Below are 71,503 nucleotides of genomic sequence, written 5' to 3' on the forward strand. Positions count from 1 at the left end.
CAAATACGTGTTCAAAGACAGTGAATCTGTGTCAAAAGCTTGCACCCCGAATGCATGTGTCATAACTCGTGTCTGGTTCAAAACCCTTCTGCAGCGTTAATCCTCACCCAGGCTTTTCATTGTTGTTCTCTCTCTCCGTACTTCATCCCCTTGTAGAGAGCTGTGCATGGAGCGTCATAGGCACTGTGGATTTCATTGGCGGGAGCAGGCATGATAAGCCCACGCACACCTCTCAGCGCTTTCTGACTGGTCAGTTGGCTCGTTAAGGCCTTGCTGAGACATCACCCCTATCTGAGGAGTTTTCTGCTCCAACCCCTCCTCCCCAACCACCGAGTCCCCAGATAGCCTGACTCCTGGGCTGTGATGGGACAGGGCCCCGGGCGAAAAGAGTCGGGGACAGTACATTACCGGGAGGCTGTTAGGAAGCCTTAGAAAGAGGAGGCCGGAAATGAACCAAGGGGAATTTAGCCCCAGACGTCTCAGTCCTGGCCCCTGTGACCCATCGGCTTCCATTGAAATGAGATGGAGTCCGTGCCCCGGGCATGGCACTAAAGCTTCCTCTCTGACCTTACTGGCCTCTATTTCTAATTGTTCCTTTCACTTCCTTGTCCTAGTTCTGTTGCATTTTAAAAGCAAACTAAACTCCAGGCCATAGGAAGAAATCCACCCAGCAGCTGCCATTCCTCTGGGCAGGACTGCATTTCCAAACGCTCCTGGAACAGGGTCCGAGCCTGCAGTCCCTCTCACGCTGCCGTAAAGGGGAGTTTTGCCTCCTCAGAGCGCACAGGGCAAGACCTGACAGGATAACAGAGATGTGCACCGCCTACTCTGAACCTTGCCTATTAATTTAGGGCAAGACCATCTCTTTTGCTCTATTCTGGTACATGGAGCCAGGGGCTATAAAGTACTTGCATGGGCCCTCTACATTGTAGGTCACTGCACAGCTCTGCATGGCCACTGTTCCCTGACCCACACCAGATGGGGGTGGGGAAGTGGGCAAACAGGAACAAGAAAAGGGTAATAGACCGGAAGCAGATTGCTTCCTTCCTGGAGTACAGGAGGGACCAGGGCATGCATGGTGACTCTGAGTCACGCTGCATTCCCTTGGCTGCTCCTGGAGCAGCAGAACTACATGCATCCCTTACTCAGAGCAGATTGTAAAGATACATTTGAGCCCCTACTGCATACCAGCATAGAAATTACATTCACAACTAGAGAGGGCAGGGCAGTGCCCTGCTGACTGGCACACAGATATGGAAGGTAGGTAGGTGGACCTGAGCCACCAAGTTTGGATCCAGATCTGAATTTCCCCCACATTTGGATTTACCGATTGGATTCAGGCCAATCTGCCGTGTTTATTTAAATTGAGTATTTGTAACATGCCCATCATGGTAGTATTGAGGAAATGCAATTTAAAGCGACGTGTGGCTACTTCTGATTATGACTTAAATCTTTCAGACGGCGTGGACAGAACCTCTACGATATAGAAGATGAACGTGTAACGGTGACAGCGCTGGCCGTGAGAATGACTGCTGCGGGTCCAGTGGCAACAGTCTCCAGACGTGCACAGGATTCTCAAAGAGATTTTGCATTCTCTCTCTCTCTCTCTCTCTCTCTCTCGTTTTAATTTTGTGAATGTGTAGATTGTCCTTGTGAACTTATCATTAGAATTGGACTTTGTTTTGTCATTTATTACATCCTCTCTAGAGGAAAAGTGTGGGGGAAAGGCAAAGTGCTGGTCAATAAGGTGTTAATCTCCAGCTAGGGAGGATGGAGAGCACCAGGCAAACAGGCACCAGGCAAACCCTGTTTCTGAAGGAGGAAATTAACAAATATCACATGTGTGACCAAAAAACAAGGGGGTAACTTATTGTTCAGAGTTTACAACTCTTGTATTTCACTGGAGCTCAAACATCTACTGGAGCTGCAGTGCAGTCAAAAAGGAAAATAAAAACCAACCACCACCAAACATCCTTTCAACCAAATTTAAAACAACTAAATTTCAATTTGTGTATTGTTTACATAAGAGCAGATATAAAGGGTACATAAGTGTGTAAAAATGTCTGGTAGGCCTTTGTCTCATATTCCTGTTGTAAAGGATTTTTTTGTTTTACTTCTGTTAATAGCAGCAGGTTTGCATTTTACATAGCAACCAAGCTGTGCTTCTAGGGGCAGGCCTTGGGTTTTCATCTTATCAGCTGGGATGGAGAGGACATCGGAGAAGAGAGGAGGGATGTTGTGGAGTGGGCGGGACTATATGTGATTGGGCGTGGAGAGCAAGTGGGATCAGTTTCTTGTTTCTTGTCTTGTGTATGTGAATACCTAAAAGATGCTGCATTGTGGCTTTTACAGACCTGCCACTACATCCCAGACTGACTTGATCATTTTCAGAACTAGCTACCGTTTGCCAGCTAAACTACAGGGGGAGGAGGGCTGGGCCTTTTCTTGCCCTGGGAGGTAACGAGGATGTGAGCAGGTAGAGAAGGATTAAAGGGGAAAGCATGAGCTTCCTGTGGTAAGGGACCATGCGGGAGAGCAGCAACATGTAAGCAGTGCTGGACTGCAGCTCTCAGTATGAATAGTGAGTACGCTCTGTTCGGTGTTTATACTGGCTCACAAACACTGATGCCTTTTTCTTGGTCCTGACAGATAATGAGCGTGCATGTGGCCATGGAGTAATAAGCAGGCTAAACTGGACATTACGTGTAAGGGAAGAAAGGTCAACAAGTGGGTGGATTAAAGATTTAAGAGCCAGTCGTTTGGATGCACATCTATCTGTGTGCTGCTGTCCTCCCAGAACTGTAGCAATTACACGTTGCTCTTTATAATGGAGTTCAGGGTGGCCCTGGTTCATTTCATACGTGAATTTGCTATACCTTTGAACCAGCAAGTGTTTAAACTGAGCTCTGAGTCCAGAATCAAGTCTCATGTACACCAGCCTACATCCATAGTTGTTCCATTGAATTCAGTGGGTTAGCTCCAGATTTACGCCCAAATGAAAACAGAATTGTCACCGAACATTTCAGTAGTACGTGGTGATTGAATCCCCATTGCTTGCTTGACACCCAGAGGGCCTGGGGTTTTTTTCTTTTTTTTTACTTACACCAGTTTTACCCCAATGCATTTCCATTGGCTTTAGTGAAGTTACTCCGGATTCACCCTGGTGTAAGTAAGAAATGATTTGGTGCGTGCAATTTTTCTTTATTATATAAAGAAAAGTAATATTGGTGCATACCATGGCTATGTGAATCTGTACAATACTTCAGAAATCAGTTCTGTTGGTTAACGTTGTTTGGGTGGTTGATATTCTCTGAAAGTAGTTATGGAATTGCTCGAAGAAGCAAATATTTTCAGTGCCAAACATTCAACGTGACTATTTTAAAAGGGGGGGACTAAGGGCTAAACCGCAGCTTCAAAGAGGTGTTCTTACATGTACAATAAGGTTTGTAAATCCAATTTAGATGCAGCATTTTTACTTAACTTTATAAAAACAAAAAGTGCCAAAATGCAATTTTTCATGCTGATTGACATAAAGTTGATATTTCTTGGTTTCCTGTTTACCAGAATGCATGATACAATGTAACTGAGCATGATTTGGTGGAGTAATGAGGGAAGACGATGGGAGGGGACTTTGGAATGTGTTAGAAGGAGCTTAAAACAAAGTTAATGAAGAGTTTAATGAACTGCAGTATTACACAGCTTGGCTAGGAAATGAGAAGGTATTCAAATCTGAGTTGCATCTTGAGCATTCATAGCTATATACAATGTGCAGCTTCAGAAAATGAATTGTGAACACAATCACCTTAGCATGAATCTTTTGAAAGGAAGACAAAGTATTTACAAATCTGAAATTCTATTTATTCCTTTTGCTGAATATAGAAACAGAGGTTATCTGATTATTAGATATATTATTTTGGATATATTTTACTTATTAACTTGCTATGGCTGGTAACCATGATAATGTCTGTTATTAACAACCACATAATTCAATTTTTCTTTTCTTTTTTTTTTAAAAAAAGCTTATTTTCCATTGGGAGTGTATAGGTTAATGATAGACTTTGTTGTGTTTTGCTGTTTTTTGTTTTAATTAAAAAGTAGCTTCGGTTAAATTTTGGAAGTCCTTCCCAGCTCCGTTTTGAGGCCTGTGTTGAGTGCAGGTGCAGAGCTCAATTTAAAAATCAAATTCTAAAGTAAAATAAATTTATTTATAAAAACCAGTTGCATGCATAAGGCTGTGAAGTCAAATATTTACTAATAAAGCGGCAGTGCCTTTCTTTTTTGTATTTACCCATTTACCCCAAATGCAACTGTTTTATAATAAGCAAGTATCAAATTATTTCAAATCTCAGAGTAACAAATATTTCACTACATATAAATGTGGGGTTTTTTTTTCCGTTTTCTAACTAAAGCAGTGTGTAGTTGGTATCTCTGCAAGCATCTCTTCCAGTGACAGTAGTTTGCTACACTATTATCATGTATGAGGTTTTATTGGTGCTTTTATCCTTGGCGGTTTCTTACAGTTATTAACAGTAGGGGGCAGACACACACAAGAGGCTGAGACATACAAGGAATGAAACATTGCTGATGGTTTTTCGCTGCTTCGGGTTTCACTTCTGAATGACGGCCGACAAGGAAAACAAAATCGCTTTTGTCTGCTTGGTGATGCTGTCTGCACTGAGAAGCTAACAAATTCCGTATATCCAAGTGTCCTTGGCTGTGTTCACACTGCAGAAATGAACCTCTTTTGCCCCCAGGTCAAGCTTGGCTGCCCCACCCATCGGATTGCCCTGCTGAGCTGGACAGGATCAGCAGGGGCCAACACCGGTAGAGAAGTGTGCCAGGCCCCTGGCAGGTTCACCACAGGGCACCCCTCCTCGGAAAGCACATCTGTTAAACAAGTGCTTAAGTTCCGCTCACTTCAAGGGGACTTACGCATGGGTTTAAAGTTAAGCACATGCTTTGCTGAATAGGAGCTGGAATAAGATGCGTTGCGCAATGAGTGCTCAACGGGGCTTACCTTGACCACTGCAGCCAGACAAGTGTTTGCCTGTCGAGAGTGGGATGTTGACGATGTCACCCTGTTGTTAACATGGCTCATTTTTGCAGTGGACACAGCCTTCTAATCGTCCCAGATTAGGGCTAAATTGCCCCTTTCCTCCCACCTTCCTGGTAAGGGACAAGTAAGTATTCATGACACTGAGGAAACCCTGCTTTTCCTTTGAGGTGCCATGAGCTAACCCTTTCAAGGACAAGCCCTTTGTCTAAGTAGTAATGCAGGTACCTGAGCTGGGGATCAGCCTGTTTCTCTCAGATGGTGGAAGTCGGGGGATTTTTCCCCAGTCACCAACAGGCCTTCACAGAACTGTTGCTTTGTTCAAGTAGATCAGTGACATGCACACGGTGCAGAACGAGTATCATGCAGGCCCTGTTCCACACATATAAGAACATAGGACTGAGAACCAGAGCTCAGATTTTAGTCAGCACTTAAAAATATTTCTGTTGTCAACTTTCTCTCTCTTGGGGTGCAGAAACAGGACCCATTTTAGGCTTTCTGAATGTGCCTGATGAAAAGTAGATCCTGCAGAAGTATAATTTGCACACAGTTATGATAACACTAAAGTTGATTTTATACAAGTCATCAGAGTTGCAAAGTGAGTTTTATTTTTTGTATTCCTTTATCTTTACTTAAAGGTGAATGTGTATTCCTCTGGGAGGAATAGGAAGAAAACAGGAATGTTAATAATGTTAAACAGAATACTTCCTCCCTTATTAATATATAACCCTTATGTATTTATGCATAACGTAAGCTTACTTTAAAAAGCTTTGGACTTTCTTTCGTTGCATGCCATCTTCTGGCAGTTCCTTATCGTACATGCATGCATTTAGTCCTGTTTTCTCTGTATAAAGTTAGTGCACAAAGAAATATTTTTGCCTAGTTAATGTTGCCAAGCAATGCATATTTTTTAAATTTGTCATATATGGAAATAGCATGTTTGTTACATGTAAAAGCTTCCTGATATAAAGAAATACTAATGTTTGAAGATGCTGTTCTTTGCAAGTGTACAGTTTTCAAATGTTGTTACCAGTGAAACACCCTTGTGATTTAAACTTGCTACAATGTATTTATTACTCATTTCCTCCCATGTAACTAGGAATCATGGCTATATTTCATATCAACATTATATTGAAAGTGAAGGGAGATGATTAATACAAGGTTTTGTAACACTGGGGTGTGTAGTCTTATTATTTATTTATTTTTAAGGCCAGCATCGTGGCTCAAAGGAATGAAGAAAAACAGCTGTTTAGTTTTGTAGAAAAGTTTTATTATATTTATGTAAAAATCCTGTGGTTGCAGTTTAGGCCCAGATTAAGGTATTGAGGTGCCTAGCTCCCATTGATTTCATTATTTAGGTGCCTAAATACCTTTGAGAATCTGGTCTTTAGGGCTTATGAATTCCAAAGTGTTGCACAAATGTTTAACTGATTATCCCTTCTGAGGTAGGTGCAGAACGTTAGTAGTAATCCCATATTCAAATGGGGAAACTGAGGCACAAATCAGTATCCACTTTTCCAAGGAGACACAAGAAGTGAAAAGCAGAGCCAGGATTAGAACTCAGGAACCTCTGGTTCTGTTAATCTGAGTCCACTAGCCATCCTGCCCTTCTATAAACCCTGTTTTCTGGAGCAGAGGCCCAGATACAAGGCGTAAGGCGATGCCTTTGTCATGGTGTTAGAGGGCAGTGTGTTTGCAGAGCTCTATGGGCTGTGATCCATCAAACGGGTAAACTGCACAAATTGCAAGAAGAGGCAGATTAACTTCACATAGACAAACCTCTTTTTTGTGTGAATGTAGCACTCCCCAAAAGCACTGGATTTACTCCCCTGGAGGCCCAATCTCAGTATGGCCAGCCCCAAGTGTTCAAAAATCAGCAGTCAAGCTTCCAAAAACCATCAGCTTGCCTTAAAAATCATGAGGGTTTTTTTAAACAAAGAAAGGGGATGCTTCTTGGTTGTGTGACTAGCGCCATCAGGCTGCATTCTAGTCACATTTCCAAGCTTTTCTCTGCAACCCTGAGGGTGTGAAACGTGTTTTAGCACATGCATAGACACACTATAGAGATTATTTCATAAACCTTTTACTCCAGGAGCTAGGGCTTTCAATAGAACATCATAGCGTGAGCCTGATGATATTTCAACTGAGAAAGTTGGCAACACCTCTAGCCACCGAACAACTATAGAAAAATGGCAGTAGAATTTGGGAGCTCATGGGTTAATCTCATTGCCTCTGTTTGACCATCAGGAGGAGGATGACGCTGATAGTCCCCTACCCACTAAGGTCTGTGGGCTTGGGAGAGAATCCAGAGAAGTGACTCAGGCAAAGTGTGAAAGTAATTTATTGGAGTGATACCTTGTATTTCTTCCGTGCCTTCCACGCAGCGAGCTCCAGGTGGTTTATTATTCCAAGCAGGAGATTCCCCATTCGGCTGTCAAACCCATGAGAAGGGGCTCAGGAGGAGAAACCACCATGAAGAGCTGTTCACCTAATTCCTCTCTGTCCGTTCCATGGGGCCGGGGGCTCTGCCTCCTGCAGAAAAGGCTGCAGGACGCAGCCCCAACCCTTGCAGCTCCCAAGGGGAAGCCAGAGATGAGGCCGTGTGCCCCTACCACCACCCACCGCTCCATGCCTCAGCAGTACCACCCTATGGGGGACAGCTGCTGTCGACTTCCGCTAGCCACAGCTTCCCCCACCCGTTAAAGAGGGATCCCCTCCACAGAAAAGATCCTGCAGCCTGGAGGCTGTAAACTCCACTGGCTGGGGGGGCAGAGGGGGGATAAACAACATGCAGCCCCCTCAGTCCTGCCCCTCACAGCTCCTGGGACCAGTGGAGGGATTGCTACAGGGTAACTCCACAGAAGTAACGGCGTTCCCCATCCATGTATAGGTGGGGAGATTGTGCACCAAGGATTTGCTCCACACATAGCTGTGGGGGGGAAGGGGATGTGATTCTCCCCCCCCCAATTAATTAATCCTCACCACACCTGTGTGCAGCAGTATCCTCTGTTTACAGGTGAAGGAGCAGAGACTCAGCGAGGAGGTGGGACGTGCCCCATATCACCCAGGGCGTGGGTGGCAGAACTAGGCCCCCAGCTCTCCTCAGGCCCAGCTTGGCAATGACCTGGGCTGTTCTCCAGTTGGCACTGGGGCAAGGCCAAGCCGCAGCAGCAAAGACTGATCCTCGGGGTGGTGGGGGGAGAGAACACACCCACACGGGGCGGGGGGGGAGGGGAGACAGCTGCCTGACAGGAGGGTGCCCCAGTGGATAACGCACTAAGAGCAGCTCTGTTCTTTCTGTGGCAGGGCTGCCAACCGCCCATTTCTGGCCACAGGCTTTGCCGCATGGAAACACAAGCGAGTTAGTCCTAGCAAGGGCTAGTAATGCCCCTTGGGCCACACCCCCAGCCCAGAGCTGGTGTGACATGGCTCTGGACTGGGACGTGCTGCCAGCCTCCCCTAGGTGTCCAACATCCTAGTCCCAGGGCAGCGGCCGCAGAGCCGCCTTGGCTGGGTGGAGGGAGGCACCCAGGCCAGGGCAGGACAACTTTTTGGCCCAGCCAAACCTGAGTGGTGCTGCAACCCCGTGTGCCAGGTCACAAGGGAGGAGGAGGATGTAGGGGGCTGGGGGGAGGCTGTAGGTTCGGTGGGGGGTTGCCTGAGAGGAGACGAGGAGGGTTGGGCAACATTTTAGTGGGCTCGTGGCCACACCTGCAGGGCGGTGGAAATGGCCAGTGTACCCATAATAAGCCCTGGCCACCCTCCCCGCCCTCATACCCTGATGGTCCAGGGATGGAGGATGTGTCCTCCCCCCGCCCAGCGCCCAGCTCTGCAAGGTGCTGGGGCTGCAGAACACCAGTTTCCTACCATTCTGCATGGCACCAGTGCAGTTCTGCAGTGCCTAGACCCCGCCACAGAGGAAGCAGTGGGGAGGTAAACTTTGCTTTGGTAAGAGTATCTGGGGGGGGATCACACCCTCATTAAACGCCATAGGCCGTCTGCCTGAGTAAGCAGCAGTGTCAGGCCCCACCTTAGCCAGCAGTGAAGGCCATGTTATTTTTCACCCTCTCCAAAACTATCACCGCAACCCAGGAGCAAGGGCTTTTCCTTCCATAAACAATTCGCCTGCCCATGGACGCGCCGCTGCCGTTTGGCTTGCAAAGTGTTTGTTGCACTAATTTAACATGAAAGGGGTGGGGGGGAAAGCCGTCCCCATGGAAAGCTGGCGCGGAGCAGGTTGAAAAGCTCCAAGGCGAGCGTTGCTCCTGGCGGGAAGACAGGGCTGTCAGTCGCTCTGCGGGGCTCCCAGCAATGAGGTATTTTTCCATTTATTCTTTTAACTGAAGGGCCAGGCTGTAAATGTAACTGGGCGCCTTCGAAAGGTGGCTGGATGAATCACGCACGCGGCATAGATCACGTATTCATCTTCTCGCCCCAATTACTCCCTACGGAACCCTGAGCCAGTCATTTAAACTATTCAGTGGCTCAGTCCCCTTTGATGAGGAGTCCATAGTTACACTAAACCCTGGGGTCAAAGTCATCCCGGGGTAATGCCCCCAAGGGCGAAGGAGTTTACAATAGGGGTGAACTTGGCCCATTGTTTTTGTAGCAGCTTAATTCCAAAGGGCTCATCTGCAACCCCTCGTTAGGCCAGGGTTGGGGCAGCCTTGAGCAGGTGGGCATGGGGCTGCATCCAGATGGGAGTACGCAGGGCTCTGTCTCACACACAAACGCACACTCTGCCGATCTGATGCCCTGGCTCTGTTGCACACTTAGTTCAGGTGTGCTGCAGTCAGTTGCCGGCTCGCTGCATTTATTCTAAGCAAAGAGCCCTCTCCCTTACAAAGTGCTCTGGAAAGGACAGAGCGAATAGCCCCTCACCAGTCGGCGAGGATTAACCGATGGGTGGGAGGGAGTGCTCGCCTCTGGCCAGCAGTCAGGGCCGGCTTTAGACCAATTCAACCAATTCCCCTGAATCGGGCCCCGCCCCTAAGAGGGCCCATGCCCCGGTACCAGGGTGGCCTGGCTTCCCCAGGGGGCAATTTAAATTGCCACCAGAGCCCCACTGCTGGAGCCCTGGGGTAGGGCTGCGGGGCTCTGGGGGCTATTTAAAAAGTCCAGGGCTCCCGTTGCTTCTACCGCCCCGGCCCTTTAAATAGCCACTGAAGCCCCATCGCTTCCCCAGGGCTCCCTCGGCTATTTAAAGGGCCGGGGCAGTAGAAGCAGGGGAGCCCCGGGCCCTTTAAATAGCCCCCAGAGCCCTGGGGTAGCGATGGGGCTTCAGTGGCTATTTAAAGGGCCGGGGCTCCAGCTGCCTCTGCAGCCCTGGTCCTTTAAATAGCCGCCGGAGCCCCGCCACTTCCCCAGGGCTCCCTCGGCTATTTACAGAACTGGGGCGGTGGAAGCAGGGGAGCCCCAGGCCCTTTAAATAGCCCCTGAGCCCCGGGCTGCTGCTGCTACCTCGATGGGAGAGGGAGGAGGGGGCACTTACCGTACATGGTGGACTGTACCCGCACCCCCTGCCCGCACCAACCCCGCACCCCCTGCCCTGCCTCCAGCCAGCCCGTCTCCAGCCAGCCCCGCACCTCCTGCCCTGCCCACAGCCAGCCCCTGCCGCACTCCCTGCCCTGCCCTGCCCACACCAGCCCCGCCCCCCTGTCCCTGCCTGCAGCCAGCCCTGCACCCCCTGCCCATAGCCAGCCCCACACCCCTGCCCACAGCCAGCCCCTGCCGCACCCCCTGCCCTGTCTCCAGCCAATTCCTGCCGCACCCCCTCTGCGGCCCTGCCTGAAGCCAGCCAGCCCACCCCACACACTCCTGTCTCCAGCCAGACTCGCACCCCTTGCTCTGCCTGCAGCCAGACCCTACCTCCAATCAGCCCCTGCCCTGCCTCCAGCCAGCCCCATGTCCACTGGTGCCCTGCAGTTCCCAGGGCAGTAACCCTGCACACCTGCTTCAATGAGGGGGGCAGGGAGCAGCTGGGACCCACACATGTGCACACCCTAGGGTGACCAGAAAGCAAGTGTGAAAAATTGCGACGGGGGTGGGAGGTAATAGGATCCTATATAAGACAAAGACCCCAAAGTCGGGACTGTCCCTATAAAATCAGGACATCTGGTCACCCTACCACACCCCCAGGGAGTGGCAGGGACCCACACATGTGAAACGGAGCTCATTTCTAGTTCAAGCCCATCTTTTTAAAAAAGAACTTTAGGTAGGGTTACCATACATCCGTATTTTCCTGGACATGTCAGGCTTTTTGATTCTTAAATTGCCATCCGGGAAAATATGGACGTATGGTAACCCTATTGGTACAAAAATACATACTGTGGCACATCCCTTAAATCAGAACTTTTTATAGGGAACCAGTTGCTAAGAAATGAAAGGCTTTTTTAAACAGGGTTGGGGTTTTTTAAGTCATCCCTGCCGGGGCCCTGCCGAAAATGTTCGAATTGGGCCTCGCACTTCCTAAAACCGGCCCTGACAGCAGTGCACTAGTGCCTGGGTATGTCGTACAGGTTTTACGCTGATTCTGGCCGCTCCGGGAGGCACGGCCCATGTGCTTAGCAATCGCTGGTCTCTGTTCTGCAGGTTCATGGGCTGAGTCCCTCGGGGTTCTGGTTCACTGAGCGATCCCCGGGACCTTGTCTAGAGCGCTACAAACGGCCTTTTGTTAGGCGCCGCCCGTGTTTGCAAATCCTGTTGCTGTTTTGCAACCTAGGGCCTCTAGTGGACGGTTCTTGTGACCAGCTGCTGTCTGGTCCCAGGGATGCCCGCAGGCAGGTGAGCAGTTGTGGAGACAGAGGTGAAAAGACCTTTTTGTGGGATGAATGAGCCTGTACTGCAGTGCAAAGAGTGTCTCTGGCTGGGCTCAGCTGGGCGCTCCTGGGCCATGGTAAATAGTGAATGGTTTGTAAAGTGTTTACTAGCCACAGCTTGGTGCAACCAGTGATGCAAACATGCCCCAGCCTTCTGCCAGTGCAGGGCTAAAGAACCCTGCTTAGCCTCTGAGCAAGGGCGCTCCCTCACTCCAGCCGCACCCAACCAGGACCTTGGCCTAGGGAGTTGGGCCCACCTGTGCCTCTGTAAAACTGGGATTGAGACACAGGGTCACGCCCAGCTAGGGGGAGGGGATACTCACCTTCCCCTTCGAAACAAGCCACTGCTATGTGTCCATCCCTCCTGAATCACTGCTGTGCTTGATGGGAATGTGGCAGGCATACACCCCGGAGCAGGAAAACTGCACCGTCTCTGCAGAGCCTGTCGCCCCACAATGTGAGGTTGTTCCTTGGCCTTCCTGCTGCCGAGTGCATCTTGCTACCCACTGAGTCTTGGGCTCCCGTGTTCAGTGAATCTGCCTCAGACCTGCCTGCCGGCGGGGACTACAACAGCCATCTCCCTTCTGAGAGAGACTGAACCAATCATACCAGAGAGAGAGACACCCAGATTTTGCTTCTCTCTAATTTTCCGCTAAGATCTCGCTCTCTGCCTGGCACACTCGCAAGCAGCACCCCCTGAGTCTGTCTGTGCGTTCCCTCTGGGCCTGCCCCTTACTGAATCACTCGCAAAGCACCAGGCACAGACAGCACCAGCCACCGTCCTGGAGCAGGTCGCATCTTTATTAAAATCTCTCTCACACACAGTGTTCCCAGCTTGCTCGAGCTTTGTCCCTGGTATCTCTAGCTTCACTATCTACAATACAGACGATACAGATCAGACAGGTACGGCTGGCACATTGAAAGCATTAGAAAAGAGGTAGCCATATCCCTGGGAACCATCTTCGCCGGGCTCCTGATAACAAATATTGCTCCAATAGCCAGGGCCGGTGCAAGGAAGTTTCGCACCCTAGGCGAAACTTCCACCTTGCGCCCCCCCCCCAGCCTTGCAGCAGCTCCCCAACCCCCCCTCCACCCTCAGGCACCCCTCCCGAAGCAGCTCCCCCTGGCCCTGAGGCCCCCCCCGTGGCAGCTCCCCCCTCCCCCAGGGAGCCGTGCGGCAGCTCCCCACCCCAGCTCACCTCTGCTCTGCCTCCTCCCCCAGCACGCCACCCCTGCTCTAATTCTCCTCCCAGGCTTGCGGCGCCAAACAGCTGATTGGCGCTGCAAGCCTGGGAGGCGGGAGAAGTGGAGCGGCGACCGCGCACTCGGGGAGGAACGCTGTAAAAAAAAATTGGTGGCACCGCTTTTTGGCGCCCCCAAATCTTGGCGCCCTAGGCAACCGCCTAGTTCGTCTTAATGGTAGCACCGGTCCTGCCGATAGCCTCCTGGAGCTTGAATGTCTTCATTACCTGCTGCATCTTGGGTCCTGGTTCCACGTTTTCCACTCTCCTCTTTCCCACTACGTCAGTCAGTCAATAATACATGGCGGGCCAAATGCTTTTGATGCTGTTCGACTAGCGCTGCTGGAAACTCCAGCTCTTTCAATCAACACATTCACTATAAACTGGTAATAATTACACTGTGTTCCTTTCAACACCTTGCCAAGAAAGCCAATTTCTTACTTAGACAGATTGCAGAGCTCAGCTGTAGCAAACAGGCTGTTTGTGTCTCCCTTGTTAATTCATTAGAAGGCTCTTGTGAAGGGACCGGCAAATGGAAATTGCTCTCAATGATCCTTTAGGAATGAAGTCGGATAGAAACCAGGGAGAAAATTTCGCAAGCACGTTAGCTGGCTGGGAAGTAAAAAAGGCAGCTGGTGCTACCTGGGTTGTTTTAAGGAAGTGATTAAGAATAACTGCCCCATTTCGCAGCACCTTGCTACACCATCCATTCCATAGCTACTCATTTCAGGGTGAATTTAGCACGATGGAAAAGTGCCAGTTTCCCATCCCTGGATGGTGAGGTCTCCTGGTCCTACACAGAACAGTTTCTACATCGGCTGGGCAGTGCAGACTTCCTCTAGGCTATTCCACCAACGTGCTTCAATCCTTAGCTACAGAGCCCAACTCTAGGGTCCGGGACTGTCATTCAACCAGCGCAGCCAGTCGGCCCTCGGCCTTGCCGCTGAGCCTGCCAGCCGGTGAGCCAGGAGGCCTCCCAGTGAGGCCAATGGGCATTTCGACCAGATGGTAACAGCTTTACGTCACGAGCAGCACGCGCGCGATTTGACCCTGCAAGTGTCAGGCTCATTCCGCGTCCATCAAACCGTTGCCGCCTCAGCCCCACTTCTGCAGATGCACATTTATAGCCGTGCGGCAAGGCGTGGCTGCTTTGTCGGCCATTGCCTCTCTTCGGTGCAAGCCATGCACCCACCCGCCCGCACAACCTACCTGGAAAAAAGCCCCCCTTTGAACCGCAGAAACTTTAGTGCAGGGGTGGCGAAACCAGGGCTTGCGAGCTGCATCCGGCTCGTTGCACATTAACGTGCGGCTCTCCGCCTACCAGCCTGGGGATGGGGTGCCTGGAGCTTCTGCCCTTCGGCAGGGTGGTGGGGCTAGGGGCTTCTGCCAGAGACAACTGATGCCTGCTGAGGGGGGGGGGGGGGAAGGGGTTGCACAATTTAAAGGTTAGCCCCCCGCCAACAGCTTGAGTCATGTCCTCCCAGGCACATCCCCCCCCTCCCCTTACCCTCAGGGGCCCCTCCCTGCAGCTCCCAGATCTTAGCTCCACGTGGAGAGGCAGCAGCAAACAGCTGGGCGCTGCAGGGAGGGGCCGCTGCTTTAACTCCATGGGGAGCGGCAACAGCAAATGCAGCAGCTCTCCCAGCCAGGGCCGGCTCCAGGGTTTTGGCCACCCCAAGCAGCCAAAAAAAACAACAACAAAAAGCCGCGATCGGGATCTGCGGCGGCAATTCGGCAGGAGGTCCTTCGCTCCGAGCGGGAGTGAGGGCCCCTCCGCCGAATTGCCGCCAAATAGCTGGACCTGCCGCCCCTCTCCGGAGTGGCCGCCCCAAGCACCTGCTTGCCAAGCTGGTGCCTGGAGCTGGCCCTGCTCCCAGCTCTTTGCTGCAGCCTTGTCCCATGGCCCAGCTTGTTGGCTGCAGCAACTGCCATGCAGGGAGGGGACCGGTTGGTGGTATGTGACCAGCAAATCCTGGCAAAAATCTGGGGGGGCACATGACCCCATACACCCCCGTCATGTGTCGCCTCTGCAGGGAGGGAGGGGTCGTGGGGCTTCAGCCCCCCCATAGCAGAGTGTTGGGGTGAGGGGCTTCTGTCCAGCGGGGAGTGGGGCTGAAGCCCTGAGCCCCAGCAGCCATGCCCGGGCTGTCGAACTGCTGAAGAGGGTCATCTATGGTGCTGAGGGTCAGTACGTTTGGCCACCCCCTGCACTAGACATGGTTGTGAAGCAAACCTCAGCCAGGAGTAACCCGCTGCCGAGCTGTAGGTCTGAGTCCTGGCGAGAGCCTGGGGCAAGAGCGCTGACCCCGTACGGCTCAGCGACGACACCCAAGATGCCCAGTGATGAACATTTCAATCTCAACGTAACGATTTGCTCCGTGATGCGAGAAAGGCGAGTGAGTAGCACAGAGCGGCACAATCTACTGTCCGCCAGGCTCGTTTGCGGGCCGTAAGCGGGGAGCATTTCGGAGACGCTCCCACTTTGTTTTCCCCCCTTTCAGGAAGGAGCCAAAGGCAAGGGCGCCCGGAGGAACCCGTGAGCACATTCAAACCCGCTGAGCTCCGGGAGCCCGGCGGAGCTGAGGGCTGCACAATCATATTTGGACCAGCTGCACTATGTACTGTGAGCAGCATCTCACGCTGGCGAGTCACTGGGGCAGAGCTCATGTTGTGGGGGAGGAGAGGGAGAAGATGGAAGAATACAACTCCTTTCCCCTCTCCCCCCAATTTGACCCCTGACTCGGTCCGTCCCAGGAAGCTGCCAAGTGATGACCTGCTGGATGGGGTGACCCAAAATTTTCCATCGGGTTTTTTGTTTTGTTTTTTGACTTAAACAAACTTCTTTGCAGGGTCTGCTTTTCTCCCAGCCATGTGGTGGTTCGCTGGCAAATTGAAAACCCTCAAAAACCGAAAAATGGTCTCTGTTTTGGCAGTTCTGGCTGAATATATTTCATTTTGGGGCAGTTTGGGTGGTTTTTCAGTTTCTTTCAACAAAAAAAAATCACAATGTTGCGGGTGGGGGACCCATCTTCCGCCTGGCTCTGCGGCTGAGCAGTGAATACCGCCGCCGTGCTAAATCTGCTCACTTTCGTTAACCCAAAAAGCTGCCAGCCTGTCCGAAGGCTCCTTTGCAGGCCCCGGAGTGCTGCCCCTGGCCTGGCACGGTGTGCCGCATAGATACAGCTCCTAACACTGTTCAGACGAGCGGTTACACTTCCAGTGAAACAAAATGAAATGCAAGTGAAAGAAACTCTTCTCTTGATCCCTGTCTAGCCACAGATTCCTGCTGGGGACAGCAGAGGGCCCCACAGACTGGTGTATCTCCGGGCCTGCTCAGCCCAGTCAGTCAGCCTGAAAGTCACAGTGCAAAGGAGCTGGCTGGGCGGCCCTGTCAGCCTTTCCTGGAAGCCCCACCTCTGCGCTGCTCCCTTTCCCCGCAGGGGAGGAGTTGCAGCCTGGCTGCCTTGGAAGGAAAAGGCACCAGTCACACACCACAGCTCATTGAAGTGGGGGGGGAGGGGGCCCAACCTCCAGGGAGCCGGGGTTTGGCCCTCAGTCTGCTCCTGGCTGTGCTAAAGGACCCACTCGGACAGGGCCCTTATCTTCCCCTCCCTAGAAGGCCAGGGGAGGGGACCCGTTCAACTGGGGTGCTTCCCTCCCCTCTCCTGAGAAGGGTGGGGAGCAGCAGGATGTATTGCCCCCTCCCCCCCCCCAGGGGAGGGGACATGGCAGAGCTCAGAGATTTGTCTCTGTATAATACATAAATAAATATAACAAAAGTCCTGAATCACTAAGCTTTGGTCTGTACCCCAGCAGAGAGGTAACATAAGGTACAGGGTAGGGGAAACAAATATACCTAACATTAGCATAGTGCTTGCCTCTAACTTGTTAAACAGTAATTCCCAGTTCTGAAGCTCTGGAATTTCACTCCTACCGCTAGTCCTATTGCCTGGCTAGAATGATAAGCAATGAAAGTGTGTTGTCATTAGGTTTTAGAGTTAATACCCAATGAGAGTGTGTGTGTGGGGGGGTGTTTATGTAACACCGACAGACCCCAATCGTTGTCAGGCAGGATTGAACCTGGGACCTCTGGAGCTAAATGCATGAGCCTCTCTACTGCATGAGCTAAAAGCCACATGGCCCTTAGCTAAGGCTGCAGCAGACTCATTAATCTCTAAGAGGTCCCAGTGGCACTAAAGGGGACAGAGCACCACACCCAGGAGGTGTGGGGGTTACATTTACACCACTCAGAGCTATTGTTTCAGGCTCTCTGCAGACTCAGGCAGTTCCAGCAATTTAACCTGGGTTCACATTTGGAAGATTTTTTTCACACCCATGGAACTGGAAACTTACCTGTGTATTTTAAACACAAGTGGAGATTCTGTAGCCGCTGAACAAGTCATGCAAGCCACATGAGTATATCATGCAAGCCAGATTAGGTCAATTGGCCCCAGGGCTGACCCTTTATCAGTGGTGACTACTCACATGAGTGAGGCAAGCAGGATTTGTCTCAAAAATAACTACTGTAGCTATGGAACATACCAGTTGGGGTATTTACAGCTAGACTAGAATATGTCCATGAGGAAAGGCCCCCTCCCTCCTTTCCCTGCCCTGGGAGGAAGTTGCGCTAGATAAAAACAGGTCTTTTCCATGGCTCACTTTGAGGATTCTATGACACAATCAAGTCTTCCACCTTAAAGCTAAAAATCCTTCCGGCATTTACCCAACTAATCAGCCCTGTAACAACACTGCTAACACTGGAGGGTGCTAAGATTGTTCAGAGCGTGCGAACAAACCTACAGCTCTTTTTCATATATTGATGCACCACAATGTTTTTGGCTTGGCCCCCTGCACGTACATCTGCCACGCACTCGCTAAGTGAAAACACACACACACACGGATTGAAGCTTGATTGCGTACCTGAATCCACAATGGGGCGAAATGTGGCATTCATATTGGCGTCTCCTGTTGTGGGTGTTGGCTGTAGCAGCACTGGGGCAGTTTGTTAGCCTTCCGATGGACAGGAGTTTGGGGATAAGATGGAAAGCAGGTAACTTGCAAATTCAAGTGGCCCTGAGATTTCACATTTATTTTGGCATGGAGCGAAATGTGTGGGGCTGGAGGGGGCTGCAGTGGGACTAAGCCCTTGCCTACACTGCGGTTTACTTCGGTATAACTTACGTCACTCAGGGATGTGACTAATCCACACCGCCGAGTGATGTATGTTATACCGACCTAAGCACCAGTGTAGACAGCGCTGTGGTGGCTCCCCCTGCTGACACAGCTACTGCCTCTCGCGGAGGGAGGAGTTATTAAGCCGAAGGGAGACGCTCTTAGAGCGTCTCCACCACAAGCGCTACAGCTGCATCGCTGCCGCTGCACTGCTGTAAGTGCTGCAGTGTAGCCGGCGCCTAAGGCTGGAGCTTAAAGGTCTCACCTGTGTCCCGGAGCACGGCTGTGTGGCTCTGATGGGATGTGGCCAAACTAGAGCAAGTGCCTTATAGATTCCATGGGCAGCAGGGACCGGTGTGATCATCCACGCTGACCTCCTGCATAGCTCAAGCAAGGGACTAATCCCTAGATATCAAATCTTTTAGACAAAACCTCCCGTCCTGATTGAAAGACTTGTCAGAGACGGAGACTCCACCAGGACCCTTGGTCAATTGTTCCAAGGGTTAATTACTCGCTCTGATAAAAATGTAGGCCAGGTTTCAAGTCTGAAATTGCGACAGAGCCATCCACCACCTAGCAAGAGAGCATCCCAATGTAGCAGGCAGTGTGCTTTAGTGGCTAGGTCCCTGGGACTAGGGCCCAGGAGACCTGCGTTCTATTCCTGAAAGATCTCAGGTGAATCACTTCCCCTCTCTGTACATCCATTTCCTCACCTATAAACTGGGGCTAATGATACCTCTCGTAAAGCGCTTTGAGGTCTGTGGGATAAATGCACTATATAAAAGGGCAATAGCTCAGGACAGCATCCGAATGTTATTAAAATCCCGAATCCTAATATGGAGTGCAAGGGAGAGAAACGAGGAAGAATCAACTCCTGGGTGTGTCTCCTGCCCAATTCATTACAGAGAGAGCACTCTTAGGAGGAATAAGTATTCCCTAGTGTTCTGGACACTTTACAACTGAACAAGTATGATACACAATCATAAATGATCCACCCTGGAAAACTGGTGGGTCCTTTGGAAAAAACAATATGTTCTAATATAATTAAAGATTGCATCATAATGCATAGCCACATGGGGGGAGAATTAAGGTTACACTGGCAACCTTAATTTTAGCATTTCCTAACTTCTGAGCGCTTGACTTTGCAACCATAATGTTCTTTGCATGTAATAGTTTGGATGTGATGTACACATATAGTTTGGGGCACATAATAGGTACATTTGAACCATCACCTTTGCACAAACTGGTAGGCATGCAGCAACCAGAGGTGGATTAAGGTCTCCTAGGGCCCTGAGCTGGAGTAAGTGTGGGGCCCCAGTGCCAAAACTGTGGCCCACAGCCCACCCCTTCTGCCTGTGGTGCCGCCCCCCTTTTTCCCCTGCCACCTGTGGCCCTCAGCCTCATCCCATTCCATCCCTTTCCTGTAGCCCCGCCCTGTTCTGCCCATGGCCCCGCCCCATTCCACCCCTTCCCCCCACAGCCCTGCCCCCATTCCGCCTATGGCCCCATCCCATTCCATCCCATCCCCACAGCCCCGCCCCATTCTGCTCCTTCCCCTATAGCCTGCCCCTGCTTGCTCCTCCCCCTCTCCCCACTTCAGCCCCGAGACCAGAGAAGCTCTGTGCCTCCCCGAGATCACGGTGGGGAGCGATTTTTTTCCAGGGTCCCCAAATTGGCCGGGGCCACTGGGCATACACCCTGTTGGCCCGTGTGGTAATCTACCACTGGCAGCAAGAGCTAGTTTGCGTCATTTGTACATACTGTGAAAATGAAGCATGCAGGGGGCTGTCTAAGCACTTTTCAAGTCTGGCCCAGCGTGTTTGTTAGGTTATACGTAACTGCGTTAGCTCTGTATCAGTCCTAGGCTCTTAACCTCGGCTTAACTTTTGTGATCAAGATAAAGAAGAGCAAAACAAATACAATGTTACATGACACTTGGCCTAAAAATCAATACACATTTAAAAAAAAAAAATCTTTATTTTAATATGCTAAGGTTTTTAGTAGTCCGGCTACAACTTTTTGTAATACTGACCAGGAGCGTAATCTTGATGCCCCTTTAAATAGTCCAACCTAAAACATATTATAGAGCGATTTACAGTTGTGAATGATTTGACTACAACACCATGACTGTACCTTTAGAAAGGACTGGAAGCCAACCCCTTTGTAAAGGTGACCTCCAGGAGGTTAGCGGAATGGTTTGGTCAAGGCTCAAAGGGTGCAGCTGATTAGAGTCTTTCCCAATGCTGATCACTTGATAAAAGCCATTGGATTCAGGAGAATCTGAGCTGGCTAATGAACAGTGCCAGCTAATTACAAAACCAGGCCCAGCTAAAACTGTGATGACTTCACAACCCCTACAGGACTTTGAGAGTCCTCAGAACATGGGCCTTTGTCCTGAACTGTGAGTATAATTACTCAGAACACAGATGGTAAAACTTTGACAGAGAGAATCCCTACCCATCATTCGCAGTGTAAAAAAGCACATGGAAGGAAAGAATTGTTCTCAACCCATAGAATGCCAGAGCTCCCTTCCATTTAAAGCACTGTTCAGTACACCCCTGGGATGACCTCTGGAGAGGAAGGACGGGCTCAGATCCCAATGGGCCATTGTGAAAGAGCCACCTGCCCCATTTAAGAAATGCCAGACGCCTAGGCAAGATTCTGCAGGAAGTGACCAAGTTTAGAGAACCCAGCAAACTGAGTTTATGCAAGCATTTCCTAGCATAAATATCCTTCGAAAGATACGGTCAAGATATTTTTCACTCAAGTTTTAATAAGATATTAAGTTGACACCTGCTTATTTATCAAGGTTTCCATCTAATTTAGGTATTTCTAAAGCCCCTATCATCTTGGTATGCAAGGCCCCAAACTGGAAGTTGATGACAACAGTCCCATTGATTTCTATTGGCGCAGGATGGGGTTAAGGGTGCAACTGTCATGTACATTGGAATGCATTATTTAATCTGCTGCTTGTTCTCCCAGGGCGGTATACGCTGTGGAAAGCTGAGAAAGACCAAGTGAAGCGTTTGCTTGGGAGCAGGGAACACAAAGAACTACGGTTGCTTTGCAAGCATAGAGAAAATGGTACATTTAATTCTGGGCCAGCCATGGTTAATTTCAGCTGCATGGGGTTTGTCTGTGGGTACACAGCTCAGTGCATTCCTCACCTCCAACAATCTCCCACACCATGCGATGAGCTACACTGAAAGAAGGGGCCTGCACACTCATGTTCCCACTTTTTTACACTGTCAGGTCTGTGCACTCACGTCTTTTCACAGGTACGTTCCTGTGCACAAACTGCACTAGCACATGGAAGTTTCGAGACCACTTCAGTCGTGTCTTCTTAGCCTGTAAGCACTTCAGGGCAAAGGACTGTCTCGTACTATGTGTTTGTGTAAGACCTAGCACAGGGGGGCTCTGCTCTTGGTTAAGACCTCTACCTTGCCTGAAAGTACAATGTGAGTATAAGAACTAAAATCCTGTGCTAGAGAGCAGATTGTTTGTGGTACGATCAATCCTGGTGCTTTCAAACACTCACTAAAGCAGTAAACAACTGCAGAAATTGCAACTGAAAACTCCAAAAAAAAAAAAAGTGGGGAGAACATGAACGGGCAGCAGTTGGCATGGGCGTCATTAATGAAAACAGCAGCTAGAAAGACTACATCAGCAAAAGTGATACGAGAACCAATAAGCAGGATACTAAAGTCAGTGTTGGGCTTTTGGGACAGGTGGCGCTGAACAGCTTAGAAATAAGCGTATTGCGGATGAGAGTCGGCAGGGACAGTCAGCCAAAAAAACCAGGTGGAAAAAGCTTAAGAAATTGAAAAGAGAGTAACGGGGAGACATCAACTGATGCAGCAAGTGCAGCACCAGATTATGAGTTTATTAAACTGGGCTGGTTCTTCCCTCAGTGTCCTCATGATATGGAGGGAGGAAATATCACAATATTGCCAACCTAACCATTCAAAACATGAGTCACCCCCACCCCCCCCAATCACAAAATTGGCTTAAAAATCCTGAGATTTAAAAAAAGTTCTAGGCACTTTTTATTTGCCTCCTGGCTTTTGAGCCTGCAGGATGCAGCGTTTCAAGTTGTACTCCACCCATGGGAGCGGACACCTTGTTTTTCAATGAAGGCACAACAGGGTCTTACATGACTCCTAGTCATGTTGCTGAAAATGGACATTTCCCATGGAATTTTCTGTTTTGACATTAAAAACCATTTGCCTTTTAAAAAATGGTTTGACAACAAAGCTCTTCTGAATCCACAAGTGTATTTAATATAGTTGTGTATTAAATAGAGCTTCATTGTGAACAAGAGCGATGTTCGGAAAACGCTTTTGAAGGTTGGCATTACAATCATTTCCAGATGGACCAGACCATTTAAAAAGAACAGCGGGCTGGATTGGTCGATACATTTCCTCCCCCTCCCCAGCCCGCTTCCCTCCAGGCTCTACAGCAGGGATCAAATCAGAAAATGAGACTCACTGGGATGTTCCCCATAGGTGCACTCAGACTGAAGTTTTATCTCCCCGCCCCCTGCCCCCCAGTGCAAGACTAGCTCTCTTCCCCTGCACCTAGTTGCTATATGACCAGGTAGTGCAATAACAATGTAGGCACAGAGGTGAAGTAAAGGTTTATTAACTACTGGGTGGGTATTTTTCCTTCCTATGTTTCATTTCTTTCTTCCCTTCATGCTTTTAGTATTTGCCTTTCATTTTCTCACCCTTTATCCCTCCCCACGGGTCCCACCCCCAATCTCTTGCCCTCCCCCAGCACATCTCCTCTTCTGGAGCTCATTCGGACACTACAGAGAGACAGATTCTTAATGAATATAAGGCCCCTTTGCACCACTCTGGCAGTAGCCGGCAGCCTTAAAGCAATTGTAAATGCGAACCACTGCAAAGGGAGCTCAGTGTAAGTAAAGGAGAACCAGGCCCAGAGAGCTGGACTGCTCTCTTGTAACCGCCCCCCTGTCTGGTTTCCTTCCCGTCATACCCAGTCTCGTCGGGCAACAAAAAAAGGAAGCATGTTCCTCTGGGTGTATGCTCCCAGTCAGCCCTGAGCCATTAGCTCCTCCTCTCCTCTTACTGCCATCCGACTCTATGGGCTGGGCTCGGCTCTGATGCTCACTGATCATGGGAGGGAGGCCCTTTGTCCGGCTTAAGCGGGACTGGACTGGTTTTGTGGAGCGCTGGCCCTGTCCAGTAGGGACTTAGCACCAACATGGCTTTGGTGCAGAAGGATGCAACGGGAGAGGCGACGCGGTGTGGAGTGACGCTGGCTGGGGCTGGCCGACGAGGGCAGGCCCATGCAGGTGGGAGCAGGGATGTCCTGTATTCTGGGGATGTACCAGTGTCCACCTTCGATCCGGGGGAGGTCTGGGTCTAATACACCATGGTAACGTCCCTGTTGCTATGCACACTCAGGCCCGTAAGCTCTGGCTGCCCCAGCACTGGCCTGCCAGTGGAACCGGTTCTCTGCTGGGAGAAGGCAACCTGAGGTGGAGGCAGTACCAGCCTCTGCAGTACCAGCCTACTTTGCTGCAGTTCTTGAGCCCACCCCTGCTTTTGTGCTAGAATCGATGCCAGGAGAGCAGAGGCAGCAGGGGCGGTTCTGGGCAGTGTGTCCGCCCGCCCGCCCCCTGCACTTGCTCGGTGTGAGCACATTACATTACAACAGACTGTTCTGGGACTTACCGGGTGGCCTAAAGGGCAACATGTCAGTCCGGCTGTGGGACTTGTCCCAACCCAGCTGAAAAGGGGAAGCTGCAAATCCAAGGTCCTTTGGTACTTCCGCTACATTTATGCACATAGAGCCTTCGTTCAGCTATTGACTCACTAAAAGAGGGATAGGGCGGCTTTTTAGCTCTGCATCCTCTGCCTCCCAGGGCTGTCCCTAGCCATTTAGGTGCCCTATGCAGCCTCCCTGCGGGGGGCAACAGGCCTCCCCACCCAGGGTCTGGGAGGCAGGAGCTGTGCGGGGCCACTTTTGGGGGTCCCACAGGTCCAGATTGGCCTGGGGGATTAGCGGGGAGGGGCGGGAGCAGCCCACTCCGCTTCCCCAGCCCCAGCCATGTCACTCGGGGGAGAGGGTTTGGGGGAAGGGATCCCCCACTCACCGGCAGCAGCGGGAAGCAGAGCAGCCCACCTCCAGCCCGCTCTACTCCGCCAGCTCCCAGCCGCGGCGCTTCGTTTCCTGTCACCTGCGGCGGTCCTTTCCCCAACCCGCGCGACATGGCTGGGGCCGGGGCAAGGGAAGCGGAGCGGGCTGGGGCCACATCTCTCCGCTTCCCACCGCTGGTGAGGGCAGGGGGCGATCCTTTCCCCCCACTCACGGGCGGCGGGAAGCGGAGTGCTGCAGCTGGTGGAGTAGAGCGGGCTGGGGCCGGGTTGCTCCGTTCCCGCCACTGCCAGTGAGTGCGGGGTCACTGGGGGAAGAGGTGGAATGGGGGCAGCCCAGGGGTGGAGCAGGGGGAAAGGGTACGAGGCAGGGTGGAGGGAGGTGTCCGGGGCCCCACACCCCCCTAGGGATGGCCCTGCCCCTTGCAGAGGGGGCCGGCCGGTCGCCGGGGCTGGTGCTGCCACATATGCAGCACACAGCTGCCTAGAGCACCATGAAATTCGGGGCAATTGGGTGCCCCAGATTTCATGGTGCCCTACACAGTTGCATATGCCTAAGGATGGCCCTGCTGCCTTCTCAGCAAAAGTAGTTCCCACGGCTAGCTGGTGTGGCAGACGCTTTTTTGGTTTTGTCAGGCTGTTTGAATTAAAGTGATGAAAGTTAAGACAAACCGAGGCTCAGACTTCTGGATTGCGAGGAAGGGAAAAGGCAGAACACTCAGCAGGGGAGAGACCATGGTGTGGCTTTCAGGCATTGCCTCAGAGACATGGGGAAAATCTGCCTATAAAGGAAGCGCAGCCTGTGGCGTGAGGGGGTAGGAGGCCAGAGATGTGGTCTCTAGCAGCACAGCGAGGCAGGTACTGAACAGATTGCAGGGGTAGGAGGTGGTGGGAAAAGAAAGCAAGGCCTAAGCCAGGGGGAAACAGCAGCTACAGCTGTAGCTTCTCTCCCCCTCCTAAAAAGTTTAGCTAAAGCTGGAGCACACGCTACCCCTCTGTTCCTTGTTTATATTTATGCAGTTGCTTTGGGTACAGGCTGGATGGTGTAATCTCACACAGTTGCAAGTCACGCTAATACATTCCAAAGGATACTACTGTAATGTTTTAAACTCAATAGACTTTTATGGGGTACAACAGCAGACTGTGTAGTGTACATATATACACCGGATGTAGTTGAAGCTCATTGGAGTCACAAAGTGTTCCAAAATGCACCAAATCCTACAAAAATCTGAACAAAATCCAAGGCCACATGTACATAGAGGTATGTTTCAAGGACTACAGGTCATGATGACGTAGATAATGGAGCATGGTGGTGTAACGTGGACTTTATCCTGAACAGAGATAAGTGGTTAAAAACAACCCCTTCTGTTAGCTCTAGAAGAGGAAGGGCTGGTCTGCCCTACACAGGCTCTCCCACTACAGCTATACTGGTCTAGCCCCTTAGCCTACACATGGTATATACCGACAGAGAGTTTTCCTGGCCGTTTAGAAATACCCCTCCCTGAAGGACATCAGCTCCGCCGACAGAACCACTCTGTTGTGGCATCCCAATAATTTGAAGACCACCCTACATTTGTCAGTATAGCTGTGTCTACACTGGGGTTTTTGCCAGCATAGCTACATCGGCGAGGGTGTGTGGTTTTTTCACTCCTCTGACCAACATGGCCATATCGACAACTTTGTAGCGTAGACCTGGCCTAAGACTGTGCTTTAGAGACTTGACAGTTTCAAAGCAAGCATGTGATCACAGGAAAAATGTATCTGTGTCTAAAACTCTTTGGTCCTCAAGTTCTTTCTAGAGCTGCTGCCCTAGGAGAGAGAACAAATCTTACTCGGCCTTCCAGACTAGAGTGATTTAAGGCTTCTTAATTAGCATATTAAAAAAATATATTGAAGTCAAGGACTCAATGCTGCTCCCAGAACCACTGCTGTAGATCTGAGGCAATATTATTGGGAGGGGGGAGGGGGAATCCAATGATTAACTCTGGATTTATTCTGTGCAATACTGATTGATTAAGAATAGTCTGCCTGCTGTAACAGAAAGGCATTTCTAGAGTGCTCAACACTGGAGTAGTGAGGTTAGTGTCTTCAGAATATTGTACAGTTTTCTTATTAATGCTTTAAATGTCTTAGCATGAGTGAGTAAAGACACTAACTTTATCCAGGCATTTCTGGGGATTGCTGGCAGCTGGCACTCGAAGTGTGACAGTTAGGGAAGGGCGGTGTATGATTATCACAGTCACCCTGTTGCAGAGCTACAGGCCTGATGATAAAATACTTTTAGTTTCCTTTCGTCACAGGATGAAAAGGGGCATTAATGACCTGTGCATAAACTAGCAATAATTTGCGGACTCAAGCTCAAAGCTCACCTTTTAGTTTCGCCTGTAGTGGATTTTACATTCACACCCAGAAACAGAGCATGCTATATGAATTTGGACTCTGGCTCTTTGCAAGTCTGCACAGGATTGAGAGAGAGAGAGAGAGAGAGAGCGAGCGAGCGCCTTTGGTTTTAGAAGCGAGTGATTTTGATTTGTGCACCATATTGTCCCAATTAAGAGTTACAAAACACTCATTACATTTCCCTCATAATTTAATACATTAAATCAAGTCCTCTTAATTGCCTGTTTCACATGCCGAGGTTTCAGAAAATATGTTTAACTCACTTTGGTCTCCTGAGAAGTACTTTGCTAGTTGCCCTCATGAAAGAAGAACAACAACTGAACAGTTCATACCAATGTATTTACAGGGCTACACTGACATGGAATTATGTCCCATCAGAAAAGACATGTCTGGAGTGCAGAGTTCAGGAGTCACTTCAGTTCGCAGGCTTTGGTCCACTGAGTTGGAAAAGATTACAAGTTTAAAATATTGGAAGAGCTTGTCTAGTCCTGATTAACTCCACGTATTGACACTCTAATAAGAGCGTCCACACAGGGAATTAACTATTCCTGATTAACTCCATTTTAAATTCACAACCTATTTTATTCTGGATTAATTTTGCCATGTGTAGTTTTCCTAAGGGAAATCTTTACTCAAATATTGTGTGTGTGTAATTTAGTCATCTAGCCCAGTTAACACCTGGAAAATCCAGGAAAGCAAACTGAAAATGATATAAAATGGTTAAAACTCTGTATGGATTCGTTAGCTCTTTGAAAACTCAAACAGTAATTTATATAAAGTGACTGCTACAGTTACAGTGGTATAATATTCTCATTTTGAGGCACAGAGGGGAAGGTGCATAAACCCCTGCAGACTGAGATAAGATTGCCCCCCCTGAATTGTTGAAATTAATTCCCTGCACGTTAAGACTAGCAAGATAACACTATGCCTTTGTAACAGACTAAAGCCACAAAGGAGAGAAGGTGAAGACTAACAAAATATAAAGTGTCACCAGATTGTCACATGAAAAGGTAGGATATGCATATTCAAAGACTGAAACCGACATATCAGAAGATTTGCAATTAATGGTACAGTACGAATCCTGAAGATCATTCAAGAGCTTCCTGTGAGGGATATGAGGCAGAATATGTGGCACGTAGATTACCTTGCAAAGATCTGTAGCCTTTCAATATTTCCTATGCTGTGTTGTACATAACCTGCCAAATAAAGTTCTAGTGGCAATAAAATTGTAGTGTAGATGGAGCAAGTATATTTAAAAACTATCGGTAGCTGGGTTATCCTGTGACACAAGAGACAGCACAGATATCCATAGGGCCTACCTCACGGTTACATTTTTGACTTACCGTCAACATTATTTCACTGCACATATTAGAACGCACGACTTAGTTAAAAACGAGCTGCACAAAGAGTTAAGAACAGACAGCGGCACGGACAGTACGATCTGCAGAGAGCATTCGGCGAGTGGCACCGCTTCAGCTTCGGATGAGGGTTAAGAACTCTTCCCGAGTCTTTGCATCCTCCCGGAATACACCCAACATTGTGCTAGTGACCGTTTTACTGTTCATCTTCTGCACCCCGCGCATTACCATGCACATGTGTCTAGAACAAAGAAAAGGGGAGGAGTGTCAATCAGGGAGGCTTTATAAAGCGGCGAGTATTGCTATGAGAAGCAGGGGACAATCATTTTCCAGTGCTAGGTTTAAACTGCAAGCATTTCAGATAATCCACTTAAGGCAGAGTCTGGGAAAAGGCCCAAGGCTGGAATTTTCAAAGGGCCAGCTTTCCAGCTCCTGCTCCCTGTCAGTGGCACTTGAGTTCCTAATTCTTAGGAGCCTTCGAAAATCTCACCTAAAATGCTGTGTATTCATGCTAAGCTGATCACACCAAAATATTTGTTTCTAGATTGGAGCCACGGTCTGCTACTGGAAATCTTAAGCATGTAATGACGACAGAAAATTGGTCATCACAATGGATCCATGTTTAAGGATCTATTTTGAATTGCTGGCTAAGCGATCAGCTGCCACCGTGAGGTAAGGTAACAAGATCCCCCAGTGTAAAAGCTCCAGTCCACTAACACGGCATGCTGACTGGCCAAGATACAATGCTGGTGGAGGGACTCCCTCGTTATAGCACATTGGCCAAATTGTTACGTGGCGCCGTTGTATGTGCCATTTTTATGTGCGGGGCATGATATGCTAGCTGCAGGAGTGAGAGAGGCAACGCATGAGGAATACATTTTGGCAGGTTGCCGTGTGTCCTCCTTGCCGGGCGATAGCACCAGTATGTCACTACAGAGAACAGCAGTGTATGGTCACTTACGTCGCTTCAATAACCACTCCAACTCCAGTAGGCTGCAAGGCTTCTGTGATGGCTACTGCAATTTGTTTTGTAAGGCGCTCCTGAACTGTAGAGACAACAGGGAGTTCAGAGGCAGATACAAAAACAATCGCCGTGTGGAGCTGTATCTCATAGAGAGGAAAAGTGACACTATTCAATAGCATATTACTGTTTCCAAGATGAACTGCCCTCAAACTCTGTACTTCCTGGATATGTAGCTTGGGGGATATTAGTGCTGGCTTCTCTCACATAGTTGGGTAACTGGAAGCCTTATTTTTTACTTTCATATGTGCATGCAGGAGACTGTATGTAGCGCCATGACATATGCAAAATCTGCACCCTCCATTACGTTTGGTTTTCTTGCACGGTGGTTTTCACATGTTCATTTCTTTGACATAGGGCAAGATATTTTTGGTTTTCCTTTTGTGTGTTAAGGAATTTTTTAAGCGTGCAAGTTAAAGCTTTGCAGAATAGTGAAGTGCCACAATCTCCTGCAGTCTAGAGTTCTTGTGTCCTATGTTCACCCCAGTCTGGTGCTGCCATGCTGGTCCCTGCTGCCTACAAAACCATCTTGAGAACTTTGCCACCAAGAATAGGTCAAGTCTAGTTACAGAACAGTGAGTCAGGAGAGCTCAGGCTGAACCCAACCCGACCTGCAGCCAGAACAGCTCTCCTCCTCCTCCTGTAGTGGTTTTAGGACCAAAACACAGTGGGGCAATTGGAATAAAAAGATCATCATGAGACAAGAAGGGGAACAGGAAAGAAACATCTAATGGGAATTACGAAGGCTGAAAATACAGCCCTTGTGGGCAGCCTCAGTTTCTTTAGTAGCTGGGTGGTTCTTAGAAGTGCCTGAGAATGTGGCTCATCTCTGAGGATGGCTATTGCCCTCTGCCCATGTTTCATCCTGGTTTGGGTATTTCTTTTTGGATTCAACATACAGCATCTTCAGTACACAACAACTCTAGAATTCCACCTCCTGGAGCCATGCCTCTGGACAGCAGGCCAGCTTCCTCGCCCCCAAACTGCCAGTGACCTCACTTGGTCCTGGCAGTTCAACCTTAACTAGCACCTTTCCTTTGAGTGGGTCTCGTAGCCAGAGTCACTTTTCATGGGGAGACTCTGCTTTTGAGGATAATGGCAATAGGCACATTAGAAAACACGGGACAGGATGAGAAATGCCTGGATCAGGACTCCCATTGAAAATCTGCCCAGATACAGCCCCACTGTAGCGAGCTGCCAATGGGACATGCCATGGCCTGCTTCCCCAAGGTGATGGCATATGTGGTAGTGTTCTCTGTAAGAATAAAAGAGTCTATTTACCCTGTAGTCTTCTACTGTATATCTCCACAATCCTAGAAAGAAACAAAATCTTGGTTATTGTGTAAGCCATGTGCCTAATAGGGAGATATCTCTTTAAGAGACCCATTGAGGGGGAGGTAGAAGTGAGTTGTGTCTGGGTCATTGTTGCTGGGCAGATTAAGCAATTCACATCCAGAAGCTTCTGGAACTGGGTGTGGCAGTTTTGGGTATGCTCTAATAGGTTCTTTGTTGCTGGGGTTAGACTCCCTGAAGACAAGCAGCCAGCGTAGCTGCTTTGCAAAAGGCCACGTGCCCTGTGTGAGTTGGGAGAAGCTGAGACCAGGAGCCGGAAGCAGGCTGTTGTCCTGAATTCTGAAATATTTTGCAGCAGGTTAGTGATATTGTTAACCCTCAAACAGGGAAGCCTGGGCAATGCTAATTATAGCCAGGGGAAATTGGGAGGGAAAAATAACTTCTATTTTAATTGGAGGGGTAGCCGTGTTAATCTGGATCTGTAAAAAGCAACTTAGAGTCCTGTGGCACCTTTAAGACTAACAGAAGTATTGGAGCATAAGCTTTCGTGGGTGAATGTCCACTTCGTCGGATGCATGTAATCATTTAATTGTATGCTTTGAATGTTGTTTTGATTTTAGCTAAACTGTTCTAGTTAGTGTTTCAACTAGCCGAAGTCACCAGCTTCTCTCTAAATGTAGTCATGGGGAAAGAGTCATTTCTATTTTGCTATTCTCAGTTTTGTATTTTCTTATAACAGGGTTTTCTTTAAATCTATACACTTAACTGAGTGGTTGGTTAATGAGTTAGCTGACTGGCTAGCAGTGATTTCAGCAGAGGAAGAGGCTGCATTAGGGTGACCAGACAGCAAGTGTGAAAAATCAGGACAGGGATGAGGGGGTAATAGGAGCCTATATAAGAAAAAGCCCCAAATATCGGGACTGTCCCTATAAAAACAGGACATCTGGTCACCCTAGGCTGCATGGATTCCAGCTGAAGATTCCTACAAGCAAGTGGAGGGAAGATGTTGCTTTAGACTCAGCAGACTGTATCGATTTGGTGATCGAAGACTCTCACAGACTTAGGTGAACAAAACCTAAGCTTTTGGGAACTCCGTTTCTTCTCACTCTATTTCTGTGGGGCCTGAACTGTTCAGATTTTATTTTATTTTCTTTATTTATATATCACTGTGAAGATCATGTCTGTGGATTATAAAATAGCCACATCATGCTGTAAAAATTAGATTTGTTTCTTTATCATAAGATTTTATACAGTTATTTAATTAAATTCATTTCTTTAGTTCCTTTTGGGACTTGAATGGGGGGAGGTTCACCCTGTGCAATCCTTGCTGAAAATCCTTAGAGACTGAACGCTGGGTCTCCAGCTACTTTCTGTGGGAGATGGGTTTTTTTTAAGGCACTGGAGACGGGAAATGAAGTGAACTCTAGCCCACCCAAAGGTTACAGTTGCACCTCCTAGGTGAGGATTTAACAATGGTCACACGGTGAACGTTTAAGCATGTAAAAAGCCATGCTAATGATTTGCCCCAGTGTCTGCTGGGAGAGACAATCCTCATGGCAGCTTAGCATCTGGCCTGCATTTCTTAAATGACCAGGTTGTTTACAGCAGCTGGTCATTTTCCCAGCCTGCAACAGGGTACAGCAGCAGATAGATCATCCTTCCTGGTGTAAAACTATCGTCTCTCCCAGCTCCCCGTGGCCTTTAGTTTGGCTGTTGCTTGTAAAGGGCCTGTTCTGTGACCCATTAGTTCTGTAGCATCCTTTAGAACGGCTTTATTTGGGGATTTTGCAGTGGAGTCAGGCATCAAACGGCTCCCCAAGGCTGTTCCTGGAAACTACAACACACTGTACCTTCAAGACTATAGACTAGGCCCATCTGAACTTCAAGGAAACAGGTGTTTGATATTGGGATTAGTTTCGATACTTTTAACCCAAGGGATATGCTCCAAGGGCCATGTTGATAACCACCACTTTTTAATTAAGAAAATAAATACAGGGATCTTAATACTGCTTTTTAATTGGACTGCAGATTTAACCCACTTCTTGTGCAGTGTCATCATGCAGGCAGTGGGGTGATGCATCACTATAGTACTGTAATCTATATATTTAGAGAGACAAAACTTCAGCTCAGTGAAGGAGTAGTTATGTATGCAAATCCTGAATGCTTAATAAGATAGCCCATTGGCTATGTCAAGAAGCTTCTGTACAAGGCTTTTGTATTGGTCTTGTCAGTCTAGACGGAAACCAGACACACATTGCCCTGCCTGGGCCATTAAATTAGTTACTTGTGAAAAAGCAGGAGAGCATCATTTTCAGAGGAAGGGTTTTCATAAAATAAGTCCCTTTACTGAAGAGCAAGGGGTGTGTTACCAGTCAGTTTACAGAAAGTAGCACCAAAACTGATAAAACAAATGTAAAATAAATGGATATTGACAAATATTCTTAGCCTTAGACTAGAAGAGGATCTGAAAGTACATTTGTAATAGGATTATTTGCAATAAATTTGCAAGCCATGTTTTTAAAATCCAGAGAAAGGTGTTTGTTTACTGAACACAGGTCATCCTTGACTATACAAACTCATTAGATTAATCCTATTAGGATAGATTATACCCACGGCACCAGCAGCCTCACAAAATCTTCATTTGAGCCCTAGGTTGCATTAAATAGGGCAAGGAAGGGATATATTTTTTGGTCATCCAGTCTGTTTTTTACTACAGTTTTTGAAAGCAAATTAGGACTGTGAATAATACTTTGCAGTATTACTAAGAGCCTGATCTTTTGCCATTGAAAATGATGGGGATTTCACACTGACTTCCTAAGGACCGGATCGGAGCCTGCAATCATACAATGGATCAATAATCCAAACCCCACAGTGTGCTTCTATACCAATTGCTAAGAGAGATGGGAAGAAAATTATACACTTTTAGCACTGTATTGCCATCTCTATTAAGAATCATTCAAGACAAGCGATTCTTAAATTGAGAGTTCCTTTGTACCACTGCAATTCAGAGACAATTGCACACAAATGTAAACTCAATCCAATTGATTTGTGATCCTGAGCAGAGTTTGAAAATGTCAAGAATGAAAACCCCCCTCGATAAATAAGGTCAGTAAAATGTTAGCGAGTCCTTTTAGTAAGGACAGTCACCTTCAGAAATCCTACTCAAAAATACCAGCGAACAAGTTATTCTTGAAGTTCCAGCTACGAGAGTGGTGACAGTCAGAAGAGAGGAATCATGAAATGCCACTCATCAGAAAAGTTTCTAGTACTAAGTGGCAATGAAGGGGGGGGGGGGGGGGAATTGTATGCCACAAGCTTTTGTCCAGGTAAATAGAAAGATACAGAGTAGAGATGCTGAAAATAGCTCAACAAATTCTCATCCTGCATTTCTACAATGCATGCTACATCCAGACATGCACAGTTTTGTGCCAGTGAATTACAACACAACTTCCAGAGTCTTTTGAACAGTCTGCCTGAGCCTGTTTCTCAGGGCAAAGTTCAGCTTTTCTAGCTGCCAGACCATGTGAGATAGAACGTGTGAACTGATGAGCTCCCTGGAATCTGAGGTTATTTTAACAAAGATCGCTTGTTTGTGGTATAAGGGTCTCTCCAGCTCTGAGTCAGATTAATTCTTACGCAAACCGAGTGCAGAATGGGACCAGCTGCATTTAAAGTGCGTTAGTGGCATATTTGACCCACTCCCTCCCTGCTAAGAAAACCCAGCATGCCTGCGGATTTACAAGTTTAACTCATTAGTGTTATTGGGAGCTTCGGAGGATTTACACATGTATCAGAGGGAGCATAAATGAACTCCTACATAGTCTTTCCAAACAACAGCCAACTTCTTCAGAGTTTTTTTTCAGAAGAGAACCTTCCATTCTTGTCTCCACTAAATGGCAGATTTGCTGCATTATCACTCCAGAAATGCCACTTTTGCTACAACTGATTCAGCACAGCACTTGACATAAGGACACATGCTGGGGGAAAGCTTTTTATGCGACAACAAGTAGGTTTCTGAAATGCATCATAATTACTTTGATCCCTAATCTGAAATTCATCCATAAAATCCATCTCTAGGCTTGTTCACTGCAGGTTATAGTGAAACAAAAATGTCAGATTTAATTGAAGAGTCAACTGATGTAGATATGACAGTCAGATTCAAATCATCAACATAATCCAGAAAGAGTTAGTTTAAAATCACGTTTGTTTACCATTCATAAGTTCTGGAGTTTGACCTTATAATGCAGTGTCCAAGCAAACAAATGATCAACTTTAGTGGACTTATTTGCCTGCCTTCCAAAGACTGGAGCTCCCTAAAATAACCACTTGCCATCACTTTTGCACAGTAGAACCTCAAGAGTTACAAACACGTTGGGAATGGAAGTTGCTTGTAACTCTGAACAAAACATTATGGTTGTTCTTTCAAAAGTTTACAAACATCCAATGAACATAGACTTAATACAGCTTGGGAAAATGCTGCTCCCCCCCCCCTTTTTTTTTTTTTAGTAGTTTACGTTTAACACAGTATTATACTTGCTCTTTTGGGGGTTTTTTTGGGTCTCTGCTGCTGCCTGATTGTGTATTAACTGTTCTAAATGAGGTGCGTGGTTCACTGGTCCGTTCGTACCTCTGAGGTTCTTTGTATATCCTATACACCAGTGGTTTTGAGTAGTCTTCAGCAAAATTATGAATCTATCCCTAATCTGCACACTCCCAAGGTGTTGTGGTTTAAAGTACTAAGGAGCTGAAATTTAGCTTTTGTTTTCCAGTAGTCTTAGCGAGAAGGATTGCTGTAAACCCAAATCCAGAACATGAGATACTGCTACCGTCTGCTGTACTTTAGAAGGGGACCAGATTACAGATCAGCACACTTAACACAGCCTGGAATCCTTTTTTACAATTAGCATCGCTTTCATTAAATTAGCACTTACCTAGCCAGCTTGCTGAGACCAAGAACTTGTTTGTTAGGAAGATAACCTATATGTACCTAGAGAAAGGGGAACAAACCATTCACTGGATCAAAATACTCTTCAAGACAGCGTTAACACTCACGCATACTTTCTGAAATATGCATTTGCCTCATGTCAAACTTTTACCCACTTCCATTTCAAATCCAGAAGCTTTAGCATGGGGGGAGGACATGCCACCATGCAAGTCTGAAAGATTAAAGAGCAAGCAGTGAGTGAGAGTGCCTGGTGAGTTCAGTACCTTTTTTTAAAGTGGGTAAATGTTTTGGAAGAGATCACAATTTATACACCCAGTCTCAGGATGGCTACACCATAACATGCAGAATTTAAGTCAGGTGCAACAGAGAGATTGTTTTAGCATTACTCAGCACAGAAAAAAGTTAAGCTAAAATAAATGCAGCCTTCTTTCAATGGCTTAAAAAAAAAATCTTTTGAAGAAAGACTATTCTTTTTACTTTAGCTGGAAAGCTCATGTGGGAAGAAGCGCTTAGTGTGCAAACTGCAATGCACTTGAAAAAAAGAATTAAGGGGTAACTCTTAGGACACTGATACTGCAGAAGGCCAACGAAATTAAAGCCTTCCTCCATCCTGTTCAAATATGCATTTATTGTCTGAGCATCCACGTTTAATAGGTAAATAGATAATATTGAAACAGTAGAGTTCTCATTATTAAAAAGTCTGTCCTAAAAGCAGTGACAAATTTTTCAGATTTGTGCTGAGAAAAACCGTGTTCAGAGTTGTGAAAGAAGCTATTGTATTAAAGTGGATTTATAGTTAGAGCAGATTACAGATGACCCATTGGTGTGTCAATGTACCAAAGGATGCGTTTGCCAAGATAGAGCAGAAGGAAAGGGTCAGTGTAGGGTTATTTCATATAATTTTGCCTGGAAATCTGGTCTTTCAGAATCCTATTTTGCTGTACCTGTGGCTATAGGTATTATAATACCACCTAATTACCTGGCTAATTTGCTCACTCCTATCACTTTTCTGTTGGGTAATCAACCAACTGACACCTGAAAGACACGAAACATTTCAGATCAAAGTAAGAGACATGGTTTTGCAGTAGTTACTTGGAAATAAGCAATGACTTTTGTTGCGTGGCGAGAACAGCTTAACTGAATTTTTAGACAGAGCTACAAATACATCATCATTTGTTGAAGAGCATTTGCAGCATGTTTGATATACCCAACAGGAGAATGGCTAGTCTAACAAGCCTTAGAAGCACACCAAGTCATTTAGCTGACCATCTGTGACAATTAAGGTCCAGACACCCCAAGGGGAGAGAACATAGCAAAAGGACCAGTTCTGTGTTTGGGATTTCTCCAACCCACACTGGCTAAACTTCTAGTTGTAAAAAGAATTTACAGATTGCCCCAGAATAATGAGAAAGAAGCACATACATCCTACACAGTAACAAAAGTATAGGCAAATAGAAAGCCAGAACAGAAAGGAGACTCTTACTTTCCAGAATTAAACACTAGCAATACAGCAGAGTGGGGGGAGGAGACAAAAATGAGGTGACGCCCTCTAGGAGACACATAACTGAGCTTCTCTGCAGGTATTTTATTTTAAAAGAAAATATATTTGGGAACACAAATGGCAGGAATAGAATTTTACAGACCATGGGAACACCTGCATCTCTACAGCTCATCTGTGCTTCATGGGGAGACACCGTAGTGCGGATGCTCCATTCTCTGGTACTTCTGGAGCTGGCATGGACATCAAATGTAGCAGCACAGAGACCAAGATCTTTAGACAGAGACACTCAGGTTTGCAGCGTCCAACTTAAGACATTTTAAAAGAGGCCTGGTTTTAAAGAGTGGGTGCTCAGCATTGTCTGGAATTGAAGCCCCGTTAGGCTGTCACAGTTTGGGCATCTAAAATCACTAGTCACTCTTGGAAATCTAGGCCCGACTATTCATTGAAAAGAGCACACTAATCCAAGATTTGCACAGTCTGCAGTGGTTACTGTGACGACAATCCACCAGCTGGCTTTTAAAATTGTTAGTGTAATCTGTTACGGATCAAAGCCGACGTCTGAGGTGCGTTGGTTTAATATCAAGATGTCTGCCCTGAAGGCTTGCTGCTGCTTCATGAAGAGTTTCGATACAAAATGTCAGAAACTATTAGACTGATAAAGGTTGAGCGCTATATGCTAGGTCTTAAATCATATAAAACTTGCATGAAGGTGGCCGTCAGAATTTGTATTTTGAAGATTGCTATGATTCTAGATAGTAAGTGGCTATGATTTGATATGATAGAAAGTTTGCTGTGATTCTAGATAGTAAGTGGCTGCATATAGTTACATCTTTAAAAAAAAAAAAAAAAAAAAGGAGTTACCAGAAACACACACGAATGAGAGATTTAAATCAGAGTTTATACTACAGTATCTGTTTTGTGAAGTAGTTACCTTTCCAACGAATGGAACCAGGTGATGTTCACACAATGAGAACATGTCTATGTCCTTCACAATTACCATCTCATCATGATCTTCATCAAATATGGCATCATTCAGGATATCTGAAATTAAAATGTTTGCAGGAGATTATATATAAATTATACACAACATGCAAAATATGGGGAATTCTGGTTTTTCTGATCTCTTTCCCCAGGCACACCTTAGCTCTTGGCAATTCTTAAGACTATGGGAAGTAGGCCCTAAAGTGCATCCATTAAGCATAGACTAAGGATCCAGTTTGATGGGTACAGGGTCACTTGTCCTATGACTGCAACAGTGCAATGTCAGACTTCACAGACGCACCAGAGACAATTTGTCTTTAAAGAAGAGTCATTAACGATAAACAAATTTGTTCAGAGGACAAAACATGTCCACTGGTTGGTGAGAATGAAAAAAGAAACCTAGAACGTAAAGAATAGGGTATGTGTACCCGGGAATCAGAGGTGTGACTGCAGCATGTGTAGACGTCACAAGCTAGCGGTGACCTAGTTAACTCCAATGACAGCATGGAAAGTGTGGCAATGCAGACTGTACAAGCCCACCCCGGACCCTAGGTTGGTATCCAAGCCTGCATTGCCATGGCTTCACTGCTATTGTTATTTGAGCTAGATCAAAGCTAGCTTGGGTATGTCTCCACATGTTGCAGTTATACCTCCGACGGGCGTGTAGACATATTGTAGGTCTACTATAATCAATGCTGAAGAAGAATTAGTTATAAGGATCCTCTCATGGTGTATAGGCTCCTGCGTGCACTTTGCGAGGTCAAACTGGTCTAGGGTTCAGAGGAGAGGCAAAGGGTCTCCATATGCATGAAAAGTAGCACCAAAAAGGGCAAGGTGAAGAGAAAGGCAATTAAACACACCAAGTCATCTTCTAGGTCAGTTTTCACAGTCTGACAAGATACTTCCTCCTTCCCAAGTTTCATCACGTGCCCTGCAGCAGCTGGGCCTCTATAAAGGCAGGAGCTGGTTAGAATGTCCAGAGCTCAGTCTCAGTGCCTCAGCGAGATCAGTACTGGGTTTATAGTTCTATAAGAAAGGGACAGTTTTGCCTCTCTGACTTCTTATGCTCTCCCTGAAGGTTTATAGCATGGGGCAGAGCCAACAGGCTTGCAGATGGACACCCCAACTTAGCTGCACAGCCCATCCCCAAAGAGAAGGGGTGTTACCTTTCTTTTTAAATGGGGAAATCCAAGCAGGTGACGGGAGGACAAATACTTGGCTCTTCTAGTACCAAATGGGCACCATTTGAATGCTATGCCTGGAGTGTTTGCTGTTTGCAGTGGAGAGCGGTGCCCGGAGCTTCAGTCTATTTCTGCTGACACCCCAAGTTGTTCCCAGGAGTGTGCCCTGCTACATAGGGTCATACAGGGCACTGCTGTTTCTGTGAGTATTCTGAAAAGCCAGATTGTTTGGAGACGTTAAAGGGATGCTAAGAAAAGGCCCCGAGGTACGAGACAGACAGTGCCTTTCCAACAGGAGAGAAGCAGAAGTCAGTGAAGTGAACTCCAGAGGCAGTAATTTATTCTGCTTGTGCCAGGGAGAACTTTCCCATAGACTCCAGCGGCAACCTCCAGTTTCTAAATAAGAAGAGGGCTAAGCTAACAATTAAATGGGACATATGACCAGTTTAATGGCAATAACTCATCCAATTGCTAAACACGCATATCATGTGCAGGCCTCCATGCAGGTTAACACTAAGCATTTAGCAGGGCCCCATGTAACTTCTAGACCATACCATAAAAAGAGCAAGTCTAATAGAAGAACAAAAGGTGTCCAGTGACTGTTGTACTTCATTAAAAGCTTTGCATTCGTCTTCAAGTGACTCAGTGGTTAATGTACAAATTCAACAATTGTGCCTGCTGCATTTGCTTTTCAGCCGTCCTCGGACACGCATATCCCCAACAGCTGCCATCTGTTGCCAATAACATATCGCCATCACAGATTGTTTTAATTTCCTGCATGCTATCAGAGGTACACAGGTAACCCTGGAAACCAGCATTTGCGACATTCTGCTGTTTCTCTGTGTTCATTACCAAGAACGGCTAGTGACCTGGAAAGCAGCGAGCCGGAACTTTAGAGAGTCACCCTGCCCATGGATAGGTATAAACGGGGGGGCACAGAACAAGGCGAGCAGCATTTTTACAGTGGCACTTCTGCTTCTCTACAATCTTTCTAAGCCATGTCCCCGTCCAATAGTCACTCCAGCAGCAGAGAGGGAGGAGAGATGGTAGGGAGTGTGGGGGGCACACTTCCTAAGGATATGGGTTTCCCCATTAGAGGGGACAGCAGCAGGAGCAGGTGATGGAGAGCCAGCAGCAGGAGTGGTTGGGGTGACACTGCTCAGGTGTGCAATCCTGTGCTGAGAGAAGTGTCTGGGCAGCATTTGCCAGGAAACGTAATTTAGGACACTGCTCTGAAGTACCAGTAGGCCCACTCTATCTGCCAGCTGGAGAAGTTTGCTATCTGCACATTCTTGAGATCAGCCTTCTCAACAAACACCCAATGATCCTAATCCCAGCAGTGCTCTCTCTAGAGGGAAACAGAACTGGTGTGGTCCAACTGCAGATACCACAACATGAATACCTGGCTAGTCTAGGGGAGCAGAGTGATAGGACCGAAGATAGACTACAGTGTCCACAAGGAGTGAGGGAAGCTGTCCACACCTATGGAGATGGGGAGCAGGAAGGAGGAGGAGTGTGGAAGAGGAGGGGCCATCCACCCATTTACTTTCCCCATTTCTTTCTGCATCAAGTTCATATTCCTTGTCCACCCCTTCAAGGTGCTACACAGCTCCACTCCAGCCCTTGTCAAGACCTTCTCCCTCTAAATGCTTTGATAAGTCCTGTGCTCTAGCCAACTAGGGGATTGAGCAGCATGGCTCCTATTCATTTCAATGGCCCTCAAATGTCTCCATCCCCAACTTTGTCTTCGCCTACCAAAGCCTTCATGCCTTCCTTGCTTTGCTTCTTCCCAGTAGCCTTGCACAGTGCCTCCACCCAATGCGGCCTCCTGCTGAACCAAAGCAGAACACAGAATGAATCCACCCCCCCCCCCCCACCTGTCTGTCTGTTGCTCTTGTCCAATTTACACTACGCACCTCATGGGAGAGCCGGTGCGTTTTTGCTTACAGGTAAAGTTCCAGGCACTCTTACTCCTGCCCTGGCTCGGGGTGTACCAAGCATCGGAGGGCTAGCGTGAAAGGTGCTGGAGTACTGCACGCTCCAAGTGGACAATATCCAGCGTCAAAGCGGGTTAACAGGTAGCAAGGAGGAGGATACGATGTAATGGCAACAAGATCTCTAGAGCATCATGTGCCCGGCGGTTCTATGAAGGACACAACTTTCAGCAAACAGCAAAATGTATAGAGCCCATCACTGCACGGGGTGTGGTATATAAAACCCTAAACGCGATAGGGGACGTGTGTCACTAGAGCGAACGCTGCCTTCAGTAGAACTCACGCTTCCCTCCTAAGAGTGTTGCTAAGAGTAACAGAGAGGGCTCAGCAAAAGGATCCCAGAGCAGGTCTGTGATTGCACCAAGCATTACAGATACCCCGCCCAATGGCTATTAGCGAAGAACCTGGCAGCTGCTGTTCACAATAGGTGGGCAGTGATGTTAGAGACAGGTTTCAAACAAAGCTGTTGCACGGTCAAGCCAAGGGCTTGGAATGGTTGAGAATTGGGTAAGTTCTTAGGCTGGTTGCATCTGGCGTCAGGCCCCACGCACAGCCCTAACACGATAGGCTAGATAAAAAGTCCGCACCGTTGGAAGAAATTGACATTTACAGGTTTCCATCGAAGCAGCTCAATGCGTTTACCAGGGAGACTGTAAGGCTAAGTTACACTGTAAAGGAGACTAGTGTTATCCTGATTTTACAGACTGAAAAAGAGAGAAGGTTAAGCGACCCACCCATGGTCACACAGAGAAGTTGTTGCAGAGACAGGAATGGACGATAGGTCTCTTGAACCCAGTCCAGTGTCTTGGCCATGAGACCATCCTTCCTCCCTCCCTCCCAAGCTTTCAGGGACTAAAGGCTAGTGCCATTCAGCCTGTATGCATGCAGTGCCCTGAAGTGTGCAATTGGAAGCCAACAGCTCCAGGCCTCAAAGGGGACATCTACATTACTAGTAGATATTGGGGCTGGCCCGTGCTAGCTGACTCCGGCTCCTGGGGCTCGGGTTAAGGGCCTGGTTAATTGCTGTGTAGAAGTTCAGCTCTGGCTGCAGCCTAGGCGCTAGGCTGGAGGGTCGCAGAGCACAGGAGGAGGGTCGCAGAGATAGCGCAAGCCTGAATGTCTACACGGCACTTACACAGCCCCCTTAGCCTGAGACCTGTGAGCCAGCGTCAGTTGGCACAGGCCAGCTGTGAGTTTTTAACCGCAGTGTAGACATACTCTTAAGAGTTTACACTCCAAAGTAGACGCTATCCAGACAAAAGCAGAGTTGTGGGTGCTCCACAAGATTTTGCCCCTTTGCTTTTTGCTCATGTGGATCTTGTCTTATTGCTGATTCTGCATATAAAAAATTGTTGACTATTAGTAGCAAGACAGAAGCCCAGAACAACTCATCCAGGGCAATTTCTACTACTTTGATCACTGCAGGTCACCCCTCTTCAGCCCATGTGAACGCCAAAAGGGATTTATCAATTTAGCCTTTCCCGCAACCCCATCAGCATTGCCAGAGCAAGTGACACAAGCAGAACCGATGGAGCGAACGAGATGTGGGGGGAGTGCATATCCAAAAGGCAGGTGTAGCTAACTGAAAGACTCTCTCCAAAGCAGCCCTACCCTGCTGAGATGAGTCCTTCCTACTCATACTTTGAAAATAACCTCTTCTTCAATGAGCAGTGTAAAGTCTGGTTTTCCTCTGAAGGTTGACTTCTACTGAGAATAATCCAGATTTGTAAAGCTGACTTCTGGAAAGAAGCAGTGTCACGCGCCTCACTCCAGCACCAAGCTGCAGTGACTCTACTCAGGTGAAGTGCTGTTGCTCAAGGATGACTGAACCTGGTTACATAAAGTGACTTGACCCCACTGCCAAAACCAGCCAAGCCTTTTGAGTAGTTACTTGATTTACAGTAGTACCAACTGGTATCAGGGCCCCAGTGCAGCAGGCACTGTACAGACAGTCCCTGTCTCAATGTACTTACAATCTAAAGAGACAGGACAGAAGCACATGTAACCCACACTTCTCCTGGGTGTGGTGCTCTGTCCCCTCTAGTGGCACCGAGACCACTTAGAGATTTATGAGTTTGCTCTACAGCCTTAGCCAAGGGCCATGTGGCTTTTAGCTCATGCATTTAGTGCCAGAGGTTCGATCCCAGGGGATGGGTTGGTTACACACAGAAAAGAGAAACAACTTGCTTGTTGGAGTCTCCTGTGCCAGTTGATGTATGAGAGTCAGTGTGTTTGTAAGCCGATGAGGGATCGACACATTTGTCTGCACGTCGGGCAGACGTGGCAGCATGTTTTTGCCACAGCTTGCTTTCTTCGCTCCCACTTCTTTGGCTTCTTCTGTTCTATGATTTTCGATGGCTTTAACTGCAGACAAACAGGCCTACAGCCATCCTGATTTGTTGGCAACAGCAGCTTCCCATGTGTTTGGGTCATAGAATATCTGGCTTGGAAGGGACCTCAGGAGGTCATCTAGTCCAACCCCCTGCTCAAAGCAGGACCAATCCCCAGACAGATTTTTACCCCAGTTCCCTAAATGCCCCCCTCAAGGATTGAACTCACAACCCTGGGTTTAGCAGGCCAATGCTCAAACCACTGAGCTATCCCTCCCCCAAAGGGAACAGCCTCCCCGTCGGGGAATTGAACCCCGGTCTCCCGCGTGACAGGTGGGGATACTCACCACTATACTAATGAGGGTCGACTTGGCCATCTTTCAGGGAGTTCCTTATAGTTTTCATTGGCCTCCCAGCATACATGCTCCCATTTTCAACTGTCCTTAAAATATGGCTTTGGGGAGTCCTGTATCACCCATACGTCTGAGTGACCAACCCACCAAAGTTGTGCCTGTATGATTAGGGATTCATTCAACACAAGTCATACAGCACTGGTCCAGGACTTCAATATTTGGTATCCTGACCAACCACTTGATGTTACAGATGAAACGCAGACAGCTCATGTGAAAATGTTCTAATTTCTTCACGGTGCCTGATATGAAGTGTTCATGTTTCGCAGCCATGTAGGAGAGTGCTTAACATGATTTCACACCAAAATTAGTGACTGTTGTGCAATTGCTAGAGTCACACAGGTCAGTGGCAGACCTGGACTGGGAGGTGGAAGACCGGGGTTCTGTTCCCAGTGCACTATTCACTGGACCAGGCTGCCCAGTTAAGCCTGTAGCTTTCATGAACCACTAGACAGCCGTGTTTCACCTAAAACTGGAAGCCCCAAATCATAAATAATGTCTGCACTGGAAACGTCAGCGCCAGAGCCTGATATTTCCAGACCAAGCAGAAGCATAGATAAATTTCAGGATTTTTGTCTTTTCCAGTCCTTAAGAGATTCACCCATTGTTCGAACCTGTTCTTGGAAGACAATCCTAGCCATTTTAGTCAGTTGCATCTTTCGGTACTACTAGAAGAGACAGTGTAGTTTTATCCTGACTGTTCTAATGGGGGTGGGGGAAAAGGAAAGGGGAGGGGAAGATAGATTAGCTCTTTAATCAAAAAAATAAAAAGGTGGGGAGAGATGAATTAGCCCCAATTACTAAATTACATTTATTTTCCGTGTTTATTAATGAACAAAAAGCCACACACGTTTAACCTAAGTACACGAGTTGAATTTGAAGCACTCCACCTACTAGAGCTCTCAATGGCCCAGAACATGGGGTTAATTTCACACAAGTGCTACGATTGTTGTACAACAGTTTCTCTAGTGCACTGTGTCCAACAGGCACACAGATTAAGGCTCCTTGTCCTCTGCGGGATGCATTTTTTTGTAATTGAAAGGAAAGCTCTTCTCCGCCTCAACTGGAGTTCGCCACTCCTGCAACATCACTTTAGCTACTCACCCCCCATCATTAGTACAAGCCCCCTGAATTATGCATCTTTTCTAGTAGCAGATGGGAGAAGAGAGGTCTGTGAAGATCTAAAGAGCGCTACTTGTCCCCTACGTTTTTGCAAGGACTCCGCTGCAAAGGGGATATGTTTGCATGCTACTTCGAAACAGCATGTACCACAAGGCAGAGAGATCCACAAAGGAAAGGGAAACTGCACGCTCCTAAGGATAACTCAGAGAAAAGCTAATTGAGTTGAACGCACAAGCCCTTTGCAAACATATTGTATTAACACGATGGCTACAGTGCAGATCAAACACAGATGCCTTCCAGGGTGGGGGAGGTAGCTACGTAAACGTGAGAAGTAAAGTCATCTCTTAAGTATCCCAGCAACAATTTCTCCTCTGACCCAGAATTAAGGTACTGCTGTGGCGACTTGGATGGGTAGTAAAACTAACAGCTGGTGTCCATTAAGAAGCAGCTGTGAGCAGAATTGAAATAAAACCTTTATCTGCAATATAACAGCAGATGAAAGCAAAATGAGAATCAGATGAAAACAAGGAACAAGAGACCTTTTCGGGATTTTGCGTCAGAGGAAAGAGAGGACCTGTTGCTATAGAAACTATTTGCATGGCTTTCATGTGACACAGGAAAGCAAAAATCACCTCTGGCAACCAAGGGGCAGACTCCGCATCTCCTGACAGCTGGCTGGATAGGTCAAAAGAAAGAAAGATGACAGCACTATACAGAATAGCATCTTGATGCATCCTGTCAGTTTTACAAACACTTTTGACACTTACATTTGCTTCCTTTGACAATGCATCACAATAGTGGAAACATGAAAAGTTCATAGGCTGCTTTCACTCTGATTTAAGCCACTTTAAAAGCCGCTGATATTCAAGTTTCAAAGAGGTCCTTTCATTTTAACAAGTGTTTTTAGTCTGCGGGGGGGGGGGGGGGGAATTATTTGCTAAGCCATGGAGCTTTCAGGATATTAGAAGAATTGTATTTTGAATGGGCAGATTACCAATAAATGTTAAGCAACAGTTAGCCTCTAGCTGCAGCACATTCAACTTGCTTCTCTAAAACAGAGGTATAATTTTTACTCTGTGCAAAACTGTGTAGTTGTTTCTTTTCACAAGGGATCGGGGGGACAGATAGTTCAGTGGTTTGAGCATTGGCCTACTAAACCCAGGGTTGTGAGTTCAGTCCTTGAGGGGGCCTTTTAGGGATCTGGGGCAAAAATCTGTCTGGGGATTAGTCCTGCTTTGAGCAGAGGGTTGGACTAGATGACCTCTTGAGGTCCCTTCCAACCCTGATATTCTATGCTTCTGAAAGTAAGTAACACATTAATTCAAAAGTTAAGCTAAAAGAGAAGTAGGTTTGTTCTAAAACAGACTAAGAAGGCAAGAACCCCACACAGAAAAGTCCAGTAGTCTGTAACAGGTTTCCTCAGATTCAGACAAGCATCTTTAATCAAGACAGTTTAATATGTTCCAGGGCAAGTAGGATAGGATAGGACAATCAATTTCTCCTTTGGGTGATTGGTTCAAAGCCAGCTGAGGCTTCACCTTCAGTCAAAGGAACTGGACTGAGAATGGTGTCCACATCCAATTGACACTGTTCAAGCAATCTCGGAGGCCAAGGAGCACATGTGAACTACATTTACCCAAAGAGGTGTGGTCTGTACAGGTCAAGATTAAGGAACCTTGGCAGAACGGTGGGGGGGTAAGATTTGATTGTGTTCAGTGATGTGGAATGATAGACTTTAAAAAAAAAAAAACAAAAGAATGCACACAAGATACAGCCACACACTACAGCTGTACTGGGCAGGGTGGAAACACCAGCCGTATTGATTTGAAACTAATCTAACTTCAGGATGCTTCTCAAACCCTAAAGTGCTATTGGAAAGCAAAAAATAAATCCAAGGTTGAAATCTTCATTCTATTCAGGTATTAGTCTTAGGAAGTGACTGCAGTTAAGGAAAATATTCTTGATGGGTAAAGCATGAAAATTATGGTGGCCTTTAATATAAAAAAAGAATAAGATACAAGATGTCAGAATTCCGACATTTTTTTTTTACTGAAACAGAGTGAACAGTAACAATTCTCAGCCATACACGGAGAGTTTATTGTGTTGTGGCATTTTAATGGCTTAAGCTTTCAGAAGGAAGGGATTGCGGAGGATGCAGAGTTTTCAAGAAACTCTTATTAAAGAAAGAGGTTCCAAATTAAAGGAAGCATGGGCTGAAGACACTGCTGCTTAAGTAGACAACAGAACTAAAAAGGAAGCAATACAAGGATTAAATAGGCATCAAATCCACATTAGTTTCAATTCGGCAGGAATATATGCGAGTTGAAACTAAAGGAAGAAATCTTACCTACAGGGTTCTTATAAAAGTTTGTCTGTCATCACCATCTCTCATAAGGACTAGAACTGTGTGCTCAACCCCAGATGGAATTAATTGTTTCAGAAACGAGAGCTAATCCCTCAGTTAGCAAAAGCAAAGCTTGAAGAATAATTTTTGCCTTTTTAATATATCAAATAGGCATTAAAAGAGAAGGAAAGTAAAAATCAGTTAAATAACATTATTGCGTGTCATTGGAACAGATTCATTTGGTTTCCTATCAATGTATTCTGCATACAGCATGAGATTGGAGTCTACTCATATGAAAGATCACAGTTATTACAGATTCTCAGATGTAACTAAGATTTCAAAATTCTTAAATTGGTCTTTTAGTGATACATTTATTAATATGAGGGAAAGCAGGATTATGGAGTCTCATTAAAATGCATCAAGATTTCAATAAAGGTTTTCATAACGTTACCATAATATCATGGGAACCATTAAAAATTGAACTAGAGATGGAAGGTAGAGACGTTTGAAACAATGGACTAGAAAGGCAGCATAAGAGCAAACAAGTCTTTAATGAGGAGGATTCTCAAAACAGATAAAGAGGTTAAAAAAATTAAGTTAATATCTAAAAGCGAAAGAATTTTTGCCAAACAAGTGCAATTTGAGGGCATTAATAGTGAGAAAAAGTGGTTAAAAAGCCTGGAGACTTAGTGCAATAGTCCAGGAGGGGCGGAAAGTTGATCCTATTATGTAACCATGCTCAACAAAGAAAGCGTCCCCACAAGAAAAATTAATTGATATTACTGGTTTTCATAACAAACCATATGCACCCCTGGAAATTTACTGGTTTTGAAAACAACAATGTAGGTCTGTGTGAAAACCAGTCTTTGAAAACTTATGTTATTTGAACCATCTAGCCCAGTACATTACAAATGATGTTTAATTCCAAACAGACTGTTTGTGGACTAAGATCTAGCAATACACCTTTTGTCTCCAATAACAGAAACAGAATGGCGTAACCGACCATCTTTTAGAAAAGGGTGGTTTGGCTGATCAAACAGTCTGTTTGTTTAAGCTTCAGACTCTCTATTTTTACATTGTGATGTTTAGCAAGGACACTCCTCAGCAAACCAACCAAGCTTTGGGAACTTATGAATTTCCCCTCACCACTGTCACCAGTTAAAATACCAAATCCACAGACAAAAGATGAGGAAAATAGCAGTAAGGTGGTATTTATTCAGTATTCTCCATCCGAAAGCCCAAGAAATCCAAGCCGTACACAATTTGATAGACATTAGTCTGTTGGTGCTGGGCATAATGCCAGATGTTATTGGTTTTGCCTTAAAATGAGAGATCTATAGTACAGGGTCACTGAGTAATTACGGTTAAATGAAAACAAAAGTCACAAGTGTAACAGTTTGAACCAAAACAAATGTCCAGGAAAGTAGGACTACTAACAATTGAATCTAAAAATATGTGCAACTGTATGTCATGAGGGTTGTTTTTTTAAATTCAAATAAAGATTCTTCATTTAATACCTTTGAGGCAGCCCAAAGTTAACACATTGTCTTTAGCAGAAAGACAAACTGAATGTATCACCATATATTAGGACTGTTCTGTTCAACAAAAGGTGTGCAAGGCTTTTGATATGCGTGACTAGCACTGTTTTGACAGTAGTTGCAGCCCTTAATGAACATGTTGTTTTATTTAAAATGCTTCAATATTCAGATGTAAACAAGTTATTTTCCTTCTGCAAATGCCTGGTATTTATTCATGCCAATGCTTGGTTTTTGCTGTGGGATTGCTGGGCAAGAACCAACTACCAGTAGTTACAGCTCATCGTTTAAAATCAGCTTTGTTGAAGTTCACCATTTCAGAATGCTCACCCTTCTATTTAAATTACCAAAAGTTATTTCAGAAAATCTGAAGACTTAGAATTCTAGTTAGAATTTAGTGTTAGCCTGCCACATGATATTTCCACTTATTCTTGTTCATTTATTATGTGCTTTTTCTTAGGTTTGCACTGTTAAACTATCAAACATTACCAAGTATATAACAGCCTTACAGACACCAGCCTCCAGGAAGTTTAAGTAATAAAAGGAGTCCCCCTCCTCTCCCACAACACAACAGGGAACTTTTGACAGGTAGTCTGAAGCAGATATACAAACACTGAATTAAAGACAACCAGCTACTGACAGACTACCCAGCTTTACTTTTATTTATGGAAAATCTAACTAAATGTATAATTTTCTACAATAAGTTTATTCCAAGAACCATTTAGCAGAGAAACAGACCCTCCCTCTGATTAGGTCTTGTGAGAAATGTTATTTAATGAATTAAATTTAAGACAGGATTTTAATCCAGTTTTTAATCTAACCTTGACTGCCTCCGGAAGTTTGTTTAGAAAGAATGTTTTTTTACAGATGGCCATTTCACTTCAGGTTGGAGTGCTGATATTTTTATATTTGCTTTTCATTGATGCCATATCACTGGGGGAAAAGTCAGAGATAAGATAAGAGCTCATTTCTATAAGTCTAGAACAAGCTAATACAGATCACCTATATAGAATCGTTTACTCCAAAGCAAGGCCCAATGCATAAACTAGAATCAAAATTAGATGCTTGTTAGAATTGTTCTTCTTGTTGTGCTAACTAAAGCACAATACAATATAACTGCAGAACATAAATACCAAATACAAGCATAGGTGAAGTAAGCCGGGACACACCACTACAGTCATCATTACCAAAGTGGCCATGGAAGTATACAGTGGTAGTCTCAAAGGTAACCTATAAACGAGGCAAAAAAGTTGACCTTTACCCTATTTTTCTCTTTTATGATTTACAGAGGCTTGAATTTGGCAAACTGTGTTTTCTTCTCCTCCCTACATTGTCAGAAAGCCATGTCTTGTCTGCCTAGCACAGGCAGACTATGAAAAAAAATAGTAGGTTTAATGTATCACTGGTATCAAGGAAGTGAAACTTGATTTCTCAAGGGGAGGTAATTGTGACGCTGACAAACCAGGTGCCAGCTCTTGCCAAAGCTGTAGGCATCAGCTGAAACCAGACCAGCTCACCTGTATGTTAGCATTGTCCACGGTAGGTATTAGATTTAGAATGTGTTTAGCGTTTAGACTGTATGGGATGCTTGTAAATTGTTGCATGCATAATTTTTACTGTCCCATCTATAAGACGATATGGAAGTTTTGCTCCATAACTGTAAAAATTCTTGCTCTGACTCTGTGAACGTAGGGCAGGTCTACACTTAAAATGCTGCACCAATGCAGCTGTGCCGCTGTAGCGCTTTAGAGAAGATACTCCTGTGCTGACAGGAGAGTGTCTCCCGTCAGCATAGTTAATCCACCTCCCCGAGAGGCAGTAGCTATGTTGACAGGAGACGTTCTCCTGTTGACATAGCTGTCTCCATGGGGGCGGGGAGGGGGGTTAGGCTGGTGTAAGTACGTTGCTCAGGGATGTGGATTTTTCACAACCCAAGTAACATACTGTAGCGTAGACCTGGCCCCACTCAGGAGGAATGGTCCACCACCCATTGAGGGCTATCAAAACTAAATGGGCCATTGTGTAACATCACAATACAAAGGCTAGGTTAATGGCCCTCTCACATCCATGAAGGTGGTACCTGCAAGAAAGCCCATCCCATTGGCTTGAATGCTGGAAGAAGGGGATAAAACAGGGACACAAGAAAATTCTCTTTCTTTGCTGTTTGGACTCTCACAGGGCTGGAGCTAGGAAACAGAAGCAGAGATCTCCAGGCTCAGCCTGGGTTAGTCCTAAAAGACATCTAGTGCTGACAGGATACTACAGCTGTCACCTTTTAAAACCATAGACAATAACTCATTTGTTGATATACATTTGCCTACTTTAACCTGTCAATAACTCATTTCTTTTTCTTAGTTAATAAATCCTTAGTCAGTTTACTACAGGATTGGCTACAAGCTTTGTCTTTGGTGTGAGATATGAGGTACAAATGGACCTGAAGTATGTGACTGGGTCTCTTGGGACTGGAAGCACCTTGAATCTTTTGTGATCTTTGATGTATGCCGGGGTAGTCAATAGGCAGACCGCAGGCCAAATCTGGACCACCAGATGCTTTTGAATGGACCGTGAAATCTATTTACTTATCATTATTGTTATTATTTTTGTATTATTTTCTCTGGAGTCTGGACCTTGACAAAAAAAAAAAAAAAATTACCATTGGCATATGGCAACCAATTATCACTAAGTGATATAATTATCACTGAGTGGCAAGATAGACTGGAGTGCCCAAGGGGACTGTCTATGAGTCCATGGTGAGACGTGACAGTTGTTCACATTTGTTACTGGGTTGGTGAAATCTAATTCTAGAACACACAACCAGTTTGGGGTCTCTGCCCTGCTTTTTGACAGTTTTCCCTGAGGTTCACACTCAAGGTCATGAACCACTCCAGACAGCATGGCAGTTTTATCTATATAGTTCCAATTTTTTTTTAAATAGTTGCTAAAACCAAAAAACATCAAAAGAAAGCTCTTTGATAAAAAGCTTTTCAGTTAAGGTTAAAAATCTCCCAATCCACTCTTGAATCACTGAAGTCTTACAACAAAGACAAGAAGATTAAATGTTTCTGCTATTTCAAGAAGGAGAATAAGTTTCCAAACAGAAAAATACTTAAGGCATTCCAGGTCTTTCTAAAGAAACAAAATAGGACAAAACCACAGTACTTTTTTCTCCTTTGTGGGCCAACCTTTGAAAATACTAATGGTAGAGGACAATGTACAATCGAAATTCATTAAAATATGAGCTTTGGAAAATGCCAGTCATACACAATGTGATCTTGCATTCACAGCTCTCCTGCTTTCTCCTTTCTGGTTTCACCAGGTGAGATGGAGGCGGCTGCAGGGCAGGTAAGGAGACTCAGAGGCACAGCCAATAGCTAGCCAGAAAACTCCGGATTTTGCCCACCTCTTTCAGCCAACTCAGAATTCAAAACCCAATATAAAGCACTCAGGCAATCAAATAGACAAAGTAATGTGACCCCCCCAATTTTCATTTCTAGACTGAGTTAAGCTGAACATTTTATACATTTGCACGTGTTTTATACTGCGTACGTCTCCTGACCTTACAGTCTCTATATGGTCTTCACTAAGTTTGATATCCAAGTTTATTGAACATCAGAATTTTCTCTAGGATCTTTACAGCAAACTAAACACTATTTCTTTAGAAATAAAAGCTATCACACATCCCGTTGTATAATTAGAAATACAGAAACTCAGATCTGTGATTTTAAAACACTATTGTCATATGGCATACACTTGGACTATTTGTAGTTATTTGAATTCCTTCCTCGGATTTGGCTGTCCACAGCCACAGAAGTGTGACAAGACGGTATCAGCACTCTGTGTATTACAGGTGGGACTAGATGCCCCAACCAGATCAAAGCCCCATCGTGCTAGGAGCTGTACAAGAATAGTAAGAGACAGTCCCTGCCCCGAAGTGTTTAGATATAAATAGGTGCTATATTAAAAAAAAACAAAAAACTTTCTTACTATAACTGCATTTAAGGATCTATGTTATGGAGGTTAAATCAGTGTCAGCTCCGAAGTCTAAGTCCTCTCAGCACCTTCTCATTTTGCTAGGTAACCACAGGTTCCACCCCCAGCCACAACTGTTTCCTCTCCAACCTAACCAATGAGGGGTGGGGGAGAGAAGGACTGTCTGCCTTCAACTGGCGAACGAGAGGTGTTGTTCTTTGGGGGAGTGGGGATGGGGGAGGAGAAGAGGAGACGAGCGACTGGAAAATGATGATGCTTCCCCTTATGATGGGGGGAGGGGGAAAATTAGCACCATATTCACACTGCAGCCTCATTTTGCCTTTGAAAAATAGTTAGTCCAAAAATAAAGCCACAAATAGCCGCATCACTTCTAAAGGCTGGTTATGGTGCAGAAGCGTCTGCAAGATGGTTTGACCCAGTTCTGCCCTTCTGTCCACGAACACATCTTCAGAGCGTGGAGGACACTCCTTATGTGAGGGGCTGCCAGAAAATTGCCCCAACGGGCTCTTTCGTGAAGTTTTTTTTTTCCCTGCCATCCTCCAAAGCTCCGTGCCACCCACTCTATGACTGATCCCCAAAGGGATCCCCTCGGTTTTAAAAAAGAGTCAGCAGCAAGCAACAAATAGTTTACACACCTTGCTGCAATGCAGCCTCCCCCAGTCCCCCTAGGACACCACACTAGGGAGTGGAGTTCTGTGACCTAGTGAGATAGGGGATGGGGACAGCCCACTCAGAGTTCTAACAGAATCCACCAGGCAGCAGGTGGCATAGTGGGGATGAAGTGCTACTGAATGAGCTAGAAATCAGGTCAGTTCCCATGGATGTTGCCCACAGGAGTGGGGTTTAGACACTGGCACAGAGAAGAGACAGATGGCTATCCTGGAACATCTCAGTTGACTTTACATGTTGGTCCCGGGCTGATGCCCTGTAGCCAGATAAATGAAAACCATCTACCAGGCAGCAGGCAGGGTGATAAGAGGAAAATTAGGAGTTGACTGGGAGCTCTGAAGTGGGCTGTAGACATAGAACATCAGGGTTGGAAGGGACCTCAGGAGGTCATCTAGTCCAACCTCCGTGCTCAAAGCAGGACCAATCCACTAGCCCCTTCAAGGATTGAACTCATAACCCTGGGTTTAGCAGGCCAATGCTCAAACCACTGAGCTATCCCTCCCCCATCTCCAGGTTTATCTTTCTGCCCCTTGCTGCTTGTAATAACTAGCTCTTTTTGAGCAGCCTTTGAGTTACAGCCAGGTACTTCCTCCTCCAGTCTCTTTTTTTACTTTCTCCTCCCTTGCGAAGAATACCAGTACCTGCTGCCTCTGCTGTGGTTCATCTTTCCCATTCAGCAACAGTATGCCATGGGCACAGGTCCTGACTGTGTCACTGACAACATAAGGGTCTGGATAGCAGCCATGAAACTGACCATGATCTGGTTAGTTTCACGATGCTGCTGCTTGACAATGCTATGAACAAAAGTAGACAGTGGAGCTGTAGTCTGTAGAAGACAATTACATTTGCTTATATTTGGTCCTTTGCAAAAGCTGACACTTGAATCCTACAGAAATTGCTAATCTACCATGTACTCACTTGAGACTGGTAAGCAGCAGTGAGATTTTCAAACCCTTATACTATTATTTGTGTTAAGTGGCATTTAGAATCCCCATTCAGGTTAGGGCCCTATTGGTCTAGATGCTGTACAGGTATTGTAAAAATCGGTCTCTAACCAGAGAGTTTAGATGGGTGTGTGTGTGTGCATGTGCACCTCAATACTCTTCTTGCTTAGCCCAGTCAGCACTATTTGAGTTTAAAGCTGACACCTGGAAAATTTAGCTGCAAATAGTTTGCAAGGTTAGGGACTAAAAAAGAAGGAATATTGAGAAAGCACTGTTTCTCACCTACACCCTGGATAAGTCAATGTAAAGTAGCACTAAACTGACAATATTATGGTGGAGCAGTCAGGAGACAATAGTTAAGTTACATCAGAGATTTCAGTGTATAAACTGTTTAAGGAAAACAAGATCATGGAGGCTTCTATTAAATTTGCTTACTCTGGCTTGCTTATCACCTCAAAGCCGATGGGCAAACCTAAAAATCTACACAAGTCTCAGACAACTGAGCCAACAGGGTTAAAAAAAGTGCACAAGCTTTCAAAAAGCAAAAAACCCACACTGCATGACGCAGTGAAAACTGGCAATATCTGGGACCAGGTAGACAAAACTGTCAGATGTGTTCAGCAACCCTGGTAAATATACTCTACTTCAGTCAAATCAGGGCAGGCACTGCCTTCACTACCTATCCTGAAGTCTCCAGGCATCATGAGATCCTTACAACATTCCCTCTCCCCCCCCCCCCCCCATTAAGGCCACCCTGATAAGAGGAAGTAGACCTTTTTAAAAGCATCCTACAGACCAGGAACCTCTGATTTCCTGCATGATCAATGACACATGTTTTTTCCCTAGGAGTTTCCCCACTCTCTCTAGTTAAGCTGGCCACTCTTTGAGTCAGCAGAAAGTAGAGTTTTTGTTTGAAGGCTACTGCAGTGATGTGTTTCAAGAGTGAATTTTCCCTCAGTGATTTATTGAGCACATGTCTGCTCCACTACTGCAAGGAGCTGATATTTCACTCAACTTAAATCAAAAGTAAACCTTGGAGTTGGGTGGCTGGGGGGGGAAAAACATCCTATTTGATTCCATCATGGATGAGACACCAAAGGCAACTTTCCTGTATTTCCTCACCTCTGGACAGGGTCAGAAGTCCTGAATGTGTTACTCTAGTAGCTGGATTGCTTTAGGCGGTGTGCAGTTTTTAAGATAAGGAAAGTTTTCTGGATTTAACACAAGTTTTACGCTTTCTGCCTTTTTCCAGGGGCACTATTTTGCCCTAGCCTCCAGGAATAGCCCTGTATCTTCCAATCCCTCTCTAGCCTTCCTGCTGCTGGAGTAGACCCCTGCACCCTCCAACTTAAATATCTCAGCAGGTCACCTGATAGTGGAGACATCCTGCACCCATAGGGTCCTCATAAATGACAGATGTCCTGGTTTGGGGGATACCTGCACCCATCACCCACAGTGATGACAGGGGCACCCCTGCACCCCACACACCTCCCATACCTGAGATGGTCTCCTGGTAGCCCTTGGTGAAGAACTGCATGGCGGTGGCTGCCCTCCAAGGGGTCCTGAGCAGTCCCTGCCGCTCGGGGTCCTCGCCCAGCGAGCGCAGGATGGTGGTATAGGCGGCGGCCAGGCTGGGCAGGTTCATCTCGTTATCCTCCTCGCTGCGGGTCCTCTCCTCCTTCCAGTTGTCCAGGCACTGCGAGCTGGTGCCCTGCGAGTAGCGGGACTTCTCCAAGGGCCGGCTCGGAGCGGGCGGAGGCGGCTGCTTCTCCTCCAGCGCGTACCCATTGCAGCTCACCGCCCGCGGCGGCTGCTCCAGCTTCCCCTTCTCCATCTGCCCAAGGACTCGCTCCGTGCGCCCGGGACTTGAGGGGGGATCGGGCTGGGAAGAAGAGAATTAGGCTACCCCCGGGGGGGGCAGGGGGCCCGTACGGGGCTGGGGGAGTCCGTGCGCACCGGAGGAGAAGGGGTGCCCCGCAGCCGGGACAGGGGAGGGGAGCGTCTGCGCCCAGGCGTGCCGCGTCTCCGTGCGCCCGGCCCGGGGAGAGGGCTCGGAGTCCGTGCGCTCACCGTCCTGGGACTCCGAGTAGGACCAGGGTCACCTGCGGGCTCCGCGTCCAGGACTTTCCACTCGCACTTCCCGACACGGTCCCTCTCTTTATAGCGCGCCCGACTCCGGTCGCAGGGCCCGCGCCGCTGCCATTGGGCGCCCCGGCCCGTGCGTCACGCAGCCCCGCCGCCTATAAGAGGATCACGGCCCGCGGGATAAAGGAGACGGAAGCAGCGGCTGCCCACCAGGTTCCCTGCCCCGCCCCAGGCGCTGGGGGCGGGTCGGGTCCAGCTGTCACTGGCCGTGGGGGTGGTAGCGCTGCCTGGGGGCGCCTCATGCCTCGGCAGCCGATGCCCTAGTACGCCCCAAACCAGGGTCTTTAGTACTTGGTCTGTACCGTCTGGCTCTAGATCCAGCTGCTGGTTTCAGCTGTATGGGCTGGGCCGTTTGCAGTGCACTGATACGGAGAAACTGCTAACGCCCATGGTCAGATTCTTATGACCCAGGTAACTGTACAGTTAATGCTGCCCTCCAAGAGCGATCTCACCCTTCACTGCAAATTGCTCAGCACATTATGCAAATATACCATAAAGCATTTCCGCTTATTGCGCCATCCCTCGTAAGAACAAACATTCACACCATGAGGACTGGCTTTAGCTTAGGGTTGCTGCCTTGACTAAGATCCCACCCACACAGAGAGTAAAGAGCAAAGTAGGCAGCAGTCAAACCATTCAACAGCCCTAGGGACGCTCCACTCATCAATTCTTCTCCTGCCTCCCTTTAGCCTTAACTCATTGTGGGTCGCACTGTATTAGGGAACTGGCATGGCTTTCATGAGTGACATTAGACATAGCTCAGTGTGGGGTTTGGTTGCCTGTAAGTGAAGTTGGGGGAGGGGGGGGGTCAGATTGCAAGTAGTCGACAATAGGTTTCTCTGCCATGCTGAAGGAGAGTTGTGTGAATGAATGCTCTGTAGTAGTGATTGTCATTTGGCAGTTTTAGAAAGACGTTAGTACTGAAGTCTGCATGTGCAGGCAAGGTCATATTTAGGGGCAGGATTAAGGTTGTGGGTTAGTTGCTCAAAGTGAAAATGGGGGCGGAGTGGTCTAGTTTGGTGGTTTTCAACCTTTTTTCAGTTGCCCACCCCTAAAAAATTTAAAATGGAGGTGCAGACCTAGGGTGACCAGATGTTCCGATTTTATAGGGACACTCCCAATGTTTGGGTCTTTTTCTAATATAGGCTCCTATTACCTCCCATCCCATCCTGATTTTTCACATTTGCTTTCTGGTCAGCCTATGCGGATCCCCTTTGGAAATCCTAGACACAGTTTGCGGACACCCCCCGCCCCAGGATCCGTGGAACACAGGCTGAAAAGAGGTTACGTACCTGTAAATGGAGGTTCTTTGAGATGTGTGGTTCCTGTTTGGAATCCAAAACGTGGGCATGCATGGCATGCACTGGAATAATTCATAGCAGTGTCCGTTGACATGCATGTGTGTTGTCCTCGTCTCTGCAGCCGAGGCTATAAGAGGCCGTGCAGGGCGACACCGCTCTAGTATCCCTCTTTACCACTAAGCAGCGTAGTCCTCAGCAAAGGGGATGGATGGAGGTTTTGGAATCCAAATAGGGATCACATATCTTGAAGAACTCCAGTTACAGGTAAGTAACCTCCTCTTCTTCTTCAAGTGATGGTCCCTATATGGATCCCAACAGTGGGTGAGTAGGAAGCAGTGATCGGTGTGGAGTGTGAAGACTCGTAAGAAGTCACAGTCTGTAATACGGCACAGCCTATGGCCGCATCCGCGGCTGCTGCTGGGGCAATGGCATACTGAAAAGTGAAGGAGTGGACGGAGCTCCACCTGGCCACCTGGCAAATGTCCTCCATCTGCATCTGCGTGGAGTGAGCAGTGACTCTAGGAGGTGGAGGAACATTAGAGACAGTGTAGCATTCGTGAATACAATGGGACATCCATTTGGAGATGTGCTACGAGGAAAGGGCCTGGTGTAAGGAGACCTTGTCGAAGATGGTGTGGAGGGGTCAGCCATCATGGCCGCCAGTTTGCTAATTCGTCGTGCCGATGTGATGGCCACCAAAAAGATCATGTTCACTGAGAGATGGGAGAGCACATGGCGAGGGGTTCAAAGAGTGTCCTGGTGGGGGCAAAAAAAAGCAATATTAAGGGGTAGGTATGAGCACTGAAGGAAAGGTGTTGAGCAGACCTTTGAGGAAGCAAACAGTGGTCGGGTGTGTGACAACAGAGGTACTGTCCATCGGGGGGAGGAAGGCATGAGCACCGTCAGGTGGACCTGGATGGAGTTGTGGGGAAGGCCCGACATTTTGAGTTGGAGAAGGTAGTCTAGTAGGATAGGAATGGATATGGAGTGGGTAATGGTGGCAGCGAGGCCAAGCAGTGAATTGTTTCCATTTAGCCTGACAGCAAGTCCTGGTGGATGACCTCCTGCTGTGCGTGAGGACATTGCACATTGGGGTGGAGCACACCCTGTCTATGTGCAATGTCCAAATACCTGCATGAGGTGGAGCAGGCTGAGGTTGGGGTGCCGGAGGCAACCCTGCACTTGTGTGAGGAGATCTAGGTGTGTGGACCACCAGCAAATTAGGGGGCAGGTAGGTGAAGAGGAAGTCTGCTCCCTTTGAAGGGACAAAGTATTGCGTCTCTGCCTGTCTGGTGGTAGGGGCACAGGTCCTGGATAGGACCTACCCTTGTGTCCATGGCCATGTTTCTTATGTTCCTGGCAGGTCTAGAGATGTTTGGCTGGGGCTCATCCCTCTCCAGGCGGCAGGGAACCACACCTCCTTGCTACTTCCTTCCAATTGCTGATGGGGAATTAGCCTAACCACAGGAGTCTCTCGCCGCACCAGCAATAGATGCAAACACAGAGAGTCATTTGCTCCCGGCCCGTGGTTGGCGGGCAATAGCGAGGCAAGGGCTCGGGTCCTCAGGCAGGAGCTGAGCAAAGGCAGGTAAACAACAAGCCCAGGCTCTGGGCTCCAAAGGGCCTGGAGAGGGGGAGATTGCCACTCTCAAGTTGGGTGGCAGAGGGGATGCAGGCCTGCCCACTCCGCTGCATTCCAGCCCGGGGCCCTCGCAGCAGCAAAAGGCCTGCTGCTGAGTCAGTGGGGATCTGGGCCGCAACACACTGACATGGGTTCTGGCAGTGCTGCTGCCAGACTCGGGTCAGCTGTCCCTGGGCTACTTCCAAAACTCCCCCTTGGGAGGTACCTGTGTCTGGATGATGTCCTCCAGGGGGTCAAGCACCATGGGGTCCTCTGGGTAACTGGCGAGGGGCAGGCTGGGCAGCTCCTCTGGGCACTAGTCGCCATTAGGCATCGACAGGTCAGGCCAGTCCTCAGGTCCGCCATAGGTCGCCGGGGTCTCCCAACAGGGAGCAAGCCCGGAGGCATCTGGCCTCTCCAGCAGCTGCCCTCGAGTGAGCCCTGGATTGGGCTTTTATACTTTCTGTCCTGCACCTTGACCTCTGGGGGATGGGCGCAGGACTTGCTGGCTCCACCCACTTTGGTGTCCGGAGGGGCTCGTCCCTCTCCGGTGCGGCGGGGAACCAGACCATCTTGCTACAGCGGGGCTTGTCGGACCTCGGTGGTACTGACGCACCCAGCACCCAGGAGGTAGATGGAGGGGTGCTCCCTGGCAGTGATGGACTCCACTCTGGTAGTTACGCCTGTCATGGATCCAATTGCACAAGTGGGCGCATAGCCTCTTCCATGAGGAACTTGTGGAGACGAAGTTCCCATGTGCAGGACAGGAATAAACGGCAGATGGTGCAGCTAGCAACCACGTGAGCTTCGCCAAGGCAGTACAGAAACCACAGGTGCTCACCGCTCACAGAGAAGGAGTGTAGGCACAATGCACAGTTTTTGAAGCCGACTTGATAGGGCATAATCCCTGGGATGGGAGATCTCTCCTACAGGGGATGAACAGAGCTTGTATTCTATTTGTGTAGAGAGCCTCTACATCCATGGTGGCTAGGACGGTGTTTTCTGGGAGGTCACCAATGCATTGTAGTTTTCTCAGGAAATCAGTGGTGTCACGGAGATAGCTGGGAGTGCTGGTGGCATAGGGTGTGAGTAGGGAGTCCACATATCCAGACAGTCCTTCAGTGAGAGTGCCAGTGCCCGAGATGATGGGGCGTCCAGGATTTCCAGGTTTGTGGATCTTGGGTAGTAGATAGAATAACCCTGGTCGGGGCTCTAAGGGTATGTTGATTTGTTCCTGTGTTAGTGTAGGGAGTGTCCTGAGTAGATGGTGCAGTTTCTTAGTGTATTCCTCAGTGGGATCTGAGGAAAGTGGCCTTTAGAATTTGGTATTGGAGAGTTGTCTGGCAGCCTCCTTCTGGTAGTCAGACCTATTCATGATGACAACAGCACCTCCTTTATCCTCTTTGATGATAATGTCAGGGTGGTTTCTGAGGCTGTGGATGGCATTGCATTCTGCACAACTTAGGTTATGAGGCAAGCGATGTTGTTCTTCCACAATTTCTGCCTGTGCACGTCGGCGGAAGCATTCTATGTATAGGTCCAGACTGTCATTTCGACCCTCAGGAGGAGTCCATGTGGAGTTCTTCCTGTGTTGTTGGTGGGAGGGTATCTGTGTATCAGTGCGCTGTTCAGTGTTATTTTGAAAGTATTCTTTGAGTCGGAGGTGGCGAAAGTAGGCTTCCAGATCACCGCAGAACTATATCATGTTCATGGGGGTGCTGGGGCAAAAAGAGAGTCCCCGAGATAGGACAGACTCTTCTGCTGGGTTGAGTGTGTAGCTGGATAAATTGACGATATTGCTGGGTGAGTTAGGGGTACCCTTGTTGTGGCCCCATGTGGCAGGTAGGATTTTAGACAGCTTACGGTCCTTTTTCCTTTGTAGAGAGGTGAAGTGTGTAATGTAGATCTCCTGTCTTATTTTAGTAAAGTCCATTTGTGTGGAGGGTTGGTTATTTATGAAAGTCTCCAGGTTGGAGAGCTCTTTCTTGATGTTTTTCTGTTTGTTGTATAGGATGCTGATCAGGTGGTTCCTCAGTTTCTTTGATAGTGTATGGCATAATCTCTCACTGTGGTCTGTGCAGTATGTAGATAGCAATGGATTTTTCACCTTCAGTCCAAGGAAGTCACACAAGGAAATAAAGAAACAAATCAACAGAGCCAGACGTGTACCCAGAAGCCTCCTGCTACAAGACAGGCCCAAAAAAGAAACCAACAGAACTCCACTGGCCATCACCTACAATCCTCAGCTTAAACCTCTCCAACGCATCATTAGTGATCTACATCCCATCCTGGGCAATGATCCCTCACTTTCACAGACCTTGGGAGGCAGGCCAGTCTTCGCCCACAGACACCCCGCCAACCTTAAGCATATTCTCACCAGCAACCACACACCGCACCATAACAAATCTAACTCAGGAACTAACCTATGCAACAAACCTCGATGCCAACTCTGCCCATATATCTACACCAGCAACACCATCACAGTACCCAACCAGATCAGCTACAACATCACCGGCTCATTCACCTGCACATCCACCAATGTTGTATATTCATAGATTATAGGACTGGAAGGGACCTCGCGAGGTCATCGAGTCCAGTCCCCTGCCCGCATGGCAGGACCAAATACTGTCTAGACCATCCCTGATAGACATTTATCTAACCTACTCTTAAATATCTCCAGAGACGGAGATTCCACAACCTCCCTAGGCAATTTGTTCCAGTGTTTAACCACCCTGACAGTTAGGAACTTTGCCATCATGTGCCAGCAATACCCCTCTGCTATGTACATTGGCCAAACTGGACAGTCACTATGCAAGAGGATAAATGGACACAAGTCAGATATCAGGAATGGCAATATACAAAAACCTGTAGGAGAACATTTCAACCTCCCTGGCCACACAATAGCAGATGTAAAGGTAGCCATCTTACAGCAAAAAAACTTCAGGACAAGACTCCAAAGAGAAATTGCTGAGCTCCAGTTCATTTGCAAATTTGACACCATCAGATCAGGATTAAACGAAGACTGTGAATGGCTATCCAACTACAGAAGCAGTTTCTCCTCCCTTGGTGTTCACACCTCAACTGCTAGCAGAGCACCTCACCCTCCCTGATTGAACTAACCTCATTATCTCCATACTGATTTATACCTGCCTCTGGAAATTTCCATTACTTGCGTTTGTTGAAGTGGGCATTCGCCCATGAAAGCTTATGCTCCAATATTTCTGATAGTCTTAAAGGTGCCACAGGACCCTCAGTTTAACTCCAGAAACTTGACACAGCCAGAAAATGCAATGTTAAGGTAACATCTCCATTACTTCCAGACAACCATAACTCTGTCCTCTTTGGGATGCCATGAGAAACTTGAGTGTCACTACTTTATGCTTCCATAATAGACACTACCATTATATCAGTGTCCAGCACAAACAGACAGGACTCTGATTTCACATAATCCAAAAAGTCCCTCCATAAAGCCCACCAGATACTTATTACTGTTCCCGTAGGGACCTAAATGGATGCACTGAGCTGACTTTATTACTTGCGTTCTGTACAATGAAAGACTAACAGAGCTTGGGAGTCCATGGGCTTGGCCTACACACAAGTTTTGTACCAGTATAACTATGTCAGTAGTGCGATATTTTTTAAAGACACTATCAGTTATACCAAAATAAGCATGCTTATATTGGATATCAATCTCCTTCCTCTATGGGAATAAGCTATACCTGTATAAGCACACACATACTAGACGAACTGTTCACATTAAGCAGTATAACTTCTATGTTTAGATAAGGCACTAATGTTGCCTTTCCTGGAGCTTCCATAAGGAAATTATCCAGTTAAGAACAGGAAAGGGGATTGTAAGAAGTTGGGAATGAGTCCTATGGCTGTCTAATACTAAATGAGAAATGGGACAGTGCTTTCAATCCTTAGTCACCATTTCTATATAATTAGTTACATCACACTGAAGAAAAATATCCCACAAAGCATAACTGCCAGGTGGCAGAAACAGTCACTTACTGCTGGGGCTCAACATTCTGGAGGAACAAACCCACTGATACACTTCAGCAGGCAATTTTCCATGTATTATTAGATACAAACTTACCACGTCTGTTACTGTCATCCCTACAGGGGCAGAGTTAAGGTTATCCAAATATATTGTGTGGGAAGTGTCACCTTCACTCTGCATGTCCTGGTTCTCAAGTTCGGGGCAAGGGGGCTACTTGCTAAATTAACTTTCTTTTAAGGGAAGCATGTGTGTAAGCTAAGTTGGCACTTCCTGGTTTACATGCAAACTTGGAGATTTAAAAAGGTTAATATTCAAGAGGTACAGGGAAGAGATGATGCTGTTGTGCAGCTGCAACCTTAACAAAACTATGTTAAAATTTAACCCTAACTTGGTTTTGGAGAGAGAGAGAGAGAGAGATTGAGAGGGAACTGGCAGGAGAGAAGGAGGAGAATATAGTCATGCCTGACTAACCTAATTGCCTTCTATGAGGAGATAACTGGCTCTGTGGATGAGGGGAAAGCAACGGACGTGTTATTCCTTGACTTTAGCAAAGCTTCTGATACGGTCTCCCACAGTATTCTTGCCAGCAAGTTAAAGCAGCATGGGCTGGATGAATGGACTATAAGATGGATAGAAAGCTGGCTAGATCATCGGGCTCAATGGGTAGTGATCAATGGCTCATGTCTAGTTGGCAGCCGGTATCAAGTGGAGTGCCCCAAGGGTCGGTCCTGGGGCCGGTTTTGTTCAATATCTTCATTCATGATCTGGAGGATGGCGAGGATTGCACCCTCAGCAAGTTTGCAGATGACACTAAACTGGGAGGAGTGGTAGATATGCTGGAGGGTAGGGATAGGATACAGAGGGACCTAGACAAATTAGATGATTGAGCCAAAAGAAATCTGATGAGGTTCAACAAGGACAAGTGCAGAGTCCTGCGCTTAGGACGGAAGAATCCCATGCACAGCTACAGACTAGGGACCGAATGGCTAGGCAGCAGTTCTGCAGAAAAGGACCTAGGGGTTACAGTGGACGAGAAGCTGGATATGAATCAACAGTGTGCCCTTGTTGCCAAGAAGGCTAACGGCTGTATAAGTAGGGGCATTACCAGCAGATCAAGAGATGTGATCATTCCCCTCTATTCAACATTGGTGAGGCCTCATCTGGAGTACTGTGTCCAGTTTGGGCCCCACACTACAAGAAGTGGAAAAATGGGAAAGAGTCCAGCGGAGGGCAACAAAAATGATTAGGGGGCTGGAGCACATGACTTATGAGGAGAGGCTGAGGGAACTGGGATGGTTTAGTCTGCAGAAGAGAAGAATGAGGGGGGATTTGATAGCTGCTTTCAACTACCTGAAAGGGGGTTCCAAAGAGGATGGAGCTCGGCTGTTCTCAGTGGTACCAGATGACAGAACAAGGAGTAATGGTCTCAAGTTGTAGTGGGGGAGGTCTAGGTTGGATATTAGGAAAAGCTTTTTCACTGGGAGGGTGGTAAAGCACTGGAATGGGTTACGTAGAGATGTGGTGGAATCTCCTTCCTTAGAGGTTTTTAAGGTAAGGCTTGACAAAGCCCTGTCTGGGATGATTTAGTTGGGGCTTGGTCCTGCTTTGAGCAGGGGGTTGGAGTAGATGACCTCCTGAGGTCCCTTCCAACCCTGATATTCTACGATTTAAAGTTCTCCTTATTCGTATATGCAATACTAGAATCTATTTACAATGTTACTGCAACCGCATAATTATAGTTTTGAACTACACTGAGGCAGTGATAGCGTGATACATAACATTAACCAGAAAGGTCCTGGGCACAGATTTTCCCCCTCTATAATCATGGCTAGTTTTTATGCCCTTTAACATGAAGGACTAACAGTGCCAGCTGCTATGTAAATTTGCTCACACTGCTGAGCCAGTAAAGTCAATCCTTTGTTATTCCACTGCTGCAGCTCAGCGTTTACTGAGCGGCCTGCCAGTTGTCCAGATTTCCACCAAACCTCCTTTAGGGCTAAGAGGGATCTCCAAGAGCATAATGTGTTGTTTTTTTTTTAATCTAAACCAGTGGTTCTCAAACTGTGGGTTTGGACCCCAAAGTGGGTCGCCGCAATCCCATTTTAATGGGGGTGCCAGGGCTAGCTTGTACTTGCTGGTGCCCGAGGCCGAAGCCTGAGGGCTTCATTCCTGGGCCTAGGGACCCAGGTTACAGGCCCCCTGCCTGGGGCTGATGCCTTTGGGCTTCAGCTTTGCCTCTCCCCAACCCTCCGACCGGGGGCTCAGGCTACAGGCCCCCCTCCTGGTGTTTGGGGAAGTTTTGGCAAACCAGTAAAGTGCCTAAACCACTATTGTGTATTGCTAACAATAGTCAAGTTAGCAAGCCATACTGAACCATTCTTGCTTATTGCTAACAAAAACAGCTAAGTCAGCAGGTCGTAAATTGGTCATGCAGCGGCCTCAGTGTAACCAGACAGGAGGGGCGGGGGTTTCGGGTGCCACAGACAGAACAGCTTGACCCCGCACCCTTCCTTCTAAGAGTGTTGCTGATACATGGATTGTAAAGAAACAAGAAGTCTGTTTCTATGTGCCCCCGGGAATGTTTGTCAGGGCCCCAAGGCATGGACACTCTGGAAAAAAAAAATCCCTGGTTAATTGGCAATCAAAGTGTCTGTTCTTTTAATGCCGCTTGCTTCGCAAGTTTTCTTTAAGGGATATGTCATTGTACTACTAGTGTATAAATAAGGGGAAAAAGTTTGAGGTAATTGGACTTCTCAGGAGAGCCCCTTCGGGGACGCTCCCTCTGGACGCATCTTCAGGTCCCCACCGGCAGCCAGACGTCTGACCAGCTGAAGCCTGTCACGGTGCCACTCGAAAGCCACGCTCAGCTTCGGTAATTATCGAGGGTTGGGAGTGTTACACACGTCCGCAACAGGTTAGTGAAAGTGCTTGAGACTAAGTAAAGTTTAGCTTTAAGTAAAAGCACTCACGTTGTCCTGTTTGTGCCAGCCATCTATCGGTCGGACTGCCATGTCTCCCTTGATTTATTTCCTAATACCACCTCGCACAAAGTAAAAGTTGCTGAGAGCTTTGGGTTAAAACAACCTTGGGTAACACTGGGATCGCATAGTAATTTTTATTATCCAAAGAGGGTCACAGTGCAATGAAGTTTGAGACCCCCGATCTAAACTATGATTTACGTTGTCTCTGGGAAGGGAAGCTCTGCTAGTTAATCTCACCACAGTGCACTGATTTAATCTTCCATTTCTCTTGGATGTGCAGTTATGTTAAAACATCAGCTGGCCACAGCAGAGGTATCAAGCAGTATACAGGTGGGTGGTGCTGAAAAAAACAACTCCCTCCTTACTTAAGAGGTAAACAAGAGACAGCCAGCAGGATACCATTGCTCAAATTGGGTACAGGCTAGAATTAGGTCTGTGGAGGGGAGACGGTGGCAAACTCACTTAATCTCTAGAGTCCCACTTTCCCCAGGTAGACCAGGACAACCCACCCACTCCCAGCATGGTCATTAAGTCTGTGGTTGAAGAAAAAGCCCTTATGTAGCTTGTGCCCAGACTACCTCACTGAGATAGACTGTGGCTCTCTGGTCCCTATGAGCATGGAAGACAAATCTTAGCACCAGCAAGTTAACTCCTCTCCAAACTCTGCTTCCTCCCTTTAATTTCCTGTTCTCCTCCTGCTTATTTCCTCCAGCTGAAGGATCTATCCTCTCAGCTTGACATTTATGGCCGATGTTGCAGGGGTGGAGTCTGCTAGCCATCTCGTTAACCCTTTCCTGCCCTGGGCCTATGGGGAGGGGGACTGCATTGTGCAAATAAGAAAAGAAGGGACTATTTATTGAACCTGGTTTTTGTAAGTACAGAGTAAAACGAGGATCTGCAGTGTGCAATGAAATGCAAATGTGCTCTTACGGGATGGTAAAGTACACAGAGTGTGTACTCCATCAAATATTATCATAACCATTAAATGATTATTTATTTGTATTGTGACATCACCCAAAGCCCCCAGCTTGGTCTAGGGCTGTGGTTTTCAACCTGGGGGACCGCAGACTATATCTAAGGGGTGCACAAAAGGTTGTCATTACCATAGAACAATGGTTTTCAACCTGTGATTTGCAAACTATGTCTAAGATTTACAAAGGGGTCCGCACTTCCATTCAACACTTTTTAGGAGTCCACAAATGAAAAAGAGGTTGAAAACCACTGGTCTAGTGGATTAGACGCTAGGCTATATCTCAGGAGATCTGGATTAGATTCCCAGCTCTGCCACTGACTGACTATGGTCAAGTCGCTTCACTTCTGTTTCCCATCCCTGCTGCAATGGTTCCAGCTCCCCTGATACTTGGTCTTTTCCTTAAAGCCCCAGCTCTTGGAGTCAGGGGATTACATGATACGCTCAGCTTTCTTTCTTTTTTTTTTTTTTTTTTTTTTTTAAAGTAAGTTTCTAGCCTTCATGCTTATGGAAAAAAGCCTGAAAACATTGCTCACGAGTATCCTAAAGGCTCAATAAAAAAAAAAAAAACGAACACCCCAATGTGTTATAAAATCTCATGGTTTTTAAAGTAATTTCATGACATTTGAGGTCCTGAGTTACGATTTTTGAACATCTGGTAATACTGTATCTGTCTTATTTATTTAGACAAAGCTTTTCAGGGCAGGGGCCATTCTCGGATCATATGTTTGTGCAGGGTTTAGCACACCAGGGTCCTGATCCGGGGCCCTAGGCATTACTGAAATACAAATAAATAATAATTGTGCTGTACAAATACATCATGTAGGAACATATGATCCCTTCCCTGGGAGCTTAGTGGAGATGGGATTAAACTGTAAAATGCCAAACCAGATTTTGAGCTCTCCAATGTTTTCATCTATAGATTTGGTTCAGCCCCATCATATTATATATATATAAAACTTAAGGTCAGTCCTGAAATTCAGACCTATATCAAGGCTTAGATACCATAACCATAATAAACAAATCAGTGTGCTAGCACCCATGATGTGGTAGGAGCCTTCTAGATATTCAAGAAAGGATGGTTCTTCCCCAAGGAGCTCAAAGGCTAAGGACAGACAGATGGGTAGGCAGATCAGGGGAAAAGGAACAACTATTAAGTTTTTTCTATACAAGTCATAGACAGTGATAGGCACCTTAGAAATATATTAGATCGGCAGTTCTCAAACTTAATTGTACAGTGACCCCCTTCTGACAACAAAAATTACTACACAGGTGGTGGGGGAGGGGGGCAAAGCTGAAGCCCAAAGGCTTCTGCCCTGGACGGAGGGCATGTAACCTTAGCCCTGGGCAGTGGGGCTTGGGCTTTGGCCCTGGGCCCCTGCAAGTCTAACACCAGCCTTAGGGTTCCTGACCCACAGTTTGAGAACCCCTGTATTAGATGGATAGATTAGATAGATAACATACATACACACTCTCCACCCTAAGTTTGGGGGTAGTTGGAGCTGCTGAGAATTTGCTTCAGGCCTATTTCTGAATTCCAGGTGGCTATTGTTTATCTGTAACCTCTCCTGTCTCTATTTCTGCAAGCAATGGCCAGCCCGTGCCTCACTATGAAGTCCCTTGAAGCAGTCCAGGTAAGTTTTAACCTTTCCCCGGCGTTATATTCATGCTAATAGCTTCTTTTGTCCTGTCTCACATGGGGTCTATCTGCCAGCATTCTCAGTATCAAGTACTATAGTTTGCCACCTAGAAAATGGTAAATGGTCAAAGACAAGAACAAGGCAGGGAAATGTGTCACAGATACAGATTTTAGAACATGACTCAATTTCCTTCATCCCCCTGCTAGCACCAGCGCTACATTCACTAAAAACAAGGCAGGAAACAGAAACACCCAAATACCATGGCTCTGATTTTGACCTCAGTTTGCACCAGTGTAAACCCAGAGTGGGTCAGTTGAAGTAAGTGGAGTTACACTGGCATAGCGGCAGTATGGGAGCAAAATCAGAGCTTCTGTTTTTATTGCTCATGGCACTGGATCAGGAATAGACTCAGCTGACAAATGGACATGGAATCAAATCCCAAACACAAGTGTATAACCCAATCCTGGGGGAAGATACCTACCTCTGACAGATACTTGACGGGGGTCTATCTTGATTTTACATTTGGCAACATTTACGTAGCTTGTCATACCAATAAAATCTCATTGAATTGAACTGATTCAAATTCGAGAACATCTGGCTATGTAGGCTGTGCCACTGCCCTTAGTGCAGATGTACAGATTAAGGGCCTAATCCAAAACTCATTGAAGTCAATGACAAGACTACCACTGATCACAGTGGGTGTTTCACAGGTTAAAGTTTTGCTCTGAAGGCCCTGCTTTATTTCCTCTAAGATATATAACTATATGATAAGCATTTGAAAGACTATTTTAATCAAACAAAAGATGCAAGTAAATGGGGATAGGAATGAAGAAGAGTTTATTAAACCATCATTGTGTACCATGACATGCCTAATCTTTTTCAGTTATTTCTTAGAAAATATAAGAACAAAGTTGTGCATGAGTCACGCTTTTCTATGCTTAGGGATTCTGGGGTCTGGTTTCCATTTTTACTCATGTTGATTGTTCCTTTTTCTGGTTACTGCAAGTGCCTTGTGAATTCCTAGAAGAACCCATTTCTATTGGTGTTTGAGTTGAGTCTGCAGAAGTCTGAGCAGGATCTTGCACTGCCTTCTGAATCATCAAAGTTTTAATGTTAAGTGTATTTTTAGTGATCTGGGTGTACGCCATACACTGGCCATAGTGATATGTAGTGTCAGAAGATAACCTACTGTATAGAAAACTTCACCTGTCTACACCTAAGTGCCTCAAGAAACCCACCACTCTGCAGTGCAGTATTACTAATGGATTGGTGAGTATGTGTATACTATTTTATACTTTATTCGTTTTATTGTATTCTAATTCTTTGAAAATTGGTATTCCATTGGTAAGTGTAACTCTTAGTTCACTGGATAACAAAGCTTTTACTATATATTGTTTGCAGGGTTGTTGTAGCCATGTGGGTCCCAGGATAGGAGAGAGACAAGGTGGGTGAGGTAATATTTTTTATCTGACCAATTTCTGTTGGTGCAAGAGACAAGCTTTCAAGCTTCACAGAGCTCTTCTTCAGGTCTAAAGAAAGTGTGTCTCTTCCACCAAGAGAAGTTGGTCCAATAAAAAAATATTACCTCACCCATCTTGTCTCTCTAATATATTGTTTGCATCCTACATTCTCACATGGCGTGTAATCACACCAAAGAAAGCTGCTTTCCATGATGTTATGCATATCTGAAAGGTGAAGCACAGGAACCATGGAAAGAAAGTGACAGACTGAACTTTACAATGGACAGCATTAAAGCACAGGGTAGGTATCTTGCCCTTTTCTGATTGCTTTCTGCAATGTTTAATTTTTAAAAGTGATTCTTGAAAAATTTGACACAGGAAAGGGATGTAAAGCTGCAAAGAATATAACCTGGATTGTATGCAATAATAGGAAAGAATCTTCATCACTTCTTTCCTCCTCCCTGTATAAAATAGCTCCTTAGTCAAATTGTTCCCTGCATGAGTTATTCCTGTCTTGGGGACTGAACGTCTCCTGCCTCTAACTCAGTGTTTCTTTCTAAGGCTACATCTTCACTACAGCACTTGCACCTGCGCCACTGTAGTGCTTGTGGTAGAGACGCTCTAAGCTGATGGGAGAGAGTTCTCCCTTCGGCGAGAGGCGGTAGCAGCTCTCCTGCTGACATAGCGCTGTCTACACCGGCACTTTGATCAGCATAGCTTATATTGCTCAGGGGGGGTGGATTATTCACACCCCTGAGTGACATAAGTTATACTGAAGTAACCTGTAGTGTAGACAAGGTCCAAGAGTTCTTTGTTTGCCCCTATATAATGGGAAAGGAGTTCAGACCTAGACACCTGAAGGTCACACAATACCTTTGCAACATCCATGAGGAGTTCTTGTGTTTTCACACTGGCTCCTCCCTAGGCCCAGCCCCCACATAAACACAGCTCCAGGGGA

The 71,503-nt window shown here is 46.8% G+C and overlaps 2 protein-coding genes across 11 annotated transcripts in view; one reads left to right on the forward strand and one right to left on the reverse strand.

The window, feature by feature from the left end:
• The window catches only part of SAMD4A (sterile alpha motif domain containing 4A), a 208,589-nt gene extending 202,364 nt beyond the window's left edge, over positions 1-6,225 (forward strand). For 6 of the 10 annotated variants that reach the window (XM_034769602.1, XM_034769610.1, XM_034769603.1 and 3 more), the window contains 2 exons: positions 157-249; positions 1,459-6,225. In XM_034769602.1, the coding sequence (XP_034625493.1) occupies positions 157-249; positions 1,459-1,487 (122 nt within the window). In that variant the 3' untranslated portion in view covers positions 1,488-6,225. The remainder of the gene's footprint in view (positions 1-156; positions 250-1,458) is intronic. The other 4 variants (XM_034769605.1, XM_034769611.1, XM_034769606.1 and 1 more) reach the window with 1 other exon arrangement.
• Positions 6,226-26,903: 20,678 nt separating this feature from the next.
• On the reverse strand, positions 26,904-56,694 carry GCH1 (GTP cyclohydrolase 1). The gene is made up of 6 exons (XM_034768150.1): positions 55,922-56,694; positions 37,856-37,965; positions 35,410-35,465; positions 30,467-30,498; positions 29,126-29,210; positions 26,904-28,405 (listed from the first exon to the last, which is right to left on the reverse strand). Exons 1-6 carry the CDS (start codon positions 56,256-56,258, stop codon positions 28,279-28,281), a joined length of 747 nt encoding a protein of 248 aa, XP_034624041.1. The 5' UTR covers positions 56,259-56,694; the 3' UTR covers positions 26,904-28,278.
• Between the last annotated feature and the right edge of the window lie 14,809 nt (positions 56,695-71,503).

The sequence above is a fragment of the Trachemys scripta genome, chromosome 4, assembly GCF_013100865.1.
Source record: "Trachemys scripta elegans isolate TJP31775 chromosome 4, CAS_Tse_1.0, whole genome shotgun sequence".
NCBI classification, from domain to species: Eukaryota; Metazoa; Chordata; order Testudines; family Emydidae; genus Trachemys; species Trachemys scripta.

Excerpts from the sequence above, each read along its gene's own strand:
- GCH1 (XM_034768150.1), bottom strand. The coding sequence starts at position 56,258 with ATGGAGAAGGGGAAGCTGGAGCAGCCGCCGCGGGCGGTGAGCTGCAAT. Across the intron at positions 35,466-37,855 it reads TGGTTCCATTCGTTGGAAAG|GTACATATAGGTTATCTTCC; the intron begins GTAACTACTTCA and ends CCCTTTCTCTAG. Across the intron at positions 30,499-35,409 it reads GGTCTCAGCAAGCTGGCTAG|GATTGTGGAGATATACAGTA; the intron begins GTAAGTGCTAAT and ends GTTTCTTTCTAG.